Source organism: Corapipo altera, unplaced genomic scaffold (assembly GCF_003945725.1).
Source record: "Corapipo altera isolate COAL_440 unplaced genomic scaffold, ASM394572v1 1b, whole genome shotgun sequence".
NCBI classification, from domain to species: Eukaryota; Metazoa; Chordata; class Aves; order Passeriformes; family Pipridae; genus Corapipo; species Corapipo altera.
This window is the reverse complement of record NW_020884881.1, coordinates 17,091,053-17,162,340: the sequence shown is the minus strand read 5'-3', so window position 1 is coordinate 17,162,340 and position 71,288 is coordinate 17,091,053. Positions and strand designations below refer to the sequence as shown.

Sequence of the window (71,288 nt, the reverse complement as noted above, 5' to 3'; positions counted from 1 at the left end):
CCTTGAAAAGTGTTTATGGGTGTTACTGTGGTTAAATGTTACATTGTGGCAATTTAATGTTGTCACAAACCCCAGAACACAATATTTTCCAACTCTTGTGCAAAACTCCCTCCCCAAACTCCTTTTTGACCATGAACATCTCACTGACATCCCTTTAGCTGGGGCATTGATGTGCCATTGACCCTGGTTTCTTGATTAATTCAGACTGACTTTTCCTGAAATTCTTTGCAGCTGAAGGACCTGTATTTTGTTCCGGCCATGATTTAAAGGAACTGTCAACTGAAGATGATGTGAAGCATCATTCCCAAGTGTTTGAATTATGTGCAGAGGTAAGCAGTCCTTTTTTGAGTGACACTGGTTGTGTTTGGTATTTAAGAGCAAGCATTGGTGTGAGGAAGGACAGCATTGCTCACTTACTTGCTAAAGCACAGGCTTTTGCTCCAGATTCCTTGCTTTTTGCTTCTCTGCTGTTTTAATGGTGAATTTATGTTTTCCCTGGATTACTCTACATGTAAATAAAAGGGCTGCAATGACACTGTGCATGTCTCCAACAATGGCTACAGTCACAGCGTGTTCCTTAGTTTAGCCAGTGTTCCTTGCAGCTGAGTAGTTGGGCAGTGTCATTCCTAGAAATCTGGGGATAAGCACCTTCAAATCATGTGTGATCCAGTGTTGTTTCCCAGCATCTGGTTGGGAACTCAAGACCAGCTTAAAGGTCAAATAGACAATGTGGAAATAAGATCTGACTCACAGGTTGCCCCATCAGCAGAACATACCCGTTCTTGTTACAAAGACACAGTCCTGGAGGCTGAGATATTAAAGTGAATCCTGGAGCCTTTGGAGGGAATGGCAAACCCCCCTTCGATTGTGACAGCACTAGAATTTGATCCCTAATCCTGCTCAGTGTGACAGCAGAAAGTACTTTGAAACCCTTTGTTCTAGTTCCTGCAGTAATAATGATCTCTATACACGTGTCCAAACCCCTACTTCAGGAATGCTGTAAAAGCCACGTGTGAAAGCTACAGCTGAAGGAGCCAAGATCCAACACTTCTGGGGTTTTTTTTGGTCAGCAGAGAGAGAAAGGTACTTTTGAGGGCTTCCAAAACAGGATTGTGTCTTCCTAAATTTCGATACTGATCTCTTTCTTTGTACATGCAGGTTATGACTTTAATCCAGAAGCTTCCAGTGCCAGTGATTGCCAAAGTAAACGGCTTGGCTACAGCAGCAGGCTGTCAGCTTGTGGCAAGCTGTGACATCGCGGTGGCAAGTGAGAAATCCAAGTTTGCTACTCCTGGGGTAAACATTGGGCTGTTTTGCTCCACACCAGCTGTGGCCTTGGGCAGATCTCTTCCAAGAAAGGTAGGCTGCCTTCCCAGACGTTCTTTGTAATTTTGCAAGAAGTAGGTCCCCATGTCAGGAGTTTTAGTTCCATTGCCTGAACTTTATTTTCCTGTAGTACAGCATTCAAAATACTCTGTTGCAAAAGGCATCTCCATAACTCTTTGGACTGGGAAAAATAATAAAGGGATGAACTCAGTTTAGGGAAAGCAGTTTCCCACTGATGCAATTCCAGCCAGCACGAGCTCATCCCAGCAGCACAACAGCTCAGTGATCCCTTTCCTTCCCAACAGACAGCTCTGTGCTTTAGCCCATGATGTTCTCCCCTGAGGAGGAAACCCCTGCAAGTTCAGGATAACAATCCCACTGAGGTATCAATTCTCACCAGGCAGTGACATTTCACTGCCAGCGTGATCTGCCTGGCTGTAGATCAAGATGCTCTAAATAGCATCTGTACTGTCTTCCTGTTTTATGTCCTACTGATTGTGGCTGCACATCTCTCACTGCATAAAAAATGGTACGATCTGTAAAGCTTCCGTAACTGAGAACAGGAATTTTAAGTTCTGATCCAGCTGGATTTATGCAGACAGACTCTCCAAGCCCAGCAGGGCTCTGCTGAGATGCAGCACAAATCCCATTGCTGGATAAGAGCTTCAGCTTGAAATTTCCCATCTGTAAGGCCATCCTGTTCAAATACAGTCCATGGGGTTTTTTCCAAGTCTGCTGTAGTGTACAGTTGTAACTATTTCTGAATTAGTATTTCTTGGGGGGGTGATTACCTCTTTAAAATGTGTGGGGTATACTTTTCTCTGTGCCACTTTTCAAAGTAGCAAGAGCATTCCCTGCAGTTCCCAGGATTGCCAATTTTACCTTTTAACAAGTGAAATGTTGCCATTCTTTCAAAGATACTAATGAGGATAATCAGCTCTTATGATTCAGGCATTTGCATGAGGAGTCATGGAAAAAAATCCTTATTGATATATAACATTGGACAGTCACTGAGTATTTGAGGGATTTTTTAATTTGAAACCTCAAGTGCCAGATGCTGGAAGCAGCAGGAGACTGAAGTAGCTGTGGCTATGTGAAGTGCATATTTAAAACCATCCATACCAAACTTAAAACTAAGGCAGGTGTTTACAAAAACTGCACATATGCCCAGCTTAAAATACCAAGTTCAGTCATTTGACACTGTAGATGACCCACATGTCTCTTAATTCCTGCAGCACTCAGTAGAGATCGTGGGCTTTTGAAGAGAAAGCCAGAGGTGTCAGCCTAGGACAGCTGGGATCAGTGGGCAGGTTTAAAGAGACTGGCTTTAGACTCAGTCCTTCTCTTTGCTGAACCCTCTTAACGTGTCCTTGGCAGTTTAAGAGGCCAGAAGATTTAAATCTTAATGTTTGTCAAAAGAGTGACTTGTACTTGGAGGAGGCTGAAATTCCCCAAACAAAGCAAAGCAGTAAGGCCATTGGATTGACTTAACACAAAATTTTTCCTTGTTCAGGTGGCACTGGAGATGCTTTTCACGGGTGAACCTCTCTCTGCCCACGAAGCACTGATGCACGGGCTCGTCAGCAAGGTGGTACCAGAGGACAAGCTGGAAGAAGAGACCATGAAAATCTCTCACAAGATCTGTGAAAGCAGCAAGTCTGTCCTGGCCCTGGGGAAAGCCACCTTTTACAGACAGATAACCCAGGACCTGGACACTGCTTACAAACTGACTACTCAGGTCATGGTAGACAATCTGACTCTGAGGGATGGGCAGGAGGGGATCGAAGCCTTTATCCAGAAGCGCAAGCCAGTCTGGACACACTCTCAGGAAGAGAAGAAATGAGTCCTGTCTCTTAACTAACCTTAGCTGTGCTTTATGATTCTTCACGCAGTTGCCTTTGGGAATTATATTTTTGTTCTTACTGAAAGTTAAATTTGTTTTCTTGCATATGCCAGACACAATAAATTTATTCTAAGTATGTAATAAATGTTAAGAAACATCAAAGAAAAAATGGGTTTTCTCAGCAGTGAATTTAATCTGTGGTTTTAGAAGGAACTCTGTGCTGCAAAAATCAGTTTAAGATGTCCCAGGTTACTTAGGGAGTCACAGGGACTGAGAGAGAGCTCAGATCGTCCTGTTCAGTACCTCTTCCCAGAGTTCTGGATGAGAATTTCCATTTATTAATAGAGAATTAAAGGGCTTGGACACATTCCAGAGATGATGGTAGTACATATCATAATGGATTCCAGGACTGTTTGGGTGTTACAGACAGAAGCCTGTAACAGTGATCCATTACTCCTTATGGATATATCTGCTTATGAACTGTATGTATCCCACAGCATATCCTGATTTTCTACTATCAGTTCAAGCACTTCTCCCAGCTCTAGAGAATTTTGCTGTTGACTCCAGGGAGGATGAGCATGGCTTGGGGCAAAAGCCACCCCATGGGCTTCAGCAGAGATCCTCACCTGGCAGTGACTTGACCCAGCTGTAATTTTCAGGCTGTATGTCTTCAGTTTATCACAGAATCTTGGATGTATTAGTTGGCAAGTGCATCTTTGTGCTCAGAGCTGGGCTTTTACCAGCACTGGAGTAGTTCAGCTGTGGATTTACAGACTTGACAACCTCCTACAACAGGGATTCAGGTAATCTCTTACAGTGCTCTGCAACCCTCCTGGTGAAATATTTTTTGGTAATGTCCAGTCTGAGCCTCGAAGCAGAATTTTTTTGTTCATTGCCCCTGGTTATATTATCTGACATTGTTGAGAAAACTTCAACTCCATTATCTGTGTAACTGTCTTCAAGCAGTCACAGGCACTTACACCACACTGATGCTCCTGTGTGCCAGACTGAACAAGCCCTGCTTCCTCCCCCCTCCTTGTAGGTCAGGTTCTCTAGGTAACCAGCTTGGCAGCCCTGCAGTGGACCAGTTCCAGTTTCTCCACATCCCTTTTTACTGGTCGTGCCAAAACTGGACTGTAGCCTAAATATGGCCTCACCAGTGCTGAGCAGAGAACAAAATGTGCCCTCCATGTGCTGGCCAGTGAGTCCTGCTCAGGGTGCATTTTGTCTGGTCTGGGATGGGAGGGCACTGCTGGCTCTGCTGCAGCCATTCATCCACTGTGAGCCCAGTTCCAGCAGGACTCTGCTCTGCCAGCCCTCTCCTCGCCTGTGCTGGTGCTGGGGTTATTCTTCCCAGGTGCAGAAACTCACATTTCTCCTTAGGTTATGTTTTTTGGGATTGAAGGCAGGCCCTTTGGTGTGTCAGTCACTGCCTCAATTCCATATCACCTGCAAACTTGCTGAGGATCTGTTACTGGTGGTGATACTGAGTGATACAAGTCTTGATATCAGTCCATGGTGATCAACATGGGATGGCCTCCCAGCAAAGGCATTTTTTCTGAAGTTCCACATAGCCAAATCATGAAGGCTCATCCATCTCATCCTTAAATAGACATCTAAGCAAGATCAGGTGAATCACCTTCTATTCTTTGTTGACAGTAAAAGTAGCCCAAAGTGCTAAGCAGTAGATGACTTCAGTTAGATCAAATTAATCCTGCCTATGGCTACTAAAACTCCAAATGTGGAAGCATCATGAATCAGGAAGGATTTTTTAAGGTATGTTGGACCCACATCCTTGGTTCCCTCTCTGTCTGAATATTAGTTCATTCCTCAGTTCTCCACTGGAGTGAATCAGATCCCCAGTAAAGTCCCAGGACTGTCCCCAAAGGCCTTTCATTGAAACCAGTGACATAAATACTTTTACCATTTACACATATCCAACCCCACAAAACAATTCTCTTTCCCATCTACAGGTTGAAATGAAAGAAATTTTCAGTTCTGTTGCAATTTTTACTTTGAGGAATGGAAACTTAAACTTGAATTCACCACTGAACATAGTTTGTTTCTATGGAAATGAGAAGAAAGGGGTATATTGGGACTAGTTGTTTTAAAAATATAAATTTTTATTGTTACCGCCAGTAAAGATGGGTAAGTTTATTAAAAACAACTCACACAGTTAATATAAGTTAGGAACTGTTATGAGCAATTAAGAGATAGAAGAGTTAAATCTGGAGCCCAATAACCTTCATCATGTCCTTTTCAATGCAGTAAGATGCTGCACTTAGACTCTGTTCCCACATGCTGCTCTAAAAGCATTAGGAAAGAGTAAATTGTTTTAAAAAATATTTATATTTAATGGCTATCTTGCAACTACTCAGCAAATCTTAACTGGCTCTTATGTTCCAGGCTTTTAGAAATAAGTACATTATCTGATTTTTGCAGAACAGTGCTCTTTCCAACTAACTGCAGTAATAAAATGGTTTCACTGGCCATCTTAAAGCATAAGTGACAGTTTAGATGAGCACATTCTTTCAGATATTTAGAAATTATTCTACAGCTAACAGCCATCTACACTGGGTGGGGTTTGGCATTATTATTATTATTATTATTATTATTAACTCATGCTTGCAATTTTTGAAGGAAAAAAAATGCATTTTAAAAGAATAATTACTTAATTTGAAATAGTTGTACCACAGTGGAATCAAATTATTCCTGCACATGGATTCATTCAGTTTGAATGGCCTTGTAGGACACTCATATTCCAAAGACACACAGGTGTCCTCAGGCTTTTCACTGTGAGCAGAAGTTAATGGAAGTGCTGTGTAAAGTTAAGAACAGGCACACTTGAGCAAGACAAAATGATGCTGGGAGGGAAAGTTAACTATCAGAAATGGTGTCCTGGTTGGTTATGTGCTAGGGAAAGGTTAGGACTGTTACCTTTATCCTTGGCTTTCCCTGTAGAAGACCAAGCACCATAATGTCTTGAGCTCCTTCACAGTTCAAATCTGTGGAAGCTGAGGAAGTACAATGCTCTGGGCAACTGAGTTCAGATCCTAAAGAACACTTCTTTTCAAGGCTCGTGGTATTTTTCAGTCTAATTCACAGGTATGACAAATGTTTGTCTTGTACTTTTGGATCTTGAATAGAAAAAATATGTTTTAATTCAGTTTTCACTATATTTGTACTATTTCACTATATTTGTACTATTTAATTGCAATAAAGCAATTATGTAATTATAGAATCATAGAATTGTCATAGAATGGTTTGGGCTGGAAGGGACCTTAAAGATCATCTTGTTCCAACCCCCCTGCCATGGGCAGGGACACTTTCCCCTATCCCAGGTTGCTCCAAGCCCCATCCAACCTGGCCTTGAACACTTCCAAGGATGGGGCAGCCACAGCTTCTCTGGGCAACCTGTGCCAGGGCCTCACCACCCTCACAGTAGAGAATTTCTTCCCAGTATCTAATCTAAACCTACTGTCTTTCACTTTAAAACCATTCCTGCTTTTCCTGTCACTACATGCCCTTTTAATTAGTAATCATCAGTTCCACAAATGGTGGCATCCACAGGAGCATTTCTCTCTTGCTTGAACCACTAGACAGAAAAACTTCAGCAGGTTTTATAACGTTCCTTCACTGGCCCCTGAAGACTGACAAAACAATTTTTCATTTCGGACTTGCGTGGGTTTTTTACTTTTGCCCACATCTGCCTTTATTGTTTAATTTAATGGACTTACAAGCTATTCCTGGGAAACAGAGCAGCTCCAGAATTGTTAAATAAGTTCTACAGCCAAGAAACAGCAAACCAAATGATGGATTGGGAGCTTTACCACCGTGGTTATCTGCTGCCTGAGGGAAGAGTTTGTCCCAAAATAGCAAGGAGCCTCTTCCTTGTCACCCCATTCATTTTTATTGAAGGATCTCTCTGCAACAATGTCTGCCAGGTAATTAGCCCAGTTTCAAGTGACCCTAATAGCATGTGGCACACACTTAGCCTTCTCTGGAAACTAAGCACAACCCCATCTTCATACAGCCTCTGGGATGCAGCTTATCCCTGGAAATGTCCAACAGGGACATGTTTTCTGTTCATATGCACAGGAAGAGCTGGATTGGAAACCAGTCAAGAAAACGCAGGCAAGGAATTGCCGGTATGAATGGACTGAACTACCTCAGAGTGCATGGAGGCCTTAGAAGAATGGCTCTGAGCCTTTACCTGGAAATCTTAGAAAAGATATATACAGGCAAAATCTAGAGGATATGGTCATGTCACTTGTGATGTAGCTTCAGGCTCCCCTCATGAGCAAGGCAAACCTAAAGCCAGGGACCAGAGACAAGGAGAGTAACACTCAGCACAAGGTTGTTCCTAATTCATGGACCAGGCAATGACCTGCCTCACCACACTGCCTGGGGGATATATGCTGAGGACAAACAGAGGACTTGGGTCATGAGCAAGGTATTTGTTCCACAGAGCCAAAGGACAGTTTATCTAAGCTTTTATATGAACTCCATGCAGTTTCCTTAAGGCTGCCCAACCCAGGATTCATCAACCTGGGTAAGAATTAGTTTCACATCAGTTTTAAGTAATCTCCTGTAGCTGTGGAGGAGAGAGCTTGAAAATATGAACCACAAAGGCCCCAAAAGCGAGACACAGTTCATATTAAAAATGCCTGACTACCTCACTGGCAGGAGGCAGCATCCGAGTTTTCCCCGTCTAGCTCATGATTCCTGAGCATTTGGATGGCAACACCGTGTCCTTCACAGAAATGCCTCTGGGTAATTCCTGTATTGTCATTCCTGTATTGCAGATGGGGAAATTGAGGCCAAATGAGCTGTGCCTGAGGTCTCACGGTGAGCCCGTGGCACTGGAACAGGGGCACTTGGAATGCTGACACCTGCTCCCTGTAATTCTTCAGCAACAAAGTTTTTGGTAAAATCAGCAGAAATGCAGGGTGACTGTGTGCCCTGAAGTGACTGCAAAGGCTTCTGAACAGGAATTATGAGCCACTGCATCAAAGGCCCCTTGCTTGACATTTATTGGCTTTTTGATGAATGTTGGGGTAATTCTACTGTCAACAGTTTCTCATTAGGAGCCTGGCAATGTACTTTCTGACCATTATCTTGCTCAATATCACACTCGGCTGCTACAAAGAGCAGGGATTTTATGTAAAACCCATCTGTCTCTGTAGCTGCAAACTTTTCTAATAATCCTACATTTAAATAATCTCATGGAAATGCTGGCTGCCTTCTCTAAGCAATAAGGAGAAGAGACAAATGGTTAAATTTCCATGAAGACCTAAAGCTATAGGACAAATCTCATACTGCAACGAGTAGGATTCATTTGTCTTGATTCCACTGGCACTGCACCTCAATTATATTAATTCTGAATTTCACTACTGAATAATGCATCCCCATCCTGTTTTACACTCACAAAGGAAGGAAAAATCCATCAGAGGTGTACCCTTCTCACTCTCCATAGTATAATGTACCACCTCCTGGCTGCTTGTTGTCAATATTAGCAATTATTTTTGTCAAATCCATAGCTTTTTTAAAAAGAAAATAGCAGACATGTACCCATAATACCACTGTGTATTTGGAAAGGGGAAAAATAGTTTGTTCAACTTCGATGTGGCCAACTGTGGTAATTTTCACACTATGAGTTTTAAAACATTAATACTTATTTTAAATATTTGTATCCTGGAGTCGTGATAAACGGGAGCGTCACAGGGTTACTGTATATTTTATTGATCATGTTAAGAGAAAAAAACTGAAAACAAAACCAGGTGATAAAATAACTAACTGAATTTGTACTACTAAAATTTAAGCCACATCCATGGGTTTGATTCATGATTATTGTTCCTAGCTGCTTAATATGAGAGACTTCAATCTTCCCTCCAAGTTCACTGAAAATAAACATTCCTCCAGCCTAGGTAAAAACAAAACCAACTCTTTAAAGTAACTTGCACAGCAGTGCAAGTTATCCTGTTGGACTTAACATGGATATAGGTATTGATCTCATCCACTGACTGTGCTGAAGGAACGTCCCCTCCTGCAAAGGTGGAATAGATATGGATGGCAACATTTTGGCTCCTTAGAGCCACGTGTCAGGAAGTCTGATGTAATGGGCCGTGTCTCAGGGAGTGGAAGCTCCAGCCATAACCTGCTTTCTGAAGGAGCTTTTAAGGACAAATTAACTGCAGTAAGAGAATGTTGACATTCAGGCTGCCTCGGCTGCTGATGACAGAGAAGGCGTCAGGCCTTCCGAAGTGGCACTCGGGTTTTATTCCAGACCTGTCCTCCTATAAACAATTACAGTGGATGAAATCATGTTTGGAAAGATGAGTGATGTTTTCCCTGTCATCTCTGCCCTGTCAGCATCAAGGATAATGTGATAGATATACCTGCTTCCGTCTACTCCACTTCCTGGCCCAAAATCATTCTCAGGGTAGACAGTGAGCGATGCTTCTGGAAGGAAACAATAAAGAATTAGGGAACTGTAGAGAGAACATGGGGGAAAGGAAAAAGCAAGTGAACACGTGAAGTCATCCTCCTAATGTGTTCTTCAGTCTAGAAATTAATATTTTGCTCCCTATACCTGTTTAATGAAATATATCCTTCATGCTATTAAAACTTTATCATCTGTTGTTTAAAGGAGTTAAACATGTAACAAAATCCTCAGTTCTGAGTGTTAGGACAGTCTATAAATATAGACATGGTGAATACTTCTCAGCTAATCTCCCTTCTCTTTCAAGACCTCACTAGATTAGGTTATACATATTTTAAATTAGTGTGCTTTTTCTCCTTTTTTTTTTTTTGTTTTTTTTTGTTTGTTTGGTTTTTTTTGGTTTTTGGTTTTTGTTTTTTTGTTTGTTTGCTGTTGTTGTTGGTTTTGATGGAATTCTTATTCTGCTTTTCCCCTCCCTCCTTGGGGCTTAATTTTAATTATTTTTTTTTTTTTAACAAATGCCAAGATTTTTCTACAAGTACACAAATTTGTAAAGCTGTACAAAATACCACCTCATACTTTAAAACCTGGTAGCACTGCCATAAATACTGCTGTGGGGGAAAACATCAGGTTTTAATGTAAAACCTGTAAGGAATGAAAGAGATGTAACAGATGAAAGAGCAGAGCAGTGAGAGAATTTGGCTCTCTGAAAGGAGGCCCCTCAGGAGAAACACCGAGGTGCTCTCCAGAGCACCCACACAGAGGAGTGGAAAACTGACCTAATTTACCCCTTTTTCATTGGGACCAGCAAGAATATCCATGCAAGGACAGTCAGCCCCTTATTCATTAGCCTGAGGTAATTATTAACTATCAACACTATTATTGTTGCTATTATTCTTGCTATAATCTACTTAATGCAGTGACACCACTACAATTCAGGAATTTAGATTTTGATGTCTCCTCCCCGTAGCTGGGCTTGGAAACTGGTTTTAACTGCTGAAATCAGAAGCCTTTGCTGCTTGAGTGGGGGAATAGCATTTGTCTGGCAGCAAGAGAAGACTTTCATCCTTTTACAGAGCCTGTGAAAACACACTTAGTCCTTACCACATACTCAGCATGGTAAAATGGAAGTTGCCAAAGATAAAAGTCCTTTTTCTTTGCTGTCTGTGGATATTCCTGTAAGCTTTTAGCCTTTTTCCACATGAGCATTTATTCAGAGCAGACAACCCAGGAATATTTCCATGGACAGCCTGAAATCTTTATGAGGCACTGGTTGGTTGAAATGCAACACCAATTTATTCAGCACTCACAAGGACCAAACCAGCAGAACCCAAACAGTAAATTTACCACAGGAAAAGTCCTGGTAAAGAGTTCAATGGCAGTTCATAGGCTGAAAAAACACTTGTCAAAATGTCCTAGACCTTTCCGTCCCATTTCTCACTATAATATTTAATTAAAGACATTCCTATAGCCATTTGTTAGATAACTCTGAAATGTAAATAAGTGGAAAACACATTTTAAGGCCATGGACAAAAAAAAAAAACCCCAAACAACAAGACACCAAACCAAACAAAAAACCCCATAGCTGGTTCACTTTCTGGCTTTCTCACATAACTCCACTGTGACCTCGGACAAACTGACAGAGGCAGAAATGTGACTGTCCAGTCCAACCTCCTATTAATCATAGGTCATTGCTTCCTGGCCTGCTCCACCCCTCAAACAGCATTTGAATTTCAGCTTTGGTTGACCTAAGGAGCTACCTATTGTTGTGAAGAAAAAAATTTAAAAGGAAAAAAGAAGATGCAAAGGGTGTGATCTGTTCTCCTTGCAGTCAGGGCTTTTAGTTTATTTCTGCTTTGAATTCATCTGCCTTCCAGGCAGGGCACCAGAACTGTCTTTTTAGGGCTGAGCTGGACCTTTCAGCACCTCAGTGACTTACATGTAAAATGGGGCTGATCATTTTATTTTACTATGCGTTATCTGTGTTGTCCCTGTACACCACAAGGACTCCAGGGGAAACTTGGGTCTCACTCTGTGTGCACTCCATGTCTTGCACAACAGCTTACACTGGGCTTGTCTGTGATGTGTGATTGATCGATTGATGTGTAGCATATGAGTTACAACAGTGAGAAAGGACATAAAAAAAAATCAAGCACTAAACCCCAAAAATCTCTGTCTGAGGGAGGTTCCTTGAGTTTACTGCTGATCCTCAGAAATCCTTGTTAGCTCTAGACCAGAGAACACTCGATTTTACGGTGCTGGCCCCATACACCAAACTGTCAGCAGAGGGCAATGACAGCTCACAGCTTGAAGCGGCTCCCGGGTAATGTGTCCGGCCGGTTCTGCCAGCCTTGTTTTTCTACTTCAGTGCTCCCCGGGAATGAGCCCCCGGTCTATTCGGGCAGCTCTCTGAACAGCACATGTGAGAAAATACTCCTGGAAGCCCTGCGAGTCAGGGGTCTGAACTCTCTGCTCCCACTTTCCCTGCAGCCCCTGCCTTTGCATCCTCACTTGGAGGACCAGTTGCAATCTGATTCAAGACAAGTGACTCAGTACCAAATTCTGGGAAGGTCTTTGGAAGCAAGAGGAGATCCTGTTCTGCTTTAAGAAACACACCTGTGAGAAATACAGCTGTGTCTGGGGACCTGGACAGTTCAGCAGAACACAGTTTGGGAAAGCCTGGCTGTTCTGGCTTTCCTAGGGAGTCTTAGTTTTAGATCCAGATGAGTCTGTGCAGATTAGTAAGAGGTTCTGGAGGGAACAAATGATTCAGAAAGGCCTTCCTAGTAGACTGCATCACAAGCCAGGCAGAAGAGGTGAGAGGAGTGTGACAATTATGCCTTTATGCCCCAGATTTTCAGGAGCAATCCAGAGGATAGGTCTCCTAGTCAGAGTTCAGCCAGCCAGGATCTCAGTGTCCCCTTTTCCACCCTCCTTAAGTGGTGAACTAAGGTGAACTAAGTGGCACCATCTCTTCTCTCCATGACTCAGTTTCCCCACCTGTAAAGGAAGTTCTGAAGTTCTGTGTGACACACTAAAAGCAGTGAATGATAAAAACTAATCAACTGTGCTACTCACAGCTTGGTGATGAACTAATGTGCTTGTCACTGCTGGGCCAGACTCTGCTGGGCAGAGAAAAAACTGCTGAAGGTGTTAGTCCAGATGGATTGTAAAAGCCAAGGCACAGCAGGAGCTGCTGAAAAATAAAAATATTCTCTCAAGTCCTCTCCCAGCAGGAACAATATTCCAGTTGCAACGCAGATATCCTGCAGAGTCATTCCATCCCTCTGGGCAGGTGAACACTTTGCAGGAGCCTGCGAAGGCAATCATTAGACTATTGTAAATATGAACAAATACAAATGCCAGGTGCCTCTTTATCTGAGCTTCAGCTTTACTCCTGGCTTCATGAAAAGTAAGAGAGCATGGCCACCTATGATGATACCATTAATAATATTTGGAATTTCAGGGAATCAGCTGATTCTCCCCAAATTCCCGTACTGTAGAAGAAGGATGGGGAGCACATACGTTGTTCAAAGCCACGGTGATGGAAGGCTACACCTCCAAACACCAAAAGAGTCAGTACGTGGGGCTGTGCTGAAGCTGCAGAGGAATTCAAACAAACAACATCCAACGACCAGCTCTGGAATGCAGGGAACACAGCCAGGTCAACAAGCACACCGATAAGCAGCAAGGTGGCAAGTGGGGTCCAGCCCAGGCCAGACCTGCAGGAGCAAAGGGGCAGAGGTTATGTCAGCTTTGTGCCCGGCAGCTTCTGGACAACTCTCACCAGCAGACAGGGTAGAAGGTGTAATTTAAGTGCTTTGCCAGTTTTCACTACAAAGGCTCCACTCAGACCAGAGTCATCCCTGTCAGTCGTGATTCAGCGCCTTTTCCACCAGACAGCCTCGATCCCCCTGTCCAGGCTCCCTCACAGCCCAGGCAGAGCTGACCTGTGCCCTCGGGTTTGTTTTCCCCTCTGCCACTTTTGATCTTTCCCTGACTTGGAGAAGCTGGTTCAGGCAGGAGCCATGTCAGACTCTGGCCATCTGTAACCAGATATTGAGCCACCACCAGTAACATCCCTGAAAGCAAACACCTGAAACTTTTGGAACAAAAAGCAAACGTTACCTCAGAGCGATAAGCAGCAATAATAGCAGAGCTGGCAAGACAGTACTTTAAGCCAAAAATGTGCTAAATAAATACTTTTGCAATTTTTTTTTTATATTTTCTTCAAAGAAGCTAAGGTATTGGCTTTAGGAAAAAGGTACAGAACATCAGGTTTTAGGAAAAAGGTACAGAACACCAGGTTTTAAGCAAAGGGGGTTTTTTCTTCTTAATTATAAGTTTAAATTTTAAAGGGTTTAAGCAAAAGTTTAAGCAAACATTTCCATATAGATTAAAAACAAACAAACAAAAAAAGAAACCAAAACAAAAGACTTTTATGTGGACAGAGAGTTCCTGTTAAGGCAGTGGTTGGTTGCATGGAGGGTACAAAAATAGCTGGTAAGTATATACGGGATGCCATTAAGAAACCAGGTGCTAATGAGACTGCTCAGGACTGAATCACGACTGCCTGTGGCTATTCCATGACAGCTCTTCCAGGAGGTGTCTCCAGCTGCCATGAGTCAGATCCCTGCCTCTGTGTCAGTGCAGGAAACTCCCTACAGAGAAGCTGGCAGGTAAATCCTTAAAGGCAAAGGAACCAGGGGCTTCCCACGCTTTAGCTCTTCCAACTGCAAGAACGGGTCACAGAAGCAGCTTGGAGTGAGCACAGATAAAAGCAGCCTGGGAAGTCTCTCTACACTGGCACAGGCAGGAACCAGCAGCATTGTAAAGGTACAACAGATGGCCGTGAGCCAGGTGTGTTCCTGTTGGTCCTTGAACTGATGTGGGCTCTGCCACTCTTGTGATCTTGAACATAGGCCTAGAGGACAGACTCGCCACTGCCTGAATTAAAATCCTGCCCTCGGTTACCCTAGGCAAGGTTAATGACTATAATTTATTAAAAGGTCTATAATGACTTGTTAAATGATGTTGAAAATGGTAGTTGCATGAAAACAAGTTACAAAGTGTCCTGATAAACAAAATGTTTTCACTGTACTGCCTTTCAAATGGAACATAACAGTTAAAAGTCATCCTTTTGTCCCTTTTTTGGGGCCAAGAACAGTGCATTAACTACATACATTTGTATCTACCATATACATACAGGTGCCCTATACTGTACTGTTTGTTGATGCCTCGAATGCAACTGTGTGATGCTTTCCTTCCCATCATCTGCACTCCATGGACTGGCAGAGTCTGCATGGAAAGCAACAAGTGAACCACCTCTCCTGCTGCTGTCTCCCTCTGCAGTGTGGTCTCAGTGAGGCAGCACCCTTCCTTGTGAGAACCAGGAAAGCATCCACAGGCATTACCTCCCAGGAGGCAGGGCTGGCAAGAGAGGAAGGGATCAGTGCACAAGTTACCTCACCTGCTCTGTTTGTACTGATGTTATTCATAAAAAACTTTCATAGCTATTAAAGAAAAACTTGATATTACACACTGGCAACGTTACTTTGGTATTTAGCATTTGCAAGAGACCCTGCACGGCTGGAACTCAAAAAAAGCCTCAAACATTCAAATTATTTTCTCCTGTTCCCAGGGTCATATTCTCCCACTAGCCTATTGCAAATCTTCTGATATCCAGTGTCCAGAGCTCAGGGCCCCAGCCAAAAATGCCATCCAAGCCCAGAGCTAATTGCCTAAGCTCCTTCTATAGTTATAAAGAGAAATAAAAGCTTCAAAAGATCAAAACACCCGAAATGCTGGGAGGTACAGAGCTGCCTACCACTAGCTGGTAGGAAGTGGTTGCCTTGGAGCACCTGACTTTCACCAGGGAACTTCTTGGGAGCCAGAGTCCGACACATTGTCCTGAGCATAGGAATATTTTCAAGAGTAGAACAGAGGACACTGCTGAAATCCACAGAAGTTTTTATAATAATATTTATAAATGTTATTTGCACTTGCACATAGTGACTTTGCACTTACTTAAGGGCCTGGAAATTGCTTTTAGCTTGATATAAAGCTTATTTATGTAATTTTTTTTTTTTTTCAGTTGGGAAGGCCTCTCCCATTCCAGCTTGAGAGGTACATGTGGTAGCAGTGTCCTGGCCTCAGAAACTGCCTGTTAGTGCAAGATCTGGTACTAGTTGTCACACTGCCTCTTCCATCTGTCTTTGCACAGCACCAAGGGGAAAAGGGAAAAAAAAATCCCAGCAGTAACAAATGTGCTTTCATTCCTCACTTTCAAGTGTGAGTTTTCCCTTTTATGGGGAGATTTCTCAAATTATTTACTATTGGAGCCTGATATCTTTAATGGTACCTTATTTTACCAAGAGAACAAATTATTCTGTAAAAAAGCCAGTTCTTTGCCACTGCCAGCTGCATGCAAGTACAAAATTACAAAGCACTCACTTAGATGAACTGAATACTTCATTAAACAATTAAGCAATAAGGCAGAACAAAGGCTGTGGTTTCCAGGCCTTGTTCTGTAATTGTATCCTAGAGCATTAGGAGAACCAATGCTCAAGCATAGGGCTGCAATTTAGGCTAGGATTATCCTCTAATAGCCTTGTCCCTGGGATTAGGGGATTGCCACCACGGGGAATTATTTTATCCATCGACGGCAATGTAAAATACATGATTTGTCCCTGAAGGTCTGGAGGTGAGGATTTCCATCCCTCTTTCCTCCTTCCATCTTCTTGCTGGAACACCTTGATTAGAAGTTTTTATCTCTGCTTGCACTTTCTGAACCATGAAGGGAGCCCACCAGTCCAGTTTTTATGAAGGTGCAGTCATAGAAACCCAGTTCATGAGTAAAAACCCCTGAGTGTCCCCGGACACACTGTGGCCACTCTGAGCCTGAGGGACACTGAGGATGGAAAATATCTGAGCCTCGATGCTGGACAAGGTTAAGTTTGTGCTGAAATTTCCTGTTCCCCTCATGCAGCACGTGCAGCTGGTGAACCTTCCTGGCCAACGGAGAGGCACCGGCAGAGATAAGGCAGGAGCGGGTTTCGACAGCCGATAAGCAGAGACTGTTTGGATTGCAGATGAAATTTGAATGTCCAAAGTCCATCTACATTCTGCTACAGAGGCCTAAACCCCTTTCCTCATCTAGTAAAGGCCTGATTTAGCTCCTAATGAAATTACCAGGATTTGTTCCACTGACTCGAAGTTGACCCTGGGCAGAGCCCACAGCCCTACCAGCATCCCTTTCCAGAACAGTTAGAGAACATCCTGGGTGACAGTGGCAAGTGCTTCCCTCAAACATGATCTATAAGGAATCCCTCCACCCTGCTCTCCTCCTCCATAAACCATTCAGTTCTGCTGGAACAGAAAATACAGCTCCGATGCAAAATACAGCTCGCTGTATCACAGGACACTCTGTCCTTGGGAACTGGAATTAAGATCATCCAGGCACATATCATGGGCCAATGGAAGACCATTAGAAGAATTAACTTTCAGTTCTAACAGGAATCAAACCAGAAATGAAAAAAAAACCAAAACAAAATAAAACAAAAAATCCCAAACCACTAAGAAAGAAAAAAAAGAAAAAAAATAAATTAAAAAAAAAAGAGAGAGAGAAAAAAAACAAAACACAAAAATCTACAGCATTTTAAAAAGACAGGTTTATTTCTGAGTATATGTATTTTATGCTCTCTTGGAATAAATGATTTTCTGTATTTCTTTTATTCTAGTTGCACTTCTCCCCTTTGGAAATACTACTATTAATACTTAATGCAATTCTGTGACATATGTTTCCACTCCCCACAGGAAAATAAGTTGCATTAATTTCAAACTCACTGACACTGGAAAATAACCAGCTGTTTATACACACTGGGATGTATGGGAGAACAAACTATTATTAAATGTCAGAAAACATATGTTTTAGATAATAGAAGCCAAGGAGCAACTATTAAAATCAGGCCACTCTTAACTAACTACTGCAACACCAGTAAAAGGCATCCCACCCCCCTCAAAACAGACAAAACATGGAAAAAGTGAAGTATTTGCTTTCAGAACAGGGTCTGCTGAAATAAGAGATGAAAGACTAGATCCAGCAGAGGATTTAGGAGCCAAAACTAGAATTTAAATGAAACTGAGGTACTGCATTTCAAAAATGCAGCCCAGCTCCCCTTTCTTCGCCCCCCCAGCCAAACTGCAGACAAAGCCTGAAGGCAGCACAACTCATTAGGTAACTTCTTCCACTGCAGAGTTTTCCTTATACCTGCAAATCTTGTCTCACCAGTGAGGTGCACTAACACCAGAAGTAAGGAGAGGAGAGAAATTAGTTCCAGCTTCCTAGACAACTCACTAGTGTGCCTATCAGATCAGGCTCTTGGAACTGCCAGAAAGGAATGCATGGCTGGATGGACTGAGAAGGCAGGAGAAACCACAAGGGCAATGGGGAGAATTCTGGGGAACGAGGGTACACCGAGAAGCACGGGTGGGGTGGGGATGGTGGGGAAGGAGGCAGAAGGAACGGCTCGAGGATGGTGAGCTGGCTTCTGCAGTGCAGGCAGGAGATAAGAGAGAAGGGGGCAGCAGTGAATCTGTGTATCCAGAGGGCAAAAGGAAGACTGTGAAGGCTGGCTGGAGAGAAGTTAATAACCACAGCTCCCGATGCCTCCAGCTCTGCTTCTATACCGGGACAGAACAGCACTGCCCACAGCAGCTTCAGGGCTATTTCTCAATTAATTTATAATGTAACCTGGAAATCAGATATTCTTCTGGCTTAATCACAAATAGGACTAAATGCTAAAGGCATTCCTAGAGAGTACCAGATACAGCCTGCCTCTGCTCTCCTCAGATCCTATCTCGGCCATTTTTTACAGCAAGCGATGGTATCTCAAGTGCTTGTCTAGGAAGTATCCATCTGGGAGAATCCATTGTCTCTGAACCACCAGACTGTTCAAACTCATCTCTCACTTTCCACAGACGTACCCTCATCACCCAGGGGAGGAATGGAAGTTGCTCTCTGCAGCTTTATCTGACTTCCTCGACCTAAGTTTTGGTTTTGTCCCATGATACTGCAAACCAAATGCAAAAACATCTGGGCAAAGAAAAGATATAAGCTCCTTCCAAAAATGTTCATAGGATCATAGAACAGCCCAGGATGGAAGGGACCTCAAAAGACCATCTGGTCCAGCCTTCCATGGGGAAGGGAGCCTAGGTGAGATTATCCAGCACCCTGCCCAGCCACATCTTGAAAACCTCCAGCTCTACCCGGTTCCCTGGAAGGTCGTTCCAATGAGTGACTGTTCTCACCATAAAAAATGTGTTTCTTACATAAAGATGAAACTTCTCCTGGAGCAACTTGTACCCATTGCCACTTGCCTACTCCATGTGGCTCCTTGTGAAGACAGAGCATCCACCCTCCCTACAGCAGCCCTTTAAGTACTGGAATGCTGGGATGAGGCTCCCCCAAAGTCTTCTACACAGAGAACAGACCTAACTCCTTCTGTCTTTCCTCAGAGGGCGGATTCTCCAGACCTTTGATGATCTTGGTGGCCCTCCTCTGGACCCTCTCCAGTCTGTCTGTGCCTTACCTGAATGGCAGAGACCAGGACTGAACACAGTACTCCAAGTGTGGCCTGGCCCCTAATGGGTTATTGGGTTATGTTGTCCCAGAAGCAGGACCCTGCACTTGTCTGTGTTAAACTTCATACGGTTCTTGGTATCCCACTATTCCAGCCCATCCAGGTGTCTCTGTAAGGTGGCTGTCACTTCTGACACATCCACCTCACCGCCCAGTTTAGTGTCACCAGCAAACTCGGGGAGGGAGCTTTCAATCTTGCCTTGTTTGTTTTAATCTACACAAACCTGAATGGCCACAAAATAAAAGCCACTGAGTTGGCACGAGAGAGGCAGCAGTGACATCTGGGCTGGGATATCTGCCTGCTGCTGAGTCACAGGCAAACCCCAAAGTTTTGGTTCCTGTAAGTTTATCGCGCTGCTTGGAAATTCCTTCTGCCAGCTGGGCACTGAAAAGCAAGGAGTGCTGTGACACCAAAGCCTCCCTTTGGCTCTGGCTGTGAGTGCCCTGCCAAAAAAAAAGGACACGGTCAATCACGAGGAAAAGGTGTATGAATCAGTCATGAAGCACATCTCGTGTGGGATTACTGACTGCAAACAATAAACAGTGACTGTGCACTACCTGCTGTTGGGACAGGACTTTGTACAACAAGCCACAGTCTTGTCTGGAGGTTTCCTATGGCCACTCTTATCCAAATAACAAGTCATGATAATACCATACAACCACAATGACCGTAAATGTAACCCAACCTTCACTGTGGCTAAACCCTGTTTCTTTCACGGTTATCTCATATCTCAGTGCATATTTATTACCTGTTTTGTCTGTCTGTTGCCTTGTGTTCAAACTGTAAACTACCAGCTTTCTAAAACAGGATTATCCTTTAACTTTACACTCACTGCCTTGCACGAGGGGCACTGAATTTTAACTGTGGGGCTTTCAAAGCCTACTGAAAGGCAAGTCAATAACAGACAGCTTTCCATCAGTCTGTGTTTTCTTTCTGAGTTCTCAGTTCTACCAATTCTTACCAAACTCGGGTCACATACAGGGGAAAAAAAAAAAAAAAAAAGACAGATCCAAAATGAAAACTATTCGTGAAGTCCAAACCAGGTGAATAAGATCCTCTTTGATCACAGTTGCTTAGTTCAATGTGTCTATTCTCAGCTATTTGCAGTAGTAAATACAATAAGCACATTCTGTGAGAGGAAGCTTGAATTTTGGCCTGTAACACAAGGGAAAGGAGTCAGATTGGCAAGAGGAGTTTTGCAAACATGGGCCTGTTCTCGTGGCTCTGGATTGGGCAGCATTTCCAGAGGGGCTGCAGAATGGGCTTCCCACAGGCAGGACTGTGCTGACACTGACAGCTGGATGTGTCAGACTCCGCTGATGTTGGAGTGAGATAGAAGAAACTGGAAACACACACAAAATACTGTTTTGCTACATTAAGTGGCAACCAGAAATGTCAGTATCACATGTTAATTAATGATTAATGTTAGGGGAAGGAGATGCATACCTCACATATTTTTAAACTGGTATAACGAGTTTTCACAGAGCAGAGGAGGCAAGTTCTCTATAATACATAGTAATGGGCTGTGTACTTGGAACTGTGCTCCATAAATTTCCCCACCTTCAGGACAGAATGTGTCAACACACAGTTGCTCTCCTAGAATAAAGTCAGTACTGGGATTATCAGTAATGTTGAGGAACGAGGAAAGAAGAAAAAAAAAACACACAATTGATGATCAAAAGGACAAAAAACTCTTTTGGACGCACCTGGGGGAGAAAAATGTCAACAGAGCACATTTTTAATGGGGGACTACACCTGATATTACAAGGTGATGAGAGCAAATGAAGAAATAAAGAAAATAACACTGTAGAGCTGACAAAACCCTAGAAGTCTGGTATCTTCCTCAAGGTGATGTCCTACTTAGCAAGGAGAGCTGTAGCTCAGGCAGGGTGAGTTAGCATATAACACATTGTAAAAATAATACACTGGAGTTATCTAACATTCTACACTGTTGAATCTCAAAGCCCTTTGCATCTGTGTATTGATGTTCCCACACTGGAAATTGGTAAAGTACCTGCTTGCCTTGAAGTATATCCTTCAATTAAATGTTTCCAGAACAGTTGTCCTTAACCAGGGTGTCCATGCTATCTATACACAGTAGATACCACTCCCATTTTGCTCCTTGATGAAATAAGGCACTTTCCTCTCCCGTGCTGTTGTGTGACAGGTGTTACATGGGACAGTCATATGATCCTGTACCAAGTTGTTGGCAGAGACAAGAATAAAAGATAGAGGTGGGATTCATTTAGGCTAACATTAGCAAGCTCTAAACTGGCCCTCCAGTCCAGAGAGACATGCAAAACTCTGGTCAGGCTTCACCACTCTACAGCCACTGGAGACGTGTTTCCTCACAACATGATTTGTCCAACCTCTCTTAAGCCGGTGGAAATAACCTCTCTCTCTTGGCTGTAATATGACCAAGCAGCTAAGATTAGACATCAGCTTTAACATAACCAAAAATTACCCAAGGTAAGTCTCTTTTTGGAATCTCAGTCATTCATTTTCCTCCTGGACAGTGCTCCTGTATCTCTGGAGAACTCTCAAGAGAAAGCTACAGTTTGGGGGTAGTCTAATCTTGTCTCACCCTCACTGACCCACATTGCACTGCTCTCTCTTCCTAGTCCTGTTAGGCCATTTATTTTGGGTAGAATTGCATCTTTTTGAAACATCTCCGTCTTACATACTTTGAGGTACTTCCTTCTCGAGGAATATTTCAGCCACAACAGCATGGATGAAAAACAATGATTTCTGAAAGCAGCTTGAAATTTTAAGAGCATAAGTCAAATTTTTAATCTGATGGCTGCTAGGGCCTTGCACAATGAAGGAGGAAGAGAATACCATCACCTGATAAATACCTGTGAGTATGACGATATATTAGCAATAAATAAGAGTACAAATAGGTGATATTTGTTATTGAGCTGTTAAATATATGGGTGGCACAGATTAACAAGGCACACAAACCTCTTTTTCCCATTGAGGACACAGCCTCAGATGGTTGGGACAGTCATTTTCTACCATCTCTTACCCTCACCATTTCCCAGTAGCTTCCCTTAGCAGAGGGACAAATGCCTCAGACACCAGCTCCAACACAATTTATCCCTTACAGAATCATAAAATGTTTTGGGCTGGAAGGGGACCTTGAAGGTCATCTCATTCCAACCCCCCTGCCATGCGCAGGGACACCTTCCACTAGACCAGGTCACTCCAAGCCCCGTCCAACCTGGCCTTGAACTCTTCCAGGGGTGGAACAGCAACAACTTTTCTGGGCATGAATGGGGCTGGGCAGGGTTTTACCTCAGGGTTCTCTGAGGGAGCCAAAAGTATCACTGTCCCCCCGACTGTGGCCACCACGGAGCCCAGCTCTCCTCCCTCACAGGGGGGCAAAGAATCACAGAATGCGTCAGGTTGGAAAGGAGCACAGTGGGTCATGTGGGTCAACCTCAAGAAGGATTCCAGAGGATTGTGGCACAGGATTGTGACCAGACGGTTCTGGAATATCTGCAGTGAGGGAGACTCCACACCCTCCCTGGGCAACCTGTTCCAGTGCACTGTCACTTACACAATAAAGAGGTTCTTCATCATGTTCAGGTGGAACTTTCTGGGCATCAGTTTCTGCCACTTGCCTGTTGATCAACTGGCTGGGCTGGGCACCACCGAGCAGAGCCTGGATCCATCCTCTTGCCACCCACCCTTTACATACTTATACACATTAATGAGGTCTCTCAGTCGCCTCTTCTCGAGGCCGATCAGGCCGAGCTCCCTCAGCCTCTCCTCGTAAGAGAGATGCTCCAGAGCCCTGATCGCCTCCGTATCTGTCGCACACCGGGGTCCCCTCGGGCAGCGCTCTGGGGGGTGCTGAGGCAGCGCAGCCCCTCACGCCGCGCAGCGCCCGCCGCCCCCTCCGGAGGGCGGACTCGCTCCCTCACGCCCTGCCCCGAGCGCCGGGACAAAGGCGGCGGGGCCGCCCGGGCGAGGCGGGGCCGCGGCGGGCGCCGCTCCCACCCCGGGCCGGGCTGAGGCACCGCCCGGCCGCTTTATCCGCCCGCCGTGGGTGGCGGCCGGCGCAGTGCGCAGGAGAACGGGGCGGCTGCTCGGCCGAGCCCCGGCACCTGCCCGCCCTTCGCCGGGAGCGGCGCGGGCCCCGCCGCCGGTGAGTGCCGCCCCCCCTCAGGGAGCTCCCCTCGCCCCGCCGGAGCCCCCGACTCAGCGGATCTTCCCTCCCTCCCTCCCTCCCTCCCGTCCTCGGCTCCCGCGCTTGTCTCCCCTCGGGACTGGGATCCGCTGGCGGTCTCTCCCCGCTCCGCCTGCCCCCGGCTCGGTGTCCCCTCGGGGGGGAGGCCGCGGAGCTCCGCGCCCCTGTCAGCCCGCGACTGGGGAATGGTCCGGCGTCGCTCTTATTACTCACTAATGGATTTTTAATTATCCTTCCCTCCTGTTCCCAGAGCAGCGGCGGGTGCTCCGTGCGCTGCTCCGTGCGGGCTCTGGGCGGGACCGGGGACAGAGACCAAGGGACCGGGGACAGCCCCGGAGAGCAGCTTTGGGCTTGGGTTAGTTTTGGTTCAGCGAACTGCTGTCCTGCTCTGTGTGAGGCTTGGTTTCCCACCGCTGAGCTGTTAAGAATTCCCCCCCTCCCAACCCCCCGCCACGGGTTTCTTGTTCTTCCCTGTGATAACTTAAAAACAATTTGCTTGTGCTAATTGGCAACTTAAAGAAAATATGTTTAAGTAAAGGTTTTGTACCCGTTCGCTGTTAAACTTTGGATGTGTGGTGTACCTGACGGACTGAGGGTGATGGGAAGCACCTGCCTTGTGCCTCCTCTTGGCTTTCTGACTCTCTGCAATTACACGTTACCACTGGAAAAGATGTTGGTGTAAACAGTAGCAGATTCTAGTTCAAAATACTTTTCTTCCCCCCCCTTCCTTCCCCCGTCAGGTGCTTTTTCCATCTGGAGGTGGTAAGCATGAGATGGCTGGTGCTCCTTAAGATCTTAATCTTAGGTGGTTCGGGCGAGGTCTAGTACGTGCAAAGAGAAAGCACAGCCTTAAAAACACTCTCGGGATTTTCAGTAATCCAGGATCTCAAGGGCATGTTTCCTGAATAGTTTTTGTTTTAGTGTGGCAGCGAGAGGAGGTTGCTGGAAGTGGAGCTCTGTTGTGCTTGGTCCTGTGCATGGGTGTGTAGCAGGAGATGATTCCTGCGGTAACAAACATGCAGATGAAATGGGAAAGAGATTTGGGGGAGGCTGTCTTATCTTTCCGAAGATTTTGCAAGTACTTTAAACCGTAACAAGTATCAGATATGTAAGAGCTATTTCCTTTCCCCTTCCTTTTATGAAAGGCATAGAAGGAAAAGACTTTTTTTCCAAACCCTTAAGCTTAAGTCTTAGCTTTAAAAGCTTTTGCAATTTCTGGCTTAGGCTAATAAAAAGGTATTATTTTAAGACTTTGCCACAGATCCTTGACTAATGCAGCATTGCAGATGGACTTCCTTGTACAGGTACTACTTTAAAGAATAATGATTGTGGTTTTTCTCCTTCCTTTGCAGTAATTACTGTTGTATAAGGGGGGAGCTGGTGTTTGAACAGTAAAAGGGGGGGAAAATGTGTTGCTCGCTTGGATTTCCAGGAAGTGAAGATATTAATTATTTCTCAGAAATGGAATGGATTTTCCAGCTGTGTCTTTCTTATCAAGGATTTGTTTGGGGGTTTTGCTACGGAAAGTGAATGAGTAAAATGAAGTGCAAGTAATGCCTGGCATTGGAAAGGAACAGGGAGATTCTATATTGTGTCTCTGTTTTGTCAGTAGTAAAACTCCTCTCCTCTGCTAGTCATAGCTGTTTTTTTTCTGCGTGCCTCCAAGAGAAATATTAACCAAGAATGTTGGCAGAGGGGTTGCTGGTTGGATATAGTAACTGGAACAACTTAACTCCTGAGCAGTTGACAAGTCTCAGGCTGACTGACCTTCTGAAATACTGGAGCATGAAAATAAATGAGCATATGAATGTGGCTTTCAAAGCCAGCTAGACAGGCTGTTACTGTTACCAAGTCCTCCCTCCTCTGGTTTGTTTTTTTTTTTTTTAATTAAAAAATAAAAGCAAGTAATTTTAATTTCCAGTATAACTAACTGCTTAAATATATCCTTTTCAATTGGGTGTGCATGGATTAAACCTGTACCAAGTAAAGTCCAGGGCAAGACTTTACTGCTCTCTTTTGCCAGTGCTGTTTTCAGCTCTGTTTGTTTTGGGCAGGCAGACCTTTATGTACTTACATAGGAATGAAATGTCCATACATTAGTTGATTTTTAAAGTAAACACCTCTGCTTTGTGCTTCAGATGACGTCTGCCTTCCTTCTTATAGCAGCACAGCAGTCACAAAAAGAAACCTCAGAAAGCAGCCTAAAATCCAGCTGTGACAGTGACACAGCCATACTGGGGCTGAAAATTATCTTGCTGTCTTAAATGCTCTGTAAAACAGGATTTGGCTCACCATTGCTATGACTGTAGCAGTAGTTACATAATGAAACCCTAAACCCCAGCGATGCTGCACCTGTAGCAAGACAGAAGTTGGGTAATTACAGAGGCGTCTCTGCCTGAAATTGTTTATGTACACTGGATGTTTCTAAAGTGTTGGCTGTCACAGATAGCACCACCCTGATGTTAACAGGGGAGATTTGAAAGGAGTAGCTTTAAAAGAATGGGATGCTTTCCTTGTTGAAATTTGCATAAGGGCATTTGAAGTCGGAGGAGAGCTCAGCCATCACCTGGATGTGTTTAAAGCCCCGCATGATACTGGACCAGACAGCTCTGGGTATCACATGCAGTTCTCCCACTGAGCAGCTACTGGTCATCAAATCTCAGCTGGAGAGGACCAGTGAGAGCCTTATGGTTGTCCTTGGGTCAGACCTTAATCTGAGGAAAGGTAACTACTTGTCACTGGCTGTAGTTTTATTTTTACTTGGGGCAGGAAGGGATTCTGTTGGTGTGGGAAATGTGAGCACTTCAGGGATCTTTGGTGGTTTAATCCACAATGCTGTATATGAACCTTTGCCACTGGCCTTTGCTTTGGGCAACAGGATTCAGTGAAGCTCTTGCAGATGTATTAAACTGAGAACAGAGTTTACTTGCAAGGGAAAAGGCAAAGACATGTGAAAACATGCTTCACAGTTGCTTTTTTTCCCCAGATAAATTGTCTTGAGGGTGGACCAGCACTCTTAGCATCATCAAATCCTGCATTGGTATTCCACTGTCTGCTTTAAAAGAAGCAGCGTTTCCCAAACGTTGCAGAGAGGAGGATGAAGTACTGATGATCTAGGCTCTTGTGCTGGCTTGGTTGTCTTCAGCAGGTAACAAAGTTTCTAAAATACAGGGTTTCAAAAAAAGTAAAAAAGCTGTTCTTGAAAATCTAGAAAGACCAGTTAAGAATGCAGCATGGTATGGAATCCTCTTTCTCTGGTATCTTGAGGCTTGGATTAAGGTGGTCAAAGGTGTGACCTTAGGCGTTGTTTCTGAGCAAAGCACGATTTGGAGAATTCAGTGAAGTAACTGAATTATTACTTGGGCAATGAAAATGTTGGTTTGTGATTGTTTCCTTTCTTTTTAAGTGGTTGCTACTAATTTGAGATCCAATTCTCCGAACCATTTAAGTGTGTGATGAAATGTCCCAGTGAAGTCAGACAGATTTAAGTTTTACTGAATTGGTGCCTTGCCCATCTAGTTCTTTTAAAAACCTGTGTACACAGGATTAATTATTTCACTGTTGGCAGCTCTCACAAATTCTAGCGCAAGTTTTATGAATGACACTCAGTGTGTTTCTTGAGGCTCCAGCTTCCAGATTTAGAGGACTGAGAGAATCTTTGTTTTTAGCTTTAAAACTAACAGATTTTGTAGCTCTCCAGCCCGAGGAGGAAAGTTTGAATTGTCACAAGCACGCCACAGAAACCAGAAAGTTTAAAACAAAATATCAGTGTTGCATGCATTGGATTCTGGGAGTCTTACGTGGTTGTTATCACTCTAATTCCTCTGGAAGCAATTGCATGCCTTGTCACGGGCTGCCATGAGAGCACCTTGAGTTCATACTTGGCTAAATGTTTTTCCATCGTACTTGTCACCTATTCTGAAAATATCAATCAGCACTGATGTCTAAGGAAGTGTCTATAAAAATGCTGTTGGCCTGGCTTTCATTTAGAGGACCATACTGTCATAGTCTGTGTGTGTGTGTATTTTTTTTCTTTTTTTATTAATGGTCAGCATTTCTGTTTGTCTGACCATGCTGTGATGGCATTCCCTCTCTAAACAAGGGCAGGAACATTTCCTGGTTACTGGATGTTAAATGGCCATGACTGTTTCAGGCAGATAGGATTTTTCATGAGGAGATAAAATGTGAATCATAGTAAAATAGCACATTATCATAAGCTTCCACACTTATGATATGGAGAAGAAAAGTCAGAATTTAACCATGTTGGACAACCCTGGTTCCTAAACATCAAGTGATGTCAGTTGTTACTTAAGTGTTGTTTTGACTCTTTCTATAGGAACAAATTTACTGTCTGATTCTGGGTTTCATGTGCTCAGCAAAACCTCTTTGGCCATCCTTTGTGCTCCTGGAGTTTGTGAGGTTTGGCCTTTGTAGGCAGTGCTGTTGCTTAGTCTGTTCTTCCACTGGAAAGCTTAAATATTATATGTCACAAGAGTAGGACGTGGGTCACCTCTACAGCTCAAGGATTTACTCTGTATTTCATATACTGAGGAAGGAAGGAAGAATTCAGTTGCTGATAGCTCTGAAGGAGGAAATGTGTCCACCATAACCATAACTAATCATCAGTTAGTTTTGAGGAGTTTGGAACAGCAGTGGCTCAGTGAAGACATGTCATGGACCAGCTGGTTTTGTTTAGCCCTGGTCTTGTACAGCAGGTTCAAAGGTATGTTGCAGGAGCATTTAATACAAGGAAAAATTCATGAGGTTATTAGACACAAATACCTGGCCTGTTTTGGGAAGCCCTGTGGTCTCCTGACCACAACACGCAGGAATCTGAATGAATTCCTGCTCTCCTTTGCCTTGTTTTACGTGCCCTGCTGCCAACTGTCAGAGGCTGATAAAGATACAGGTCTCTAGTCTGGCCCTGACCCATCAGTTTTATAAACATCCCATGTTAACACATCAGATGACCACAGAGTATTTCCAGATGTTTTTTCCAGATGCTTAACTCTCCAAACTCCACCACCACCACCTCAGAGTGCAAGATGAGTGACAGTGTGCACAGAGCTGAGTGTGGCATTGCTGTGTCTGTTTACAGCTGACACATCAAACCAACCTTGAAGTTCAGTGGCCAGTTCCTCTATTTCAGTTGTATCACTGAGGAACAGCTGCTTAAGAACAGGCAAGGTGTGTGTGATGCTCAGAGTATGGTTGAGGCTTAGAAATCTATCTTGAGAAACATTTCATGCAAAGAGTGTTCTAGAAATTGTGTGTATGGTGAAGGGGACAGACTAGTCTTGTGCCCTTTTAAAAATGTATGATAATTTTGTAAATTTTGTCAACTCACCTTAAATCTATTTTGCAGTTAATGGCATGATGCTCTCTGCTGGCTCTTGGCTTATGTAGCAGTTGATTTTTTTTTTAGCATCTAAATGTCTTGCACTTTTGTGGGATTGATCTCTTTGCCTATGAAGCTCGTCTTCAAACAGGATAGTTAATAAACAATTTTTTCCATCTCCTGCTACTATAGAAACAGTCCCTTGTAAATGCTAACAGTGAGCTTCAGCAAAGGAGTGACCTTAGTCAGCAAAACTATAAAAATATCCTTTTTGGAAGGACAGACCTCACCTTATCTTTGATGGCAGCTTAATACATTCTCTTTGAATTATGTGCCTGTGTCAAAGCAAAATTAAATCTTTGGAGGTGAAATTCAGTGCTAACTTCAGAATCTTTCAATTTCCTCCTGATATCCTCTGACAAACATGCATGATATGTGACTTTTATTGTTTTAAATATCTCATGAAGGCTACCTCCAGTGTAAGCAAGAAGTGATTACTTCGGCTGATAAAATCACATCTGCCCTAAGATGTGATTTTGGTTTAATATTTGGGTTCATCTCTCCAAATAGCATTGTTCCTGTCACACTTCTGCACTCCTGTCACGGTCTGGTATTTTTTTATTATTAACCCCTAGTGGTACAGGCACACATCTCTTAAACCAAGCTAAAAAAATCCCCACTACAATGACTGAACAACAAATCCCATTGCGACCGACTTTCATATTTAATGCATCTCCGAAGGTCAGGAGGAACAGCCGCCTGTCATCCTGCTGTTCCTGCTCTCTCTGAGCACAGGTACCTTAGTTTTGAACCCTTTCTTGTTACCTTGGCAATCCTACTGAAACAGGCAGTGGGGTCTGGAAAATCATTAGATTCTTGACTGTTTCTATCTTAAATATATAAAGTCGTTCACATAATAACAGAGGACATAAAAAGGGTGAAGGGACTTCAGTGTTAGGAATGGTTAGGAGGGGAATTTGTTTGTAAAGCAAATGCTGTATGCATTGCAGCAGTGCCAGTCAGCCTCATGTCAGCTTGAGCTGTGCTAGACAGTGTACAAAGGTGTAGGAGTTTCTTAAAGCACAAAAAACAAAATGGGAAAGAGGAGAAGAAATAATGTATATGAATGGGTTATGATCTTAATGACATGTACCTTTGAAGTGTTGAAGATGATGTGAGAGATAAAAAGGAAATAAGATCTTCCCCCACACCCTTTCTGCAGGCTCATGGGCTTTTGCACTGCTCCCAAGCTCTTCTGAAATGAGTAAAACCCCCAAAGAAGCCACCACAGCTTCCAACACAAAAGCAGGGCTGGTGCTGTAGTCCCTGATACTGGCTCTTGTGTGGGCAGCTCTCTGAACCAGTCGCTCTCCCTGCCTTTAGTCATTGTTCAGGAGCTTCATGAAACATCTGAGCTGGAGCTCCAGGATGAATAATGGGAGCTTGCTGGGAGCAGAGTTATTCGTTGTTATTTAGAACTTGTGGCTTTAAAGTTTATTATTACTGAACGTGGGTGTTCCTGCTGTCCTGGATGCAGATAGCCCAGCATGAAACTCCGTCCTGGTTATACAAGGTCTTGCTATTGGAAAAAGAACAATACTCTTAAATACTTCTCCCTCAAAGTTTGGGCCTGTTGACTGGTTTCTTAGTAACTTGGATTAATATCTTCATGTGGTTAGTCTTTAAATTTGGATCTTCTCTATGATATCTATTGTAATCTGCAGCTATGACCTCTCATAATGTGGTCTGTAAAATGTTCACAGTTTTGAGTATAAATCTAGAAATCTAGTAGTCTATAACACATCACTGAGGGACTGAACAAACATGGTATGTTCAGTTTATATGGGGGACACTTGGATAAAAATGGGTGCTGCAGCTTAAAAGTGCTGATGAGAAATAAATAATGTTTGCCTTATGGTGGATGTCAGTAGGGGTACTCACTCCTTTTCCATCTGAACATCACCTTGAAAGTCATAGGATGAAATTTGAAGTCAGTGAGAGTTTTCTGTGAATTTGAGGTGTCTAGATTTCTTCTGATAGTCTTCCCTTCTAAAAATTATATATATTTGTGTGTGTTTGTGTAGGATTTCAGAGGGGTCAAGATTTTCACTGATAATGTTGGCTTCTAAAAATGACGTATTTTCTTGTGTGGGTGTGTTTGTGTGTGGCTGTTCAGCACCACAGGGTTTGTTGTAGATGGAGCTGCTGTTGCAGAATGTGTTCTAGGCTTGGGCTGCTCTTTCCCCATTTATCCTTCTGCCTGGGTATGCAGCAGCCAGAGGTGCAGCAGCTGCCTCAGTGCTCCCATGTCTGTCTGTCCTGCAGGTCTGAAAACCAGGACCACGAGCATGTTTCTACCTCTGTGTCATCACTTAAAGCCCATCCTGAGGGTGCTTTGTATCTATTTATAGCTGATGTTATTAATAGAGGGAAGGAAGAATGTCGCTTTTGTGTAAAAGCATGGCTAACTCTCGATCATTAGACCTCATGTTCCTAAGAAAGGCTACCTGATACTTTTGTTGTGGCAATCCAGCGCTCTGGATTGTGGATGTGCTTCCAAGACCCGCTGGACTGCAGCCCAGCTACTACATGGTGTGGGAGCTTTCCCACAGGACACACGTTGGTGCTGCGGCGTAGGCGACGCACCTCTGGTAATGTCATAGCCCTCTCCTGGGAGGAGGCGATCAGCGGGATGGAATTGTTGCTCAGTATTGGCAGATGTTATCTCACTGCTATGAAACACTAATCAGCTTACCAGAAGGCTCTGGTTTCCCAGCCCTCAGCCCACAGCGGTGGGGAGCCAGGAGGAGTAATCCGATTGAATTGGAAATGCAGGCTTGACTCTGCTTCTCGTGTCGCCTCTCGAACCATAATAAAGGGAGAAGCACTTGGGAAGCAGGACCATCTCATTTCAGTAATGGTATCCAGTTCCCAGCTGGCTGCCTATAACGTGGTACCAGCTGTTTTGAGGAACGTGTCACTGCTGTTCACGGGTCACAGGCAGGGCGGGGGAGAAGATGGACTGCTAAAAACAAGGCCATTTCTTGGTGCAAAGGATGTCTTCATGTATTGGAGCGAGAAATGAGCTGGGTTCTACTTTTTGCTTACCCCCTCTTCATGCTGTTAGTGCACCGAGATGACTTTTGTCTTTGTGTCCTTGAGAGTAGGGGAAAAAGTTCTGCCAGAGTGTTTTGGGAGATGGCAACAATTCAGAGCAGTATTACAGAACTGGGCACTGGGATAGCTTAAAAAACTGGGGGCTTTTGCTCCAGTGAGTGCTGGTGCATTTGTCTATTCCAGTAAGTGTCTTCCAAATGTACAAGTACTGTTTCTTCATGGCTGAGTGAAATAAAAGCTCTTTAAGCTTTAAAATGCAATTTGTAACACGTTGGTGCAAAAGAGCTGGCACCAGGTTCTGCTCGTGGATCTTTCACCAGATGTAGGTGGCACAGAGCTGCTTCAGTAACATGTGAGTTATCTGCAGCAGTCTTAGGAAATGAACCGGGTTCTGTTTCCCTTGTGTGATCCAATAAATAGAATTCTTGTGTAAAAGCTAATAAAGCTGCTTGAGCTGGGCCAGTTCATATCTCAGCCAGTGGGATTTTATTACTGTTAATGATGTGCCAGACTGGAAAACACAAACTGAATCTATAGAAAGATGTATGCAGGGTCCGTGCTTGTAGCTACCTATATACATCTGGTTTGGAAGCACACCAGATGGGGTACAGAACCTTTCTTTCTATCCTTTTTTACCTTTCTATGGATTTTTCAAAGTCACCCTTTGGAATAAAACCATTTTTTAAAAAGGTGCCCATAAGTGGTAGATGTGCTCCAGAGCATTAAAGATATGCCCTTTATTAACTTGTGTGGGATCTTTCTTTACCACTTACTTTCTGTTCCTTTTTGAGTATTTTAACAAGCAGATTTAAATGTACCACGTTGTTCTCTGTTTCCAGACATGAACAAAGCCACCAGCCCCACGTAACACGCTGACAGCTTTCTGTGCTTCATCAGGACTGATCAGCCAAGGAAGTGGGATGCCTAGAAATCTCCTCTTGGATTCTCCTGAAATGGCATCCCAGATCTCTCCAGAGCACACACATGGGAGCATGGAGAGGGCTGGCAGTGTGGAGAATCGTGGCAGCCAAACCAGGTGCAGAAATCTTGCCTTGGTAAGTGTTTAATGAGCCCTGTGCTTGGTGCTACAGATTACATTAGAAGCTCTGTTCACATCACAGGATTTTTGTTTTACCAAGAGTGATTTTTCCCGTTTCTAGTCCTGAGTGGTTGCTTGTGGTCTTGGTTGTTTAGCTCAAAGGCCAGAAATGACTTCTGCACTTCGTTAAAAGAGCTCGTTATTCTGGTCTGATTGTCTCTGAGAGCTTGGAGAGTGCTCCTCTCCAGCCCTTCCTCCCTGAGAGCCAGGAATGGTGGCAAGGAGCAGGCATTACACTGGGCTGCTCGGTGCAATCACCCTCACTGGGGCACAGTTTGGTGCACAACTCTGCCCTTGCTTTGTTAAGTAGCTTGTAAAGGAACTTGAGCATAGTGTTGGTTCTACACACTGTTTTTTGCTTAAGCTCTTTGTTGACACTCGTGAATAAAGGTCTTGGCTTATTCCACCATAATTAGATGAGTAACAAATGCATCACCACAAACAAAGCTGTCTTCACATCAGTGAGTATGAGTGTGTGGCCATTTAAATTGTGTGTGAGTAACTGAGGGAGTAGGATGCACTTCTGCATTTTTCCCAATTAGCAGGGTGAATCAGGCACTGAACTCAACAGTAGTCTCTGTACTGTGACAGGCTAAGCCTAGAAAGCAGGTATGGTTCCTTCCAGATTTTTTTTTTTTTTATCAACCTAACCATTTGAAAAGCATCCCTTTTTAATTGAGGAAAGAGCACTCTGGTAAACATGCCTTCCCTAAATGGAAATCTAAATCTCTGTCTTGCCTTAAACATGGATTTAGGCTTTCCACCTCTTTCCCTCTGCCCTCCCTGCCAGCTGCCTTTTAATGTAGTAGTTTTCTGTGCAGAAGAGTAAGTGGAGGAAGCAAGTTGGCAAATTGGCACCTCTGTTTATCTATGTACCTCAGAAATGCTCAGTGGTTTTGTGCTACTTTGTGAACTTTTTGGCAGCTGGAGGTAACTAAAGCTGTTCCCTCTTGGTTGTTTCTACTGAAAATACAGCTCTGTTAATATGATGCTGTATCCTTCAGCTTGTGTTGCTGGTTAAACCACAAAACAAGTATTATGAAATTTAGTTCCTTAACTGTTTCTGATCTGCTCTAGAAAACATTTGTGAAGGGTCAGGGTGGGGGAGGTCAAGAGCCAAGTACACCATTTGGACTTGGGTAGTTAGTGTATGTTGTTTATTACATGAAAACTGGTTGAATCTTAGAGAATTACAGTGTGAGTGGTACTTTGTTAAAGAATTACAACTTCATTTTATGCAGAATTACAAGTTATTTTTGTTCATTACTCTAACATGAGGTTCCCAGGTTATCACACTAGTAGCCAATCATATTTCCATGGGGTTTATTCTTAGCTGCAGTATTGAATAGCAATGCTGTGTATAAATCAGTCTGTTTGCAGTCTCATCCTGGGTCTGCTGTGTCAGAAAATGACGTAGATTCCCTTAATCCAGCTGGATCTTGCCATGTGATAACCCACATGATGATGCATCAGCTGGAATTGGAATCTCTTCCTGCTCTGTAATGCACTAATTTATAGATGGAGTAAAAGTGGGCTGCAGATTTAGGCAATTCCCATCAGACCTGTGTGTTAACAGAAGTTGTTCCAGGAGCCTTTAGTTTGTCTTGTTTGAGTTTGTGCATGAAGAAGGTGGAGCTGTACTGACAAGTTAATTCTGGTGCCACAGGTCCCCTTCTGTGGTTGTTCTTCCAGCAGGGTAGTAGGTGGCATGTCCAATAAGGATGACAGCTAACATGTGTGGAACAACAGGTTGGGGAGTGCAAACCCTCTTCAATATAGTTAGAATTTCAGTTTCTGAGTTTGAGAAGGGGTCTGTGTTGAACTGGATATTAGGGAAATTCTGCCTATTCTGCCTAATTGCTGGAACATGCTCCCAGAGATGTTAACTTCTTGCCTCTGTAGTTTTGTTATAAAAGTTCAGAACTTGCAGAAGTTCTGGTGGCCTAATGAGAAGAAGGGGATAGATAACTTTGTGTAGACAAATAATTTCTTACTACACAAATTCTGAGAAAGGAAGGGGTGTATTTTCAGGCACACCAGGCTTTCATAGCCCTGAAACAGAAGCAACTACAGACTTATCTGCCTCTTCATTTATCACTTTCCTGGGTCTGTTCACCTAGAGACACAGCAAGGAAGGTCAGGGTCGACTTTGATTTGTTTTGTTTGTTTTTTTGTAATGGCCTTGGAAAGGAACAGGGTAGCAGTGCTTCTTATGTCAGGCCTGTACTGCTGTGGGTTTCTTCTTACTTGATTATAAAAAAAACAAGCTCTTCTCAGTGTCAAACTGCATTAGTCACTAACTATAACCTTTGTATTGCATCTGTGGAAGTCAAACAAACCCAGAGATGAGATAATGGGGGCAAACATTTGGACTGGCCTGAGCCTACACTGACTGCTCAGAGCTGGTTTGGCTCTTGGCTGGTTGTGCATCCTGTGCATCCCATGTCTGTGCTGGCATTGCTTGCTGTGGAACTGGTTGTCAGTTTGGGAATGACTAGGACATGGACATCAATTGCCATGTGCTGAAAAGGTCTTAAAATTCTCCATGTGTGATTCTTCCCTGTTGTCGCTTCAGTTTAATTTTGCTGGATTTCTCAGCTGCTTTTTACCTAGGCCATGGTGCTTTCAGCTGACCTTGGGCAATTGCAGGCCTTCAAGCCAAATTTATTTTTTTTTAAATGAAAAGCAAGGTGCTGATGTCCTGCCTTGATTGCAGGATAATTTTCATAGAAATGATGGATGTGTGGATCTGGATTTATGCTGCCACATCTAAAACAGCAGATGGACCCTGTTTTTAGATGGGAGGAATGTTTGCCTTGATACTTTCATCTCACACCAACGTTTATAACCATAAAGGCTGTTATACATGAGGACATGAATTTGCATGTATATTCTGGTTTCTTTTTGACAAAGGTGGTTTCCACACATCTGCTTGGCAAAAGCATGAGAGAAGTGTATCTTCTCAATACATGGAATTGGTTGCACTATCCAAGGGAGAGGGTAAACAAAAACACTCTGTTCTTGGCAATTCTGGCTTCCAAACCCCATTCTTGAATGACACTCCCTGACATGTGGTATAAGAGTTAACTTGCCATGAAATACGGTTGCAGCAATTTAAGGACACTTAATTCAGAGGTAGAACTAGGTCTTGGCTTTTTTTGAAGCAATTTGTCTTGTTCCATTGACTGAATAGGCACAGATTGACTTCTGAAGAGCCAATCCTTCTCTTTCAGTGCTTCCCTCTGGTAATTGGACTGGGTATCTATTCTCAGCCATGAGTAACTACTTTAGTTTCTAGGTGGGGATAACATGCTGGGACAATGGTGTTACCTGGGAAAATCATGGTAGAGGTGCTGGTCGTGCCTGAAGGGAGCTGTGCTAATTGGAACTGCACTAATAATAAGCTGTGTCAGTGCCTTGGATCTGCTGCTGCTACTTCAGTACTTTCTGTATCTGGACATGCCTTACTGAGTGATAGGTTTGAAGGATAGTGAGTTCTCATTGTTCTCAATGGTCACACTGAGTTTTTCATTTCATCTTATTTTCACCTTTGAGTTAGACAGATCCTCAGTTAATGCCACCACCACTCTTTTTGGGGCAGTGGTGACCTCCACAGTTTGGTCAAGTGACTGTTTCACTTGGTCACTAATCAAGTGGCTTAAATTGGCTGATGGCCATGATTCCAAAAAGATGTTTCGCTTATTCTGTTTGTTGTTTCTTCAGATGAGGTTCCTCTGTGGCTCTAACAAGACTTGGTACCCAGTCACTGGAGCTGGTTTGTCACTTGTATCATACAGGTGACATTTTGAATGTTGGTTACATAGACATGAAGAACAAGTATCTTCTGAGTAGTCTGAGCTGGTTCAGTGTCTTGTTTCACACACTCAGCATTTAACTCAGGGCTGACCTGGTTATTTTGTAGTTATGATGTCTCTTGTAGCCTAAAAATTAGTTGTTATGGCCTTTATCCTTTTTGGATCAGTACAGATAATTTAAATACACCAGACCTGGCTTTCTAAGTGCACCACGTTACTATCTCTTTGCTCCAGCCTCTCTGAAGGGGTCCAGGAATTCCATGTGGTTTTAGGGCTTCTGGAACAGGACAGATTGTGTGTCTGTTAGCCCATTGCTGCCTTGTTCTCTCACAATTTGAGTGTGCAGAATCCTGTCATGCTGAGATGCACTTCAGGTATGTTCAAGGGAAAGTGCCGAGAAAGATGCCTTTCATAAAAGGAACATGTTTTTCCCTCTTGACACTGATACTCCACAGGGTTTGCTGTACTGTGAGACCTTTCAGCATGTCCAAGTACTTTGCCAAATAACAATACACAAAAAATGAGAAGAATTTGATGTGTTGTGTGGATACAGCTGTAATGGAGCAGGTGGAACCCATTCCTTACAGGGTGTGGACAGAGCTATGCTGTGCTTTATCCACTTGAAACTCATGTTAGTGTGACCTGGAAGCTGTGTGCCTTGGAAAAATAAGAGCCTGACTCCTAGCAAGGAATGACCTTGCTGTAAAATGTGCTAGTGAGAATACAGATCCTGAAGGCAATTTGTGCTCTATGCAGAAACTGCATCATTCTGCTTCAAAGCAGGATCTGGTAGATAAAGGTTATTTCAGCAGGTGGGCAAGTCTGCTCTTTAACCCACACTGATAGGCATTCCTGAACTTCCAAAGTGTTTTCTTTGTGCTCCACTACTTTTCCTGGAATCCTTGGATTAGAGTTTCTGTCATGTGAAAGCCAACTTCCACTTGTCTCGCCTTCAGTGCATGTAGGGAAAATTTGTTGTCTGTGATAAGGGTGGTCAGCTTTTTATATATTAAATTACACACAGGGCTGCCTCTGCCCACCACCCATTCATTCTTCCCTGTTTAAATAAAACATGCTCCATTATTTCAGCCATCCTGTGCATCTAAACTCTCAGCACTCCTTGCTTTGCTTTGGACCCAGTCCAGCTTGGCTGCATCCTTTCCAAAGTTCAGCAGCTGAAGCTGAACTCTGTGTTCTCAATGAGGATGTGCTGTCATGTCATCACCCTGGTTAATATATCCCAGGATGGGCTCTGCATACCTGAACGGCACCTTTTTCCCTCTTTATGGCACTTAAACTGAGAGAATCACAGGTTACACAGGTACCTTGCAGTAGCTTCATCTCAGCATAGCTTCCCTATTCATCTGGGAGTGCATTTTTGAGGCCATTTCGTAAAATCTGGGTATATGACATCTCATGCTCATACCTATCAGCCAAGTCAATAACCACCTCAGGAGAAATGAAATTGGTGTGAAGTTATTTGATTTTTGCAAAAATAATGTAGTGGCTTTTGCCTGAAATTTCTCCCCATTTTTCTGAATGTTGTTCTAACATAGAAATTAAAGGGAAAAAGAAATTACAAGCTGATCAGCCTAACTTTGTTTATCAAAGAGATGCTTTCAGAGTTTAAGCAGATCTTCAGCTTGCTTTTTAAAAAGTAGGTTAGAAGTAATTTAGTCAGTTTATGACTTGGGTTCATCTAGTTTGTCTTTTAAATACTGGTAGATAATTTGTTTCCTCACTTAGGACCTATTGATTATATGGTTTGCTACCTATTATGAAGCACATGGGTACAATTATGCTCATAAACTGAAGAAAACAACATTCAGTATTATAGTCTTCTTCACCAAATGAAATGGTATTATCAAAATCATCAGCTAGTGGGTTGTAGAGGAAGCACTTTTTGACACAGCACACAATTACAGAGTGGAACTCCCTGCCACAGAATGCTGTGAATGCCAGTCATTTCCATGGGCTCAAACAGTAAGACAAATTTGTGCTAGAAAAGCTCATTAAGAGCTATTAAGTACACAGATGCATCTGGGAAGTCCTTAAGCCGTGCAATGCTGGAAACTGGAAGGATGGAGGGGAGAAAAATATAAATCCATCCAACCTACAGCAATGCTCTCCCCCTGCAGCCCCGCTCCCCTATGCTGGGTGTCCCTGGCTGCTGAAGGATGCTGAGCTAGATGGACTTTTTGGTCTGATCCTGTATTATAGTTCATGTTATCTGTAATGCACTTGCTTCCAACTCAAGTGTGATCCATTCTGTCTCCCCTTTCTGTAAATCTAGTCAGAGCCTTCTGTGTTTTGTACCTGTTCTGATACTGTTCCTGCACACAGGGCTTTCCTTTGCACCCCTTTTTTCTAACAAGTAGAACTGCCTTGTCATTAACAGGCTGTGGCCCAAGTGGTGCTACATCAGCCTTTCTACTGCATATTACAATTGTTTGCTCCCTTCATGTTTTTTGTTCTGTTTTGGTTTGGGTTTTTTTGAGAAGCATCCAGTCATTTCTCTCCCATGGAATTGTGCCTGTTAATTCTTTGGTGCTGCCAGCTGATTGATAAATCAGTTGAATCTGGTGTTCTGTTATTTTGCTAATTGAAGTTTAATTCTTTAGCAGTTCTCAGAGTGGTTTTTTTTTTCTTTAACACTGCAGTTGTCTTGGGATTTCCTGTGCTATTCTGTTCCTGTCAAAGCTGTGCTGGTCTTAGGATTCTAGGTCTAGATTTGATGTTCTGAAATTTCTCCAAATGCATGTCAAAAATTGTGGGCCTCTGATATTAAGTTACTGTTTTGGACAGGCAGGAAAGGGATCTTTTCTATGAAACAGATTCTATTCTTCTTTTATTTTCTCTTGCTTTCTTATTTCTTTTTTTTTTCTCTCTTTTATACCAGACATTATCATAACAGACTCTTTCCTATTTGGTGTAAGCAGGAAATGTTTGGCTGCACAGACAGCTAAAATATTAATGCCAGCTGAGCATACTCAGCTATTTCAGCTGCTTGCATCCCAGATTTCTTCTGTCCAAACAATCTTTTTAATCCTCCTAATTTAATTTAATTTGAAGCTGAGGCAGAATTTTCAAGTTTGAAATTTAGGCTGTCTTTTGACAGGAGTTTTAAAGTCTGTAGTGTTAGGTGTAGGTGAAATTTAGTTCTAGAAGGTGTGTTTGTGTATCAAGAGTAGGGAGTATATGGAAAGTATGAGATGAATAACTCAAGTAGCTGAAAAGACTTTTCTTTGGCTACTAAAAAAACCCAGATTCATCAAGGAGAAGGGAGGCCTGGAAAACCAGCCTGGAAAGAGTGTGAACTGTTCCAGTACTTGGAATATATGAAAAATGAACTAATTGCAAATAGACTTGGTAACCTTAATTAAAACTGGCACCTGTTAACTACAAAAAAAAAAAAAATTCCTCCCATCCCTCTGAAAGCTTCACTATAATACAAGTAATACAAGTGGGAATTCTGTAATACAGCCCTGTTCTCAGACCAGTGGTAAATCAAGTCACTGCTTGCTTTGCATCTCTGAGCTCCTTTGGTTTGACCAGCTTGAGTAGGTTTTTTTTCACTGTGCCTGTGTGTCTAAAATGGGATTGTTTCCTTGTCTGGCAAACTGAAACATGCCTTGCCTGAGGGAGTTTCTAGCCAGACTGGATGCCTTGCATCTCAGTACAGAGACCTGACCTAACACTGCCTGTTCTCCTGAGCTGTTGTCCCTTTTTTGCTGATGAAATGTGCCATTGGTCATCTCGAAGGGAAGCTGCACGAGGGAAGAGATGGAAGTGCTGACAGAGATGGGGCTGGCCTTTCACAGCTTGGTGTGCCACTTACTACAGACGTGTTCCCAAAGGGGTGGTTACTCATTTCACATCCTTCACCTAAAGGGACACTGCTCATTTCAGCAAGATCTGTGAGCATGTAAGTCAGGTGGAGCTCTCCTGCAAATCTTACCTGGCATGGAAAAGTGCTCAGTCTTGCAGCACAGAAAAGGATGGAAGGAAGGGCTTCTGGCAGTCTTTGCTTCTCTTCACATACTGTTTTGCTCAGCTCTTGATCAAGTGAATTAAGCTCATGTGGGAGCAGTTTTTTTAACTGCACAGTGTGGTGCAGTAATTCCTGTACTGTGACACGCTCTGGATCTGCTGCTACTGGGAATTTCTTAAACATAACCCCCTCTTCTTTCCTTTGCCTGTGGAAGTCTGGCTCTTGCAATGAGCTCACCCGCCACAAAAGGTTCTTGGAGTCCTATTCAGTTCCAGCTTGGGCCTACCTAACAAGGGCTCCTTTCCTGTCATTCTCTCGCCTACTAGACATAGCAGCCCTATGAGTATTTGGGTGGGGAAGGAAGGAGATTGCAACATCCATTAAGGGGAAAAAAAAAAAGAAAAAAGGAAGGCTTGTCTGTCTCTTGCTTTTCAAGTGCAGCTGTAAAACTTTCCTTGGCCTTTGAAAGCTCTGACATGTGGTGGGTGAGAGCTGCAGAATACGTCAGCCTTTGAAGTTCATCCCCTTTAAATAGGCATTGGCAAAGGGCATCCAAATTCTAGCTTTTGTAGCAGTTTTGCTGCAGTTTTGCTACAAATTTTGGTACAATGCAGCACGTTATAGTTCTTCATCTACAGGCGTTACTTTCCTACAGAGGTTCATTTTTCTTATTTTTAATGCTGAGGATGGGGATAAAAGCTTTGTTTGTGCAGGGAGTTAACAGGTAGAGCTGCACTCAGGTTTTTTTAGTCTAATCTACTGTAAGGTGATCTGAACAGGCCTGGTGAGTTTGAAGCAAGTTGTGCTGCCCTAGCAAGAACATGGCTCCTCTTGGATATTTGTACTGCATACCTTTATGTATTTACCTAAATTCTCCCAGCCTTCCATTGAGAAGTAGCCTTTTTACCTTGCCTGCACATGCAATCAGGTGTCCTTGGAGAATTGAAAAGTAGAGATGAGAAAGGATACAAAGTCTTGTATTGCTTTGCTGGTGCTTCTTGTGAGGTTACTGAGGGCAAAGTTTCCAGTATATGCCTGGCAGGGGGGAAAATTCAATCCAGAAAAGGGAAAACCTCACTTACATTTCAACAATACTTACTTGCATTCCAGAACTTACACAGTTCTCTTGGGAAATGTCTTTCCTGTATCCATTGTCTTCATGTAGTGCTTTTCTTAATCATTCTTTGTCATCTCCAAGCTTCTGGAAAAGTGAGTGTTTCCCAGGGTGGAGGGAATAGAGTCAGGGCACTGCTGCCCAGCTTCTCATAGTGATACTGTGTTAATCAAGTTAATCAAGAGCAGTGACTCAGAGAAAATGAAGACTAGATAATCCAGGTGATTATTTCTCACTTCTGTGGTCTACAGGATCATTTCCTGCTAAAGAAAATAGCCCAAGGCACTGTACTTCCAGGGAGCACATGGAGCACATCCTCATATTTAGTCTTAATTTTTCCTTTCTATAACTCAAAGGTAATACCTTTAGAAACCCCCTCCCTCCTTACTATTACTTCTTTGTAATCTACCACATAACCCTGGATAAGTCATGGTTTGTAGTGGTAGAGGCACTTCTCAGCTCCAGCTCTGCCTCTAGAAGCCAATCCCATTTTGGACTGCATCAAAGTGGGAATCAGCCCATTTGTTGGACTGTCCTGAGTGCACCCCTTCCCCCCCAGTGCTGCTCCCCAAGCCTTGTCCCTTGAATCTGACACAAAACTGATTGGGTATTTTAAAGGACATAATACCAGTTGCTGCTCTTTTGGGGTTTTAATATTTTTTTTTTGTCCTCTAGCTTTGTAGTGCCTCAATACCACTTTGGGAAGGCATTAATCTCTCTGGTTTTTTTTTCTTGCTTTTTTCCCCCCATAGGATGATGAGAGTCTGAAATACTTAACTCATGAGGAACAGGATGTTCTTATGTTCTTTGAGGAGACCATAGATGCCTTAGAAGATGACTTGGAGGAGATGGCTCTACGTGACAGTGGCATCCACTGCCAGTCTCCAAGGTCGACAGAAGAAAACGTGTCCAGTCACTCAGAGACTGAAGATATCATCGACTTAGTGCAGTCAACACCTGAGAGCAGTGACCATGAAGGCCCTTCTAGCAGAGATACAGAGCCAGGTAGTTGTATTTCTTGCAAGGGTGGGTTTCCCTTTGATCTATCCCTGACCTATTCCAGTTCTCATTGGAAACAGCTAAAGTAATTCTGTACCTTCCTTACTACCTCAGGATGAATTTGTTGCACATCAGGAGCTCTAAGGACTGTGATTTTCATTTGCCCTGGGGTTTCTGAAATTCTTGCTGTTAGTATAACATTTTTTTTTTTTTTTCATTTTTCCTTTTCTCTCATGGAGGTCATGCATATAATGAAGTTTTTGGACTGTGATCTCAGTCCTCTGCCTGGTGACTGAGTTGTCACTGTTGTGCACAGTCATTGCAGCAAGGCAGACAGTATTTACCAACCTGTTCATGCTCTGCTTTTCTCTAAGACCTCTTAAGACTTTCTCTGAGAGTTTTAAGGTGGCAGATTGTTTGCAGTGTTACTTTGTGTGGGACTGAAAGGCAGGTGATCCCATCAATGTTTGCACCAAGACACTGTATCAGCCAGTACCTCCAGTGGGATGTAATGCATCCTCTCCTGGCTCTTGTGATTAGAAAATAAGAAGTGCAAAACTCTTGCAGAAGAGCAGCCATTGAAACCCAGTGAAGCAACATGCAGAGTGTGAGTGACAGGCAGAAAGAGGGCTGCCAGTGACTGCATTGTAAGTGTGGTGACCTGGGCTACAGTGTGGCCTACAAGATGCCATTGCTGGTTCAGTTATTGTTTCTGCTGGCAATGTGGGCTGAGTTTGAGTTGGAAAGCTTCTGGGGGAGGGGAGAAATGATGCTGAAAGAAAGCCTTGCATTCTGCTGTGTGTGAAGACTTAATGGCATCACTGGTGCTTTGTGTTTTTAGTGTTGGATGCTCCCTGGAGAGCCGAGAGCCCCAAGCCAGCTGTACCTGCTGACCTTCCCCCGTATCCCCCTGCACCACCACCAGTGTCCGAGGCACTTCCTCTTCCTCCTCCACCCCCTCCTCCAGTGCAGCACCCAAAATTGCTCCGCTCTGTGCCCACTCCCCTCATCATGGCCCAGCAGATGTGTGAGCAGCAGGCGGAGAGCAGGGCGCGCTTCCCCGGCGCCCTCAAGGACGGGAATTCGGACAGGAAGAAAACCCCAGTGGCCAATGGGGATCATTTCATGGCACCAAAACACCCTCCTGCCCCTGCACCCAAACTGCACCGGTTCCCCAGCAACATCAACATAACGAATGTCAGTGGCAAAGAGTTCAACGAGACCATTTCCAAAGCTGCCGTGAACGTCCAGGAGCGGCGAGCCCAGGTGCTGGCCAACATCAATGGAGGAGCTTTGCTGGCAGCTGAGCTGGAGGAGAAGCTGCACAAAAGTGATTTCTTGTCACGTAACAGAAGTTCTTCCTTACGGGATCTCTCTTCCGAGCAAACACGATACGAGGCCCTGACGAAACTCGGCCTAGTTAAGGGAAAGCCAGCTCAGGACCAAGTGGACCATGCCCCAAGCACTCAGCAGGTTGATGTGCAGCCCAAACAGGCAGATGGTGTTACCAATGGGTATAAAAACATCCATGAGGCTTTAAAAAGCGAGCCCAGCCCTTTCCTTCCTATGGGCAAAACTGTAACAATCAAACCAGAGGTCACTCTTGTCACTAACAAGGTCATCAACGCGCAGCAGAACACAGAGAAAAGCTGTAATGATTACAAACAGCCTGCTGTAAGCCTGGACATGAGGAGGAGATCAGGATCGCTGCCTAGACCTTCAGGATTTCGATCCCAAGGGATAACGGTGAAGTTTTCTGGCCGTGGCTCAACAGAAGAAGCTCGGAGAGAGGCCCTTCGGAAACTGGGACTACTGAAAGAGACCGTGTAACGTGGATGGGAATGTTGTGGCAGTGGGAGGGAAGTCATGGCATGGCTTGGTGCTGGAATAGTCCCAGCAGAATTGGGACCAGATGGATTGGAAGAAAAAAGGGAAAGTTCTCTGTTTCAGGCAAGCTGGGGAGGTACCAGACACTGTGGAATGACCACTCACTCGTGTTCATCCCGGGACTGGCACCACGTGTGGTCATGTACAGCAGTGGGGTCTGGCTCTCCTTCCTACAGAGATACTGAGCTGTTGCTCTTTGTGACTAAGAGGAATTTTATTTAATTAATGCTGGACTGTGTCAGGCAGCATCTCGTTAATGAAGTGTACAGTGCAGTATTGTTGTACATAGCGAACTGAGCGGCGACTCTTCCTTCTGCTCTTTCTGAAGCCAAAACCAAGAGCTCCGTTTGTCTTGCCCACGTGTCTGTCTGTCTGTCTGTGGGAGCTCAAGATAATGTCCAAGCTGAAATTTCTGAGCAGTGTGACACCCTTCCACGACTTTTTTTTGTTGTCTGTGTTATCTGGCTTGGCTTCCTTCCCTCCCAGTGGTGGAGTGTTCTGCTCCCTCGCTCTGCGTGCGCTTCCCTCCAGACTGTGCACAGGGTGGCTTCTGCTTCGACCTTCTCCTGGACAGAGCAGCCCAAGCTCTGAATGGGTGACTGCACCACTCTGCTGCTGCCCCTGAAGTCTTGCCTTTCTTCCCAGCCACCTGCTTCTTGGTCATGCTCGACCAACCCACGTGTCCAGTGAAAGGCTCCAGAAAAGCCTCAAGGATGTGCACCGGTTTTCACACTGACAGCCAAAGAGTCTCCTGACAATCTGTGACCCCAACTGTTCTGTACCAGGGATGGTCTCACAGCAGAGAAGCCATAGGAACAAGTTAACTTTGTACCAAATGCAAGACTCTGATGTCAAAAGTCTTGCCTTTTAAGTTGGGGTTCTGGGAAGGAACTGTTACTTTTTGAACAGTAGCTGTACTACACTGAGTAATTGTAAGTTCTTTTACTTCTAAAACTGTCATGTGATCTTCCTCTAGTCAGAATCCTTTGTTCACAGCCTTATTTGATTCTGCCCTGCCAATCCATAACAAGTTACAGCCAAAATTCGTGCAGGCTAAGTGGAGTTACAGGAGGGCTGTGTGTAAGAGCACGTCATTCCTGAATGCTCCAAGTTGATGGTATTTTGCCTTTGTTCAACAGACACGCTTTTAAAGATGGTCCCAAAAGATATTTGTGTGTTGGTATGATTTTATTTTTTTTTTTAATATGGAAAGCTGCTCTTCCATGTTAAAACTCCTTCCCTTTTTGTATACCTGAAAGCATCCAGAATAGCCACTTCAAAATCAAATGCCAAACTACAAACCCTGTCAGTTGTTTTGTTGTTATTCCTCAATGTTTGAGTTTTTGGTGTTTGCTTGTTTTCTAAAGGGAAAAACTGACTTATTCTCTGCACTTTCTAAAGCCTCAAGCAACCCACTCCTTTTCCCAAGGAGCTGAGCAATAAACCTTGGAGAAGAGGAGGGGAGTGGCTATAGCAGAAACCGACACACCCTTTGATCAGGAGCTCTGCCATAACTGTGATAAACAAGTTTGGAGTTCTTGTGATAAAGTATTTCAAACTTGCTGAGCTTTACTTGTAAATGAAGCTGTCGTGAAGGAAAAACCTTTGTGTTATTCTCAACCTGCCTCATAAGTTTGTTGGGGTTTTTTTGCCTTTTTTTTTTTTTAAATTATCTGCTCGCTGCTTTAATTTTTAATCGTGTTGTTACGGTATCTGGCTGGTTCTGTCATGCAGTTATTCTTTTCAGCCTTTTCCCTGGGGAAGTGATCGTGTTCCTCACTGTGAGAGGCTTACTATACATAAGCAATCAGTAATTAAACTATGTGGCCATTCCTGGGGCTGGCAGAGCACTTAGGCGTGCATAACTGAACGTGAGACATGCTGCTGGAACAAAAAAGGCTCTTGGATGCTGTGAGCACAGCACATGCTTGTTCTGCTGGGCTCTGAGGCTCTAGTCCTAAATCAGAAAGACAGGGGAGCACATAAAATACATCCAAGCACGGGCTTCACTGCAGGCTGGCATGGAGTCCTACATGTGGATGATGAATCATAATTTATTAACATAACCTGCTAAGTAAATTTAAATGTTTCATGACCTTTGTGCTTTTCAGTCCTGGTAAAGCAAATTCTTCATTGTGGATGTGAAGTGCGTACGAAGCAATCTTCACATCTAATCATCCCTTGCCAGCTCCTCTTTGAGTTGTTTACAGCTGGGAGTCCATGCTGAGCAGATGGGGGGTGGAGGGGGAACCCTGACACTACTTCATTGAAATTCAGTCCAGTTCAATAACTCTGTAATGTAACCCTATTTAAAAAAAAAACAAATTAGGTGTTTAATATCTAAATTATAAAGCTGCCTATGCTGAATTAGCTGGATCATGTTCTTTCATCCTTTGTGCAGGGCTGTGTCCTCAACTGGTGGGAAGTGAGAGTTAGGTCTTCATTAGGTAAAGCAGTTTCTGCCCAGGGAGGACTTGGAACGAGGTATTCATTGTGGCCCTTCATTATAGCAAATATCCTACTGATAAATTCTTCTCTGTGCCTAAAACTGTAGTAAGTAAAGCCATGTACTAAATGAAGTTAAGTCTAGCTGCTAATAACCTGTATATAAATTTAGCTCTATTTTGTGTATCTTGTTTTGTGTGTATATGTTGCTGTGATTTTACTTTTTTCCCTTTGTGTTAGAGGTAACTGTCTTGCACAAATCTGATAAATCATCCATTAAACTGGGATAAACCCAATGAAACGATGGCTGATGGGAGGTGGCATTTTGGTTCTTGTTCTTGGAGGAGGGAGGTGACTTAATGACTAATACTGATTTAATAACCTTAATAACCTTTCCTTTTGTAACTGTGGATGTGTGTGAGCCAGAGCTCAACCCTGGGACAACAGGGAGGGGGGACAACAACAACAAAAAAAAAAGGATTGTGTCTAACAAGAGATGTGCATTCTCACTGCTGGGCAGCTGGAGCTGTGACCAGGGTCCTTGCAGGAATGAAGTTCATCCCAAACAGTGTTTGACTTAGAAAAAAGCCCCTATCTCACAATGTTTGCATTATTAAAATGGCTTTTCCAAGAGCAATGTTGTATATGTGAAAGAAGAGGAGCACATCTTTGTTTCCAAGGCTGTTACCATATGAGAGTTGGATCCTGCTGAATGTTGAAGTGTTTCTTGTTGCACAGGTCAAAGTTCCCTGTTGGAGAATATTCCCATCCCTCCCTTCTGAGCAGGTGTATCTGTGTTTGCTGCCTTTCTGACTTTGAAGAAGGATTTCTTTATAATTATACAGGTGTTGAACATTTGTCCAAGTATCAGGTATCATAAGAGACAGAATAGAAATTGCTCTAGGAAAAAAATTATTTCCCATTTGCTTGAGCCACTTTTTTAGCCCTGAGGTTGGATGTTGGTGGTATCCAAAAAGCAGCAGCAGGTGTAGCAGTCTGTCTCTGAGCTTTCCAGGGCTGCCTCAGGGCTCAGGTACATGTCTCAACCAGGTCAGGGCAGGTGGCCTCTTGTAATTGTGTCCAGCTCCAGCCTGGAGCAAGAGAGAGAGAGAATTTAACTTGGCTCAATCTGTAATGAAACTTAAACCAGGTTACAGAGCCTCACCTGTGCTGAAGGTAAAGCCTTTCAAGTGGCTGCAGCTTTGGGAAGAAGCTTTTGGTGCTTTGATTCCTGAGCTTGTTTTATACACACAAGCTAAATTTGGGGCCTCCTGTACAAATAAACAACTTCAGAAAGTGTTATGCACAAATGGGTCAAGGGAAGGCAGGAGGCTGAAGGCAGGTGGTAGTTTTAGCCCAGCAAGTTTTCAGTCCTGTTTGTGTGGGAGACAGTATCAAAGGCTTTGCTGAAGCCCAGGTAGACACATCCACAGCCTTTCCCTCATCCACCAAGCAGGTCACCTTGTGATAGCAGGAGTTCACCTTGGTCAGGCAGGACCTGCCTGTCCCAAACCCAGGCTGGCTGGGCCTGATCCCCTGCTTGTCCTGCAGTGCTGTACAATGGCACTTAGGATGATCTGCTCCTTCACCTTCCCTGGCACTGACAGGCCTGTAGTTCCATGGATCCTCCTTCTGGCCCTTCCTGTAGACGAGTGTCACATTTGCCAGTTGGGGCCTCCCTGCTGAGCCAGGATTGCTGATAAATGATGGAAAGTGGCTCCAGCTCCCACAGCAACCTTGGGTGGATCCCATCAATCCCCTGGACCTGTGTGTGTATAAGTGCTATAGCAGCTCACTGACCATTTCCCCTTGGATTACAGGGGCTTCAGTCTGCTCCCCCTCCCTCTCTTCCAGCTCAGGAGGCTGCTACCCAGAGAACAACTGGTCTTGCTATCATAGACTGAGGCTAAAAGGTCATTAAGTACCTCAGCCTTTCCCTCATCCTTTGCACTTGGTTTCCTTCTGCATCCAGTAAAGGATGGAGACGCTCTTCAGCCCTCCTGTTGTTGCTGATGTCTTTATAGAAACTTTTTTTTTTTGCTTTTATGGAGTAGCCAGATTAAGTTGTAGTTAAGCTTTAGCTCTGCATAACCTCACCACATCCTTGTAGTCCTCCTGAGTTGCCTCCCTTTCTTCTGCAGGTCATACACTCTCCTTTTTGACCTGAGTTTCCCAGCCAAAGCTCCCTGTTCAGCCAGGCTGGTGTACTTCCTTGGCTGTTCCTGCACCTTTAAAATTCATTCTTAAAACACATCCAGCCTTCCTGGACTCCTTTGCCCTTCAGGATTGCCTCCCAAGGGACTCTGTCAGCCAGTTCATCCCCCCTCCACCTGCACTGGCTCTTGGTTTCAGATAATCCCTGCACCATGGAGAGGTAAAGGCAGACAAGTCCATCCCAGCATTGACTCCCAAACTATAAATATCTTTTCCTTTGAGGTAAGGAGGGTCCATAGACTGGATGGAGCCAAGCCTTTCCCAGGGAACACACCCTTTTTTTTTGTTGTTTTGTTTTTGTTTGGTCTTTTTTCTTCCCCTCAGAACAGGGTTTCTCTTCCCATTTGAGGTGACTCCTCCCAGATGAGGAAATGCCTTCCCTGAAAAGCCATCGGTGCATCCCTGACTACATCACCAAATGGTCAGATGTGTTCTTACCTCAGGGGAACTGCGAGGAAAGATTATTTTTGTTAATAGGATTTTTCCACTGGGCCATAATTACCTGCTGCTACTTGCAACTGGCCAAAAAAAGAAAACCAGGAGAGGCTTCAGTGCCTTCAGGATTAACCTGAACAGGCACAAGGATCGGTAGATAAACCAGCTGGCAGGCTTGAAGGAGCAACTCAGCTTCAATTTCTCTTTTGTTCATGGGTCTTTGCACCTGCCCCTGAGCTTTAATGAATGTTTCACAGAGCCCCAGGAACCACAAACTAATTCTGAGTGGTTCCCAAAGCTGCTGAGGCAATTCCTACCCAGGACCTTATTTTCTCCTCAGATGGGTGTCTCTGCCTCATAAAGAGATGCAGCTGCTGCAGTGTCCTCACCTCAGGGGCAAACAAAGACCAACTGCTTTGGGTTTGAGAGTTTTCCCCCCCCATCATTAAAAAATAAAAAGTATGCTGACTATTCGAATTTAAAATAAAGTAAGTACATTAAATCCTTTGCTTGACTGTTGAGTCAGGGAGCAGCTCCAGTTCCCAAAGCCTGTGCTACAGCCATCCAAGGATGCTGTTGAGCTGCTGCCCAGAGTCTGTCATAGACTTTGGCTTTAGTCCTTCCACTGGCATTGCTGACCCAGGGCAGTGTCCCCACTGATCCTGCAGTGGTGTCACCTTGTCTGCCCTCTCAAACTCGCCCTTCCCACCAGCTCAGCCCCTGCCTGCCATGTGCCACAGCAGTCACCTGAGCAGTGGAACACTGCACTGGGCAGGAGGAAATGGTTGTCTTGCCTTATCTATTGTGGAATTCTCCTGGTTTGTTCACTATCAGCCCCTTGTGGAGCTCTGAGGCACCGGGAGCAGGTGGGGTTGGGAAGTGTGGCCAACCAGTGCCTTTCATCACATTGAAAGTGCCTCTCCCTTCCCAGAGTGCTGCTGTAGCAGAGGAGCCAGGACATCCTTCCGCTCCCTTTCCTGGTTTACAAACAGAGGATTACAGGAGTTACTGGAAAAGCCTCTGACCCACAGACTAAGGACACGGGGCAAGGAATGCTTTGCCCAGAGAGCAGCCAGACGTGGGGGGAAGAGCAGCTTAGTGGTTACTGAGCATCACATTTCTCTTGGTGAGGTGATGCACAGAACCACTCCCAGCTCTCCCAGTAAGAGCACATCCACCTCCCATTGTCCCCACGCTCCCTGCCAAAGCCCCACAGGGACCCCAGGGCAGGTCCTTGAGCCACGGTTTGTTCAGCCCTGGAGCAACTCAGCAGCTCAGGGCAGCTGTGAGACAGGGCCTGAGCCTCCTCCCCGAACCCAGGGAGCCAGCACAGAGCTGCAGGGAGCCTTGGAGCCCCCAGCCCCTGCTGGGCACAGCCACACTCCTGCTCCATCACAGCATCCCCCTCTCACCACTGCTTCCCTGTCTGATTCAGCCTGGGAGATCTCTGTTCTAACGGGATTGCTCATTTCCTCACCGGGCCGGGGAGGTCAAACTTCACCGTCAAACCTTCGTGATGTGGTTTTTTTCCCAGCATTTCAAAGGAAGCTCTCAGCTCTCCCAACTTCTGTTACTGCCAGCATCAGAAAACTGTGTAATTTTTTTATCTGTTCCCCGCTTGCTTATCCATTCCCACAAGGAAGGGCAAGGGCTGCGTTTTCCAGCTGGGAAACAAGGGCAATGATGTTAAACCAAGGAAAAAGACCAGAGATGAGCTTGACCTTCGGGTTTCCAGGCTGATGCACTAATGCTGAATCACCCTTCCTCTCCCACCACCACACCTACCACTTTGGTAGTATTAAATTATCTTGTCAGCCCAGGATAAAATTCATCAGCCCAGAAGCTCAGACTCACATGTGCCATGAGTTGTTCATACTCTGATTAACAAAGATAAGCCACCCCTTGTACTGATGCTCAGAGGGTGGAATGACACCAGAAGGAAAACAGTAATTCCTACAAGCTGTTGTGGCAGGAGGGAGGTCATTTCTTCATATTTAAACATCTATTAGGAGACAGTTGTCAGCACATTTCTATTTCCAGTATCCAACCCTGCACAAGGGTAGAGGATCAACAGGGTCTTCAGGCTTCACAACACAAAACTTCATTACCATGGAACATTTCCTGCCTCCTAAATGGATTTTTGTTTGCCTGATTAGGTTTAATTTTTGTTTATGGCATGAGATTTCCAGTGTGCTCCAGCCCAGGAAATGGGCACTGCGTGCCCAGCACAGCCATTCCTGGTGCATCCCATAATAAACCCCACGGCTCTGTGCCAAGAGTGGAGACTTTCCTCTGCAGTGTCACCCTGCAGGCAGCACTGAGGCTTCATCTGAACCCCAAAGCTGCTCTGGTTTTACGTCAGGTAAAGCCTCACAGCCAGGAATAAACTCCTGGTTTCACAGGCGTGGGATTTGGGACCTGCCTGAATAATAAACCACAATTACACCTCCTGGGCATTACAGTAGGAGGGTTAGACTGTGTAAGTCCTGCTGCTGCATCCAGCTGTACACTGGAGAAAAAAGTCTGCCACAGGAGGGATGAGGAACCAGTGTCTGCCTGGAACAGCTGGGCTGAATTCCCGGAGAGAAGTGGACTGAAGCTGTGCCTTCCTCCCAGGAAAGGGCCCTTCCTGCCCTGAGCCCGAGGAGGAAACTGCAGCCCGCACCTCCACATGAAAAGCTTCTCAGAGCAGAGATAATAGAAGCCAAAGCTGCCTCTCAGATCCCTCTCTCTACCTTTTTATATTCATTTCCGTCGCTCCAGGGATGCAAATTCCAGCAAACTGTAGCAATTTAATAACCACTTACTGGATTAGCACAGTGGAGACCAAACCTCCCTTCAGGTGGGTTATGAAAGCCTTCCTGACTTGTTCAAGTCTTGCTTCCCAGGAGAGAACTTCTGATCTTTTGCTCACCGTGAACAGATCTACAAGAGATGTGTGTGTGTGTGTATTTATAATATATGCCCCATATATAACTTAAAAAATGGGATACTGGCCTTTCTCCAGAGCTGGGAGGTACCTGGAGTGAGAGGAGCATCACCAGCATCCGGGATCACTTCCAGGTCTCTCTTGTGAGCATTAGGGCTGTGAAACACATTAAGAGACTGTGACAGGGTTGTCCTTACCAAGGCAACCCTAAGGTAGAACCAAAATATTGCAAAAAAAACGGTCCCAAAACAATTAAGGGTGAAATAAAACAAAGTTTTCAAGCTCCTGGGCTTCCAAGTCTGACTTGTTCCCAGCAGGAAACGTCGCTCCCCTTTATCCCTCGCACAACAGAAACTTTTTGTCCTGCAGGTAAATGTCAAAGAACAAAAATAAACATCAGCAATATCTAAATGTCTGCCTTCTTTTTAAGTGTCTCAACCATTTTTTTTATTTGCCTGATGGCTTGGATCCAGGTAATGGAGGGAAGGAAGGAAGGAAGGAGGGAGAGAGGCTTTTTTACAGCACCCTGTTTGTTCTTCTAACAAGGATCATAAACACCAAGTGTTTCAATGGTACAATCATAACCCGACAATAATAACTTAAAAGCAAAGTTTATAGTTCAAACAATACAAGTAAATATTTTGACATTTGCTCATTTGTTTGATTCTTGTTCAAATAGTTTCCTACTTGCAGTACACTGGGATCTCCTTAGGAGTGGTTGGAAAGAAACCTATTTATAGTGGAGTTCTGCAAAGAGACAGCAAAGTGTCATCTCAGAGGAGCATCTTCAGCAGGGCAGAGCAGCTGAGGAAAACCTCAGTGTGGAACAAATTAGTGATGAAGCTCAAAGAGGGGGGAAAAAAATAAAGAAAAGATTGATGTATTTACCAGGGGGCAACAGCAGGCTCATGGCAACGTTATTGATGGATTTATTAGGAAAACATTCACTCTCCTGGCGAGGATGTGTGGTCCTAATACTACAGCACCACTTTTTGGGGATAATAGTAATTAGTGAGTTTGTTTACTCACTTTTTCATCTACTGACCTTCATTCACACCTCCCACCCCGCTGTGGTCCCACCAAGCCGCTTTTCCCAGCTGTGCCAGAGGTTTTTTGGGTCAAACACGCACGGATTGTTCATTGCTTGCCCTTGGCCCCGGTGCCGATGTGGATGAGCTGTCCGGGCTGGGAAAGTCATGGTGCTGGCCCAGAGAGTCCACCCAGGGCTGCTTCCCAAGTCAGCACTTCCCAAGCACCGCATTTACTTCAGTCAAACACATTCCATGTAAAGCAGAGACGGCTGTGTCAGCAAAGTGCCGGAGCTGGACACGGCAGCTCCTCGCAGCTCCAGTGCCAAGGACACAATCACTGCCCTGCCGGAACAGGCAAATGGAAAATGCTGAGAATGTAAGGAAATCAGGCAGAGTCCTCCATACAGAGGTGGTTTTCTAAGCCTCAATATACATAAATCTGCATTATGTGTGTGCTTGATGTGCTTATATGCAGTATTTTTATGCACATAACAGAAACAGCAGCACAACAAAATTCTTTCAGTGAAGGCCTGGGAAGTTGAAATTATAGCAAGTCTGGAAACTCAGCAATTCATGAAAAGAAAGAAAAAAGACTTACCTTTCCTTTTTTTGTCCCGTTACATCACTGCAGGTAGAGAGGCATCTGATAGCACCAGCTGGGGTTCAAGGTGTTGCCTGCAAGTACTGACACTCCTGGACCAATTTCCAGTTTCAGAGCTTCCCAGTCACCTTGGCTCCATCTCAGAGCAAGGGCTAACACAGCACCTCAGCTCCAACAGGCTTTCAAGTGATGTGCCATAAATCATAGAATGATTTGGGTTAGAAGGGACCTTAAAGATCATCTCATTCCATCCCCTGCCATGGGCAGGAACACTTTTCCCCAGACCAGGTTGCTCCAAGCCCCATCCAACCTGGTCTTGAACACTTCCAGGGATGGGGCAGCCACAGCTTCTCTGGGCAACCTGTGCCAGTGTCTCACCACCCTCACAGGAAATAACTGCTTCCCTACATCCAACCTAAACCTACTCTCTTCCAGTTCCAAACCATTGCCCCTTGTCCTGTCACTACAGGCCCTGCTAAGGAGTCTCTCTCTCCATCTTTCTTTAAGCCCCTTCTAAAGTATTGAAAGGCTGCTCCAAGGTCTCCCTGAAGCCTTCTCTTTTCCAGGTGGAACCAATCCAGATCTTAAGGCTTTCCTCACAGGAGAGTTGCTCCAGCCTCTGGGATGCCCTCAGGGCCATCTTGTCAGGTTCCCTTGGACTTACATGTGGTTCAGGTTCCTCAGATGGTCAAGAACTTGTCTCCTGCAATGAGAAGGACTTAATTCCACCAGTCCCTGCCTGAGGCTTTAGGGGCTTGAGAGGTGTGGGAAGAGAAATTTCCATTGAAAACTGAGGCACAAAAACTGTTGCATACTTTGTGTCTGTCAGCGAGGCAGCTCGAGGAGCCTCATGTCAGTGAAGACACAACTCCAGGGCCTGACTCGAGTCCAAATTCTTTCCACAGAACGATAACTGGGATCTTTTACGCAATCAAGGACATAATTTCTCCTTCACCTACATATGTTTTCCAAGACTTAACTCCTTCCATGCAGGCTCAGGAACTCTGCTGCAGAAGTGCTCTTGGCAAGAGCACCTTCCACCAGCATCCCAGGAGAACTGCTCCCCAAGGAACGTCCTCTGCCCCATCAGACGGTGCCACAGGCGGAACTTGGGATGATTTCCCCAGTGCCCTGGTGCACCTGTGGGTCACTGCACTGGAGGGAAAGAGAAGCAATGACATTAAACATGATTTCATTAATTAAAATAAACATCCTGCAGCAACATCCATAGATAACAGACACTGACCAAAGTATAGGTTATTCCTCTATTCCTGTATTAATCCCAGGCTGCAAACCCCATCGTTTTAATTAAACGCTCCTTAAAGGAAGACAAAGGATTCTAATGACATGAGAGGGAGCCACACAATCCCTGCAGCAACAACCTGCACGTGGATCAAGGGGTGAAACTGCTCTTCCTTACATTTAATATAAATCAACCCTCTTTTAGTTTAAACCATCAGCCTTTGTCCTGTTGCAACAGGCCCTGCTAAAAGGTCTGTCCTCGTGTGTTCAACCCTGACTGTTTCACTCACAGTGGTCTTCGAGGTTTTATTCTGCACGACGTGAGAATAATTAATTTTAAAATTGAACTTCAAAAGGTTTCACGGAATTGTTTCAGTCTGGAGTCAAGGAAATCCCCAGCTGACCACAAACTATTTTTAGCTAATAATTTTATAAAGGTATTTCCATTGATCCCAATCCCATCCAAGGCATTGGATCGACACAAAAAGAACAGAGCTAATGTTTTATTTTTATGCAGTTCTTCAATCTGGATAAATTAAGTGCTTTTGAAACTAAGCAGCACGTTGAGAAAAGGAAGCTGACTTTAGTTTGAACCACAATTAGATGCTTAATTTGCTATTAGGGATTCGTAGGCATTGTTCAGCAGGAAAGTGGAAATTGGATTTGACCAGTGGATATGGTCACACTGGTGTAGGAGACATTCCTGGAGGAGCTCAGAGTTACAAATGTGATTAATAAACATACCCATGCATTTCATGTGAAAAAAAAAAAAATGATATGAAAACCATCACATAACACTTGAATCAAAGGCCTGTAATTCCCATCCAAACCAGAGCCCAGGACAGACCACAAACCCTCCAAAACATCATTCCCAAAGAACAAAGTCAATGTCACGAGACAGACACAACTCTAAATTACAACACTTTATTGCAGCATTGGCAAAGGTCAGATTTCTGAAGCTGGTGAAGATCGGGCGGCATTTCTGTATGAAATGTTACAACTTTACAAGTCTCTCTTCCTACATGCAGAAACCAAAACCAGTGGTAAAAAGGATTTCAAAAGAGCTAGAAAAAAGAATTAGTAGTAACATACAGATGAGCTCCTTAACTCCATGAACTACCTCTACCCGAAAGCAAACAAAACCCTATGCTAATAAATAACAGATTGTCAGAAACAGACCAAGAAACCTCATTTCTACTTAGAAAAAAATAAAAATTCTACTTGTTTCCAGACTTAAATCTCTTTTTTTTCTTTTTTTAACTTTTTTTGTTGGTTTCAATAGACACAGAGGCTTATCAACCCATGAAGATCAACAAGGTATTTGGATCCACTCCTTGACATCCTCCTGTTATGCTGACTGGCACGTTTTGGTTTTCAATGATACATACAATGGGCTCAACTATATCCCTGTCCTTAGGCTGGTGTCAGGCTGTTCCAAGCAGTACGAGTCAACACCCCGTGTTCATCAACTTCACTTTCTATTTTAGACCCCAACAGACATTTTACCTCCCTGGCTCTGCAGTTTTCACCCCTCCCCACCCCCTTTTCTTGCTCATCTGGCAGCAAAAGGCTCTTCCTTAACCCAAACCGTCCTCGCTGAGGACTGTTTGATAAGTTATCCCACTCGTCAGGGTTTCCTTTTGGATTCTGCTGTTGGCTCTACGTGTTCCTACTGTAGGTTTGCAGCCCCCAAAGAACATCCTTCCAACACCCAGCGCTCCATTTGGAGAGAACGGAACTCGCGGCGAGTTCGGAGCTTTGTTTTCCCGCACACGGAGCTGCCAAAGGCCTTTCCCCTTCCAGTGTCATCCGTCTGACCTTCAGGCCGATCTCTGCCTTCACCGAGCTGGCCAAGTTCACCACCTCATCCTCGGACTTCTGCTCCCAGGAGAAGATTAACCCTCAACGCGGTTCCCATAACAAAAAGCTTTTTTTGGGGGGGTGGGGGGGGAGAGGGGAGGCTGCTCTTTCTGCCCCACGGCCCCAGCCTGTCCCAGGTTTCTGAACGCTCTAGACTGACATGCTGAGATGTGTCCACTGCTCTCGTTTAATCGCTGGAGGACTCCACAACACCAGAGATACAGGACCTAATGAAATGACACCGGCTGCTGGATCAACGTCTCCTGCGGGAAGAGCGGAGAGAGGAAACAGTTCAGTGTGAGAGCACCAAACCCCTGCGAGTCAGAGGCCACCAAAAGCACCTGCCAGTCACTCTGATATCCCTTTACCCTCTAAGGTAAGGTGCATACTTCTGTCTTCTGCACAAACATTTCCAAAGGCCACATCACCCAAAAGAAGGTGGATAACCTGTATCTTACCCTCCTGAATGAGCTGCTAAACTATCGAAGCTGAGCTGTGAATTTGTTAAAAAACAAGTTATTTTAAACAGTTTTCACCTTTCTGTGCAGCTTCTTAATACCTAGAAGCACTGCAGGAATGTTACAGAGGGATTTTTACAGGTAAATAATTGGTTGGAACCTTTTTAGAGTCGGCAGTTGTATTAAAATCTTTCATTGTCCCCCATTCATCTCTACTCACAGGACATCACGTTTAATTCTCTTAACAACTGCCAGTTACTGTACCTGGGCTGGTTTTCAGTTCATTTCTAGACTACAAATTAAAATTAATAATACACAGCAAGTAAAACTTCAACATTTACAAACCTCCAGGGCGACACACACAGATCTTTTACCACATAAACACAACGGTTCATGTTTCTTTACATCAGTGCATAAACCTCCAGTGCTTGTTGAACAGTTCCTTTCACCTAAACCTGTTTTTTACTGAAAGTCTTGCAAGAAAAATGTTGCAAGGATGTTAACTAGACATAGTAACTCCTGCATTTCTTGTACCAGATGAAGCTTTCACACTAATCCTGTATTTGTATGTGCTGCTTTGCTTTGATATCCAATATTTGTGTGCTTTATTTAAACACACTGTGTATTTTTGTATTTGGTTTTAAGTACCTTTCAGTGTTAAAATAATGTCACATTCCAAATCTTTGTGGCACACTGGGTATCAGGAACACTGGCTGTGTGGTTTCAACAGAAAGGACCCTTAATTAATTTTGGTAGTTTTAGTAGACCTGAGATCTCACTTGCAGAATGCTACAACTGAGAAGAAACTTCAAACATCATTGAATTGCAGGATCATGCTTTTACCTCTCCATTTCCCATTAAAAAGTAATTCTACTGCTGATGGGGAGGGAAGGAGAAGGGCTGGGAGTGGCTGCACGTGTCAAATTTTGTACAAATGCCTCCCACCCAAACCAGCAGCTGCCAGGACACGCTGGTGGCAGGTCAGTGTTTCAGTGGTTACAGAAAGGGGCTGCTGCCAAAAATCTTGGTAGTGGTTTTTCCCAAACCAGGTATTTCACACTTCTGTCTGAACTAGTAAACTTGGTCCAAAGCTGTTATTTGGCAAGGTCAGACTTAGCACACACTTGTAACTGAAAACATCTTGAGCTCTATGTACAAAAGGACTCAATTTTTTGCAATCTCTCCTCCCTCCACTTCCCTTCCTGCTAATGACACAGTTATTAAATTGTATAAAAATCACACAGTCAGCCCCTCACTCCACTGCTAAGCATTAACACTGCCCACATACTCCATGTGGTAGAGAAACACACAGAACCACTCTGACCAAACCATGGCTGGAGCAGAAAATGGAACCCGTGAGAACAGACACAAATATCACCATAAGACAGGCTGTGAAACAGCCCCAGAACCACTGCCCTGTGAACTTGGGAGAGCTCAGTCAGCAAGACATCACAGTTTAAACTGAGAAGTGCCCAGGAGAACATCAATAATCAAGTCCTTTCTGCACGTTGCTGACATCACAAGAGTCATCCTTTTCTTAACATGAGAGACCTTTGAAGTTAAGATTTCACACTTCTCCCTAATCCCCTTGTGTCCTCCAATCCCAAAGCTCTCTGCATTTCTGCAGTACCTTATTTCTTCACAAATCCCTTCACAAACTTCCTTCTCCCAACACCTCCTCTCCCATCACTCGTTTCTTTGCTTCTCGTGACTAATCTCAGCTTTGATGCTCTTTGTCCTTTCTCCCCTGATCACATTAACCAAAACCAGGAACATGAAATAGAAAATGCCAAGGTGTCCATGGAATTTCCTAACAAATCTCAGTTATAAACTTCTGTACTGTGAACATCACAAATTCAAATAACCCACAAATGCTGGACTCACCTAAGTTAGAGAATCCTAACCTGTGCAAGTGATTTCATGCTCTTATCTGTTCATCAAAAATAAAATGCTCTGACAAAGCCAAGTCAAAGCCATGGTGTGCAGAGTGGGCTGGGAGCTGGAAGGTGTTTTGGGGATTGGTATTTGGTTTCCAGAGGGCCACAAGACTGCAGGGAGTTCAGTTTGCTTGTTGTTGTTCTTACTTATATGGAAAGAACTCTTTTAAAAACAGACTCTCTATGAATGAATATGGCTAATAAACACAGTTTTGCCTTCCTTTCCCTCTAAACTACAGCTGTGACCAGGTCTCTCTCCACCTTTTCTGTCTGGCTCAGACTCACACTGATATCTGCAAATGCAGGTTTGGAGCCAAGCCCCTGCTCCCATATCCCACCCTGGACTTTCCTCCCATAAAACAGCTGAAAAGGGGAGCTGGAATTTCTCAGCTGTGTTTAAAAGGCCCGTTTCAGTAAGAACTGAATTCAAAGTTTCATTACATAGTATTGGTCAGTGCATTTGTATGAGATGTGTTTGTCCAGTAGCTGAAGCAGGAAATCATGCTAAATTCCCATTTTTCCTTATTATCCATATTTTGATTTTTCAGCATTAATGCAATATTATATGATGGGAATATTTAGCTAATAAAATCCCAGCATCCTGTTATTACTCTTATGCTTCATTTTTCTTTATTAAGCGGGTTAAAGAGAAATAAGAGTCAGAGGCAAACAGGAGACCTAAAATCACCACTTAACTTGAATATCGTTTAGTTTCCAGCTTACACCTGCATCCCCAGAGGGACTCTGGACATAGGCAGGCCCCTCTTTACTATACTTTCAAAGCAACAGTGAATTTTAAAGTTACTGCTTTTAATAAGGAGAGATTTAATGAGATAAAACTCCTTGGTAAGGCCTGCTTCTCTACAGTCAAATTCCTCACTGTAATTATTTTTTTCTTTCTTGGTAATCAATGTTTTTAAATACATTTTATATAATGTGGTTATTTTAATTTCACTTTAAAATCAAGCCACTTAATGGATCTCAATCCTCTTCAAACAAAGGAAATCCACTTTTTTTGAAGTGAGTCTGTTCATAACTGTAAAAGTGTATTTTCACAATAAACCCATCGCCAAAAAAAAAATTACTTTAGTAAATTTTGTGTTTCCTCAAGGTACCAGTTTAAAAGCCCAACAAATGCTACAGAACTGGAGGCAAGAGAGAAAATTATTGCCTTCCCCGTGCTGCTGAAGCAAAGCAAGGAACCCTACTTTTAAAGGAGTCACAGTAAATTATCTCACACGATTAGCAGGTCTCAAAACCTGAGGCAATTCCACACAAACAGCAATACACTCCAATTTTTGATCCAGCCTTTTGCACACACTAAATAATAAGAAATCTGACAAAGCCTGTAAATCTCACTGCATTCACTGCAATATAGAAAAAAAGGCACTAACAGATGACAAATAAAGTGAACACAAAGCAAAAGATTTCTCTCTTGGTTTTTTTTTTTTAAACATTTAGAGCTAATTGCTTAGCGAGATCCAGTCCTTCAAGGCCAAAACCAAAGTAGAACCCAAGGCTGCCTTAATTTCTGAAATCAACTGTTCCAATAGGTAGATTTGGATTTAACTTTCTAAAAGCTGTTTGAAACACGGTGCTTAGCATGTGTTTAGCAACACAAAAGCAAAGGTAAAAACAACCAATTGATTTCTCTACTCTTAACACTCCCTGAAATGCAAGAAAGGCCTCATCCCTACCTTGGCTTTTGGGAACTGGTCAGCTTGTACATTGGAATCAACCAGGAAATTTACTTGCTCAGATTATCCCTAATCTCAGGAAATTTAAAATAAAAAGTTGCACTCCTTAAGGAAAGCAACGAATTATTATTTCCTATAAGTTTGAGTTATTGTTGCAAGAAAATAACATCCCAGTTGTCTTCAAACACAAAGAAGCAGCAACACAACACAGCTCACTTATGTAAGTGTAACATCTGTATTACACAAGTTGGTTCTGCCATGTAGGAATGTGAAACCTGCTCCAAACAGATACTAAAATTAACAGCCCAGTTCCTATTTGCTGCCAGCAAGATACTCCAGTGTCCTCAGAATCCACAGGGTAACTTAACTAAAACATGAGGGTGGTGTGGGCAGAGACTGCAGTGCCCCAGGCAAAGACAGAAGACAATCTTCAATATATCCTATAAATCAGAAACCCTAAAATGGAGGTGACTATCTATGCCAGTGGGAAGCCACTGGTGGACCCACAGCCTCCAGTAAATAAATCTCTGCTTAAATATCTTTCAGGTGGAGTTAGGAAAAGTACCATTCCCTCACTGTGGGCTGAGATGGCTCAGCTGAGGCAGAGCACTGCAGTACCCAACAAATAAAATACACCTGCTGAAACAAACTTCTGCTCTCTGTTCTAAGGAGCTCATGGATTAAAAGGAACAAAGAGCAAATTACATAATGTGAAACTACATCAGAATTGGAAGCACATGGCACAGCTATTTGAACAGACAAACGCTACTCAAGCTGGACAATGTCTGACCTACTTCACAGTGAAGTCCTGAATTATATTTTCCCCAGAACATCTGAAAACAAAAAGTTTTTTAAGGAACTGCATTTAAAAGAAATCTATGAATATCACATCTACTGGTCTGGCTGCTGTATTCAAAGAATAACTGCTGTGTGCTCCTCATGCAGGTTCAAGGCTTTTGGGAAAGATTACAAAGAAGAGAAGATTGCACAGTTATTTATGAAACACCTGCAAGTATTGTGGCAATTCAGTGTAACTGAACAGTCTGTATTTCTAGGACAGCATTAGGCCACAGTGATATGAAAAACTAAATGGAAAGTACTGCTCATTTTATTGAGTTATATCTGGTTCGCTTTTTAAAAAGCACTTCTTTTAAATTGCCATCTCTTTAAAAAAAAAAGGTGGGGTTTTTTTGTACAAACAGTATCTATATGGGGTCTCAGAGGAGTGAGTGATCATCAGGACACTATAAAATGACTATAAATGTGTACCATGAAGTTGGCAATGCTGCTGTAACACAGGATCAACACATACATTAACCTATTTGAAGTTTACAAAGACAGAAGTATTAGCAGGTAAACTGTCCCTTCACAGTTGCTGCTCCCATCCATCCACCTCCAAAATGAACTTGCAAAGAAAGGAGAAACATGAAAGCAAGTCTGTGTTTCACCTGAAACCGTCTATTCAAATTTGTGCTGCAGGGTTAATTTAATGGTTTATTTGCAAGCTTACTCCGACTGAGAAAAGCCACTCTGAGATACATTAAAGCCTCAGAACAACTATTAGGCAATCTGGAGTGATTCTTCTTGTGTTAATGCTGGGTTTGGTATGCTCTTGCACACCATAAACTGAAAGTTCTCTTCCCCCCTCCCATTTTAACTATATTTACTTTCCATTTAGGGCATCAAATACAGAGGAATAGCTGTCAAATTCCCCAAACAAAAAGAGCATAATGGGAATTTCTCGAGATACTCAAAAATACCCTCTCCCCCCTCTCACCAAGAAAGCAGACTTGCATCTTTTCCCCTACAAAAAGAGGCTCAGATTCTACCAATCATTTCACAACTGAAAAATAATCTTCTGGCTTCCAAACCTCTGTCAGGGAGGTATCCACAGACACATCCAAACCTCCTTCAAGGAGGTATTCACAGCACTGTGTTGGAAGCACCAAACACTGCTCAGTTTTTTAAGAGAATGCTTCAGAATGGAAACGAACAACCAATCCTGTCGACTACACAGATCATTATCTGTTTCAATTATGAAGGTAATTACTTGCCTAGAACCAGAATTACCACATTTAAAGGAAGATTGTCCTACCTCCCACCGGTTTTAAAGATTAGATCAGCATTAGGTGCTCCCTTCGGATGCTGGTAACGAGGCCGCCGCTCCCGATTAGTATTTGCTGGAGCCGGACGCTGTGCCAGAGACTGCAGCATTTCTGGAATTGCAGGCAGAAGGAAGTTAAGTACATTTTCTATGCATCTTTTTACAGGGGAATTTACAAGCACATTTCACTGACATTTAGTAAAAGAGACCTTACTTGCACTTTGTTATAGAGTTAACACTCCTCAAGTTATTCCACAAGAGATAATTAAAAGTAGTTACTAAATTGCATCGACAAACCCAAACTACCCGGCAATATGAACCTGCGTTTCCAGGTGTTCCTACAGAAGGAACTGCCGGGAATGGTTTTAATCACAGGTGCTTAAGAAAGGGCCTGTGACCTTTTCTCTCTAAACACATCAGGCAACACTTTCCCCATCGATGAGCAGGGACAAAGACACACAGCGGCACGAGGGGCCTTCCACACTGAACCTCCCTGAAATAGTAACAAGTGGACAGTGCTGCTGCCAATTAAAGACTCAGCAAGAAACCCGTCCTAAAATTAGGCATTTCAAGTCAGGTATTTAAGTCTAAGCTTGGCATAATTGGATCCTTTCCTAGGGAAGGCAGGCACCTGAAGAAGGTGACTCAGCTGACCTACATTGCACCAGCTGTCCCATGGATGGAGTTTATCACCAGGAGGAAGAATGTGTTGTGTGCAGAGAGCAGCCACACTATCCAGTTTAGCCCTGGACAGCCAAGTTTGGGGCAGTTTAAACCACAGAAGTATTGTATTTAGGGGTTTAGTAAAACTTAATTTCTAAAATTGCATTTCAATTTTTAACGATAAAAAAATGCCTCTTTACCAGGCTCAGTTAATGGTTATCAAGTGGCCAATACAATTACAAACACATCCCAGGAACCACCACATAACCCCTGCCCATATGTTGGTGCACCTAATGGAAAGTATTCCCGACAGTCCACCTGTGCAAGGATCTACATTACTCAGCAAACAGACAGATGGGATAAATGAAGGGGAAAAGTGGAATAAGCTGTTAAACAGATTATGTTTGAAAGTCTGCTCTGTCTGGTTCTCTAATCTCTGGTAATCTCATTGGAGACACACACCCATCACCTGCTCCACACACACACTTCCACTGCTCTCCCTGACTTGCACAAGGCAAAACCAGAGGCTCTAAGGAGGTTCTCTCACTCTTCATGGAATGCAGGGGAAGCTCTCAGTAAGTTATCCATCCCAATCCCATCTTCGATTAACTGGGGAACTGCGACTGATTTAAAACCCAGTACTGGTGTGAACAGCCAACAGCCCTTGTATTCATGCTCTGTGTTGTGTTCAACACCTGGCAAAGGCAAAGAAAGCCACTGCACACACTGACAGTCCCTGTTTGTAAACATCAGGAAATAACTCCTTCCAAAGGCTCCCGTGTGCCAGGAGAGATCTCCGGGGGCAATGAGGAGCCTCAGGAAGGAAATCCGAGCAGATGAGGGGACCCTGGCAGCCAGGTGCTGGAAGCAGGGAATGAGCGAGTACAGGCATGTCTGTATTGGGGGAAAGGAAGTATCAGGGTTTGTGAGGAGTCAGTAGCTGGGAAGGTCAGTCCTGGAGAAGGGAACAGAAGGTAGAGATGGCAGGGAAGCACAGTGTGTTATCCAGGCTGAAGGCACATCACCTTTTTAGTTTTACTGAAGTAAAAAATAACCTACACAGAAAAGTACCAGTCTAAACTAGAGAGCCACCCAGTTCCCACTGTTTCTTTAAATTAAAATAATGTTTGTAATACAATAAACTTTGCTGAAGCATCACATCATTATCTGATACTACTTTGAAGTGCACTGGTGAATCTCCATCTCTTAGCTGCCCTGTGCAGATGAAAAAACACAAGTGTATGTAAAAACACTGGGACAACCCCCAGGCATTCTGCCAGAAATGGAGATTTCTTCCTCCTCTGGTAACTTCAAAGCTTAAAACAGAAATTTAAACCCAACTCTTTCTTTCAATGGGTAAGTACCTACTTGTTACAGACAAGCTGACTCTTCAAAAGTAACAATCAACTGCTCAAAATCTAAATAAAAAGTAATTCAAAAAGGAATGTAATTTGGCCTGTTTAATTTAACCTGATTAAAAGGTCCTCTTCAGTTTGGTTTTACTCTGTATATTACCCAGGTTAATAAGATGAACTAACAGCTGTTTTAAAAAGGGATGTCAATTGTGGAAAACCCCTTTTTCTTTTACGTTGATTTTCCTCCTTTGCTTTATACACCTAGAAAATCCATGAGAAAATGATAAAAAAAATTTGTCTATTACTAGTTATCAATTGGTACCAGTTGTCTGATTTTGTCCAACAAAAATTAATCAATGTGTTCCTTTTTTGAATAAGAAGCACAACTACTCACAATAAAACCTCTGATTAAACAGATTCATTTTAAAGATATCAACAAAGTCATACAACAGGGCATAAAACCCAAATGCCTTGACCAACAAAACTATCAGAAGTATCTAATGACAAAAAAACCACAAAAAAGTCCAAGAAAAGCACTTAAATGTATAATTCTGGAGTCTACTCTTTCTCTTCCATTTTCATAAGTGGGCTTTATAGGAGCAGCTTGTCTCAGAAAAGCAGTTTTAAGCTAATTACCATGTTTAACACTAAGAATATATTGTGTTACCATTTCAGAGCTCTGCAGACACTCTGGAACATACTCACTTTTACAATTACAAGTTTAGTTCTGGTACTATTAAAGTTCTGCAAGTAGTGCTGGATTCCATAGTGTCTGTACAATCAGACCTGCTTTAATTTAGTTATTTCCCATTTCTTGATGAACAACGACCTTTCACTAAATACCTTAAATGAGATTTCCTCCTAATTAGCTACTTATACTGTGATTGCCACCAGACTGCAACATCTTCACAAAAAAAAAAAAAAAAACAGAGCAAGAATTCTGGAGATGTTCAATGGAAGTGTGAACATAAGAGCTGAATATCACCAGTTCTACTGGTCTGGCTTTGGTTACTATCTGACTAGATCAAAGGAAGTTGAATCTGAAATAACAACAACTCAAAACAAACCACCCAGCACATCAAATGCACTGGTTTAGGGACTGCATGATCTGCTGTATTAACTGTTTGCTTCAGTCTGTCCAAGTTCCAAAATGCCTGACTTGCATATCTTCAAAAAACAAATTAGATCATGTCATTGTAAGAAACTTTCATTTTGTTAATATATTCTGATGCTCCAGATTTGAGGACTCTTAAAACTTTTACAATATGAAGCTGAGGTGACAGTTTGTATTTCTCAAGTGAAGGTCACCTCAGTATTTGCAAATTACAGCAAGACTAATGAAGGGTCTAAATACTGTTACTATCTAAAATACCTATTAATATCTTAAAAATAGAGTTTAAGTTGCACAGAATTCATTCATCTTGTATTCAACTCAACTGTCTTGCAGCAAACATCAGATCAATTTTGTGTTATCTTATTTTTAAAGAAACAATCTCAGTTCTTGCCCTTTCCCAAAATAAATGGAAATTCTGAAATTTGAAGTCCACTTGAAGACTCCCTTTCATGGAAGAGCTATAAAAACTTCTTCAGGTACAAAGACCAGGGAGTAAACAAGGAGTGACTGAAACCAAAATACAGGTTTCCCCAAGTACTGCAGATCAGTATTCAGAACTTCAGCTGCTAATCATCATACATGACATTTTCTGCAGATCCATGACAATTGCCCTGAAAAGGAAAGTTAAATCCTTGCTGACTTTCTTACCCTGGTAGTCCTCTTGTTCCTGCCGTTCATTGATATCCAAAGTGAGCTTTTTCATCCTCATCCTCTCCTCCTGTTCCGCCTGCTGCTGGTTCCAGTGGTTTGCCGCGAGTTGGGAAGACATCGGTACATTTAGGATCTTAAACTGCAAATGAAAACAAGCTTTTAAATACACATCAGGGAAAAACACACCACAAAACCATCCAAAATACAGAGAGATTGCAGTTACTGTAGTTACTGTGATACTTTCTACAGCAGCTTCTCCTGCAAAGTGTGTTGTTTGTTGGTTTGGTTTGAAGCTCTGCTTCACATAAAGCAGCAGGAGAAAATGGGAGACATTCAGACTCCCAAAGACACAGAAAACATACAAAAAAGGCTGAGGCCAAAAGCTATTGGACAGAGTATCCACAGGAGCAAAGCTGACTGCCTTTTCCCAGGAAGGCACAGCCACATGCTTTATTTCTTATCTTCACACCAGCCAAAGTGCCCAAGAGAGAATTACACTGGTCTTGAGATGAAAGCACCTTAGCTGGCTCACAGAGATGCATCTCCCTCCCCAGGTCTCTTCCCTCCCAAAAGATGAAGCCCCCCAAGCAGAATTCCTGCTACTATCCCTTGTGATGAAATGTTCCAAGCATTTCAGGTATCCACTGACATTCCTTGGCCAGTACTTCTTATGGATAATTCTGGCTCCTCAGTGTTTCTTATTAGTCTGGAGACAGCTGTGGTGTCAAATTTAATCTTTTCTTCCTCATCCACACTATACATTCAACACCTTATCTGATCTGCCCTAAGGTACATCAGGTAACCCTGACACTCCTACAGAAGGACCCTCTCTCTGGAAATTCAGATGAGATTTTCAGAGAGGTATAAGGAAGGTGTTTTCTTTTCCTCCAAACTCAGAAAATCCAAGTTGTTATTTCCACAGATTTTATTTCTTTTTTACAATTGTTCCCAAACAGAGCAGTGATTATTAATCTTATCTGCAACTGAAACAACGACTCTCAGAAAACCCTTAATGCTAAAGTTTGAGAACATATTTATAATAATTTTACTCCCTCCTTCAACTGCATGTCCATTAGAAATAAATATTTCTGTGCTTTAAGAAGGGAAATGCATTTAAAGATAATCATTCTCAATATTTCATGAACTGCTCTGAATCCTGCTGCTTGTTCTCATCATGGGAGATCTATTTCCACAGAAATAGAAGCAAATTCCTGAGTGTTCTTTTCTGTTACTCTGTCAGAAGCTGCAGATGGAAAGATACATCAGCAAAACCTCTGTTGAGAAGGTTTAGAGTAAACCCAAAATCCTCAGTGCCTGTGGTTAGTACTTAATGCAATAATTACTAAGCAATCTCAAGGTATCTCAAATAGCAGTGCCCGACTACCAGAGAGCAAGTGATGAGTGTGAGAAGACTCCAAGTACTCAGATGCAGCATTTGAAAAATAAACTGTGTTTGAAACAGTAAAGACAAACTCTTCCAAAGACCTGAGAAAAACCTGGGTACAGTGACTCCCTAAATCCTACCAACTAAATGATGTATTTAGAAGAGAAAACCCAGGTTCAATATTTTTTGTGAGTAATAGCATATTATATTGAATATAAGTACAAACTTGTTATTAAGGTGTGCGGGGAGGAATAAAAAAGAAAGTTGAAATTCCAAGAGCAAAGGAAGCTTTAAGTTACTTATTGCTGAGCAGGCTGTTCCCAAATATCAGCAAATGAGCTTTACGTGAACTACACAAATAACTAATCCATTAGCAGCATTTCATGATAGAAATCATTCCTTGGCTTCACCAGTAAGCTCCTCATCCATTTTAATATGTCCTTTATATTTTTGCTGTTCCATGGATTTATCAGCTTAATGGGATTGGTGTTTTCAGACAAGATGCTTAAAGCAGAAAAAAATAAAACTGAACTGTAAATGAGAGAAACAGATACAGAAAAACAACAGCCTGGTAATTATCAAAACATCAGTGACTCACTATCTCACGGCAATCAGCTGCCACCTGAAATCAAGTCACTGATGACAATTACTACAGGATGTGATGATTACTGAGCAACTGAAATGCTTCCCATTTGCACACAGTGAAGAGGGGCATCAAAAACCTCTCATAGAATCTGTGAGGTGGGGGCAGGACAGAGGATTCCACTGAAGATGGTAAACTGAAGGAAGATCAAAAATGATTATTCAGAAGACTAAATTATTACAGATTTTAAAAAAAGATCAGGAGATAAAGATATAAACGAGATAAAGAATTTCACGTTCAAGGACACACTTGACCATTCCATGAATATGATCCTTCTTTCATGGAGCCTTGCTAAAGATCTTTCAAACGAAAGAAAATCTTTTGTCTTCGGTATTAACCAAAGTTCTTGACACTTGGTGACTTTCTTTTTACAGTCTAAACCTCACTTCAGTTTACACTTACCTGGCATAAAACTTTTCGGATGGTTTCATAAAGAATCAAATAGTATTAGAGAGAACTCAGCTCTAATCCTTTATGATGACAACAGTATTTCCCCTTGCTCTCTCATGGCTTATGAATAATTCACAGTGCTATCGTCTAATTTCAAATAACCATGTTAGGCTTCAGGTTCTATTGCTAGTAGTTTTGTAAGTTTAGAGGATAAAATATGGTGTCCTTGTCACCATCAGCCTGCAATGAGCATTAATTCAGGTGGTTTGCAGCTGGTAAATACCACTCAGTTGTTTTTGTGTTGCTTCAAGAAACCAGTTGTCAATGCTGCACTAAGATCTGGCTGAACACTGACATGTGAACCGAGTATTTGGCAACTGGACCTCAACTACCAAATATTAACCTCTGGAAGGAAGCACAGCATGAACAATTTCCATCAGAAGGTGCTTTCTAACAGTGAAGATTTCTCGTTTCAGCAGTACCACTAAGAAAGAACACAGAGACCAAAGCCACTGCTAACAGAGCAGAAATTAGGCTGCTGTGTAGGGAGGTGATGTTTGTCACTCCAGTGACTCTGCAGATGAAGTTATTCACAGCCCCCCAGGTTGCTGCAAACTTCTTTTGATTGTTTTTAAAAAGCTGAAAGTTTACAGCTACACCTCACCAGTGACCTGTGCATCCATCACTTCAAAACTCTGCACTCATTCTGCTCACGCAGATTTCAAATAAAGTACCGTAGGACAGAATAATTATTTTCTTTTCAACTCCACCTCTTCTTTCCTGCTTATTTTTCTATTAAAACTGACTACTAAGACACATTTTTTTCTGAATACAGAAGCATGGACAAAGAAGCCTTTCATTAACTCAGGAGCTGAAGGAGTCTATAAAGCAACTGTTTTCTGCATTTCTAGAAAGGTTGAGACGACTTTTGGCAGGAAGAACCTACTCCCAAAACCAAATATTGGGGGAGGAGCAGGGAAAAATCCTGAACAAGTTCTGCTTTCTTTTTAAGCCACATACCAGCAACATTTTCCCCTCACACGGAATCTGAAGATCCCAAAATTCTTCGTAACTACAGATACTCCTAGTAAATTATCCTGAAAATATTAAACACCATTTTTTTTACAAAAGGAGTTCTCTTTGATCCCTTCTCAGACCAACGACAACAGTTAAAAATCCCCCACCCAAAACTTCTGCAGAACTTTGCAGACAACATTCAAGTTCCAGGAAAACAGAACAACCACTTTCTACGTGGATTTTTTTAAGTGTCTTTCATATGAGGGAAGAGAAAGACAGGTTCAGGTTTATACACCTCAACTGTCAAACTACTG

At 43.4% G+C, this 71,288-nt stretch overlaps 3 protein-coding genes across 7 annotated transcripts in view; 2 read left to right on the top strand and 1 right to left on the bottom strand.

Annotated features, from left to right (window-relative positions):
- Window positions 1-3,338, top strand: part of ECHDC3 (enoyl-CoA hydratase domain containing 3) — a 9,979-nt gene extending 6,641 nt beyond the window's left edge. For all 3 annotated transcript variants that reach the window (XM_027639653.1, XM_027639652.1, XM_027639654.1), the window contains 3 exons: window positions 232-329; window positions 1,159-1,359; window positions 2,840-3,338. In XM_027639653.1, coding sequence (XP_027495454.1) covers window positions 232-329; window positions 1,159-1,359; window positions 2,840-3,169 — 629 coding nt within the window. In that variant the 3' untranslated portion in view covers window positions 3,170-3,338. The remainder of the gene's footprint in view (window positions 1-231; window positions 330-1,158; window positions 1,360-2,839) is intronic.
- Window positions 3,339-23,308: 19,970 nt separating this feature from the next.
- On the top strand, window positions 23,309-47,554 carry PROSER2 (proline and serine rich 2). Of its 2 annotated transcripts, none has more exons than XM_027639884.1 (4): window positions 23,309-23,402; window positions 32,739-32,954; window positions 42,671-42,923; window positions 43,759-47,554. In XM_027639884.1, the coding sequence occupies exons 2-4, from the start codon at window positions 32,820-32,822 to the stop codon at window positions 44,745-44,747; spliced, it is 1,377 nt and encodes a 458-aa protein (XP_027495685.1). In that variant the 5' UTR covers window positions 23,309-23,402; window positions 32,739-32,819; the 3' UTR covers window positions 44,748-47,554. The 2 variants fall into 2 exon arrangements, with proteins under 2 accessions (XP_027495685.1, XP_027495683.1); XM_027639882.1 differs by having other exon boundaries at window positions 42,671-42,926.
- Window positions 47,555-63,744: 16,190 nt separating this feature from the next.
- UPF2 (UPF2, regulator of nonsense mediated mRNA decay) overlaps window positions 63,745-71,288 on the bottom strand; it is a 48,371-nt gene continuing 40,827 nt past the window's right edge. For both annotated transcript variants that reach the window (XM_027639546.1, XM_027639547.1), the window contains exons 20-21: window positions 67,538-67,679; window positions 63,745-63,869 (exon numbers count right to left, since the gene is read on the bottom strand). In XM_027639546.1, the coding sequence (XP_027495347.1) occupies window positions 63,745-63,869; window positions 67,538-67,679 (267 nt within the window). The remainder of the gene's footprint in view (window positions 63,870-67,537; window positions 67,680-71,288) is intronic.

What these genes read in the sequence shown, in the direction of transcription:
- PROSER2 (XM_027639882.1), top strand. Translation starts at nt 32,820, where the DNA reads ATGCCTAGAAATCTCCTCTTGGATTCTCCTGAAATGGCATCCCAGATC. An exon ending in GGTGCAGAAATCTTGCCTTG is followed by an intron (nt 32,955 to 42,670) that starts GTAAGTGTTTAA and finishes TTCCCCCCATAG; the next exon opens with GATGATGAGAGTCTGAAATA. An exon ending in CAGAGATACAGAGCCAGGTA is followed by an intron (nt 42,927 to 43,758) that starts GTTGTATTTCTT and finishes TTGTGTTTTTAG; the next exon opens with TGTTGGATGCTCCCTGGAGA.